This window comes from Nerophis ophidion, linkage group LG06 (genome assembly GCF_033978795.1).
Source record: "Nerophis ophidion isolate RoL-2023_Sa linkage group LG06, RoL_Noph_v1.0, whole genome shotgun sequence".
NCBI classification, from domain to species: domain Eukaryota; kingdom Metazoa; phylum Chordata; class Actinopteri; order Syngnathiformes; family Syngnathidae; genus Nerophis; species Nerophis ophidion.
Genome location: NC_084616.1, coordinates 21,850,539 through 21,922,627, shown reverse-complemented (window position 1 = coordinate 21,922,627; position 72,089 = coordinate 21,850,539). Strand labels below are relative to the sequence as shown.

The 72,089-nt window shown below is 42.8% G+C and overlaps 3 protein-coding genes across 7 annotated transcripts; 1 reads left to right on the top strand and 2 right to left on the bottom strand.

The window, feature by feature from the left end:
* Window positions 1-26,258: 26,258 nt before the first annotated feature.
* Window positions 26,259-34,556, bottom strand: LOC133554376 (oocyte zinc finger protein XlCOF6.1-like). 2 transcript variants are annotated; one of them, XM_061903051.1, is made up of 3 exons: window positions 34,259-34,556; window positions 34,028-34,134; window positions 26,259-28,035 (listed from the first exon to the last, which is right to left on the bottom strand). In XM_061903051.1, exon 3 carries the CDS (start codon window positions 27,983-27,985, stop codon window positions 26,702-26,704), a length of 1,284 nt encoding a protein of 427 aa, XP_061759035.1. In that variant the 5' UTR covers window positions 27,986-28,035; window positions 34,028-34,134; window positions 34,259-34,556; the 3' UTR covers window positions 26,259-26,701. The 2 variants fall into 2 exon arrangements, with proteins under 2 accessions (XP_061759035.1, XP_061759036.1); XM_061903052.1 differs by lacking the exon at window positions 34,259-34,556 and having other exon boundaries at window positions 34,028-34,154.
* Window positions 34,288-43,590, top strand: LOC133554382 (uncharacterized). 4 transcript variants are annotated; one of them, XR_009807107.1, is made up of 3 exons: window positions 34,526-34,672; window positions 37,806-37,982; window positions 41,817-43,590. XR_009807107.1 is itself a non-coding variant. In XM_061903075.1 (3 exons), the coding sequence occupies exons 1-3, from the start codon at window positions 34,659-34,661 to the stop codon at window positions 41,868-41,870; spliced, it is 249 nt and encodes an 82-aa protein (XP_061759059.1). In that variant the 5' UTR covers window positions 34,526-34,658; the 3' UTR covers window positions 41,871-43,590. The 4 variants fall into 4 exon arrangements, 2 of the variants coding, with proteins under 2 accessions (XP_061759059.1, XP_061759058.1); XM_061903075.1 differs by having other exon boundaries at window positions 37,802-37,982; XR_009807108.1 differs by lacking the exon at window positions 37,806-37,982 and having other exon boundaries at window positions 34,288-34,672.
* Window positions 43,591-52,833: 9,243 nt separating this feature from the next.
* On the bottom strand, window positions 52,834-69,679 carry LOC133554365 (oocyte zinc finger protein XlCOF6-like). The gene is made up of 2 exons (XM_061903008.1): window positions 69,197-69,679; window positions 52,834-55,682 (listed from the first exon to the last, which is right to left on the bottom strand). Exon 2 carries the CDS (start codon window positions 55,246-55,248, stop codon window positions 53,524-53,526), a length of 1,725 nt encoding a protein of 574 aa, XP_061758992.1. The 5' UTR covers window positions 55,249-55,682; window positions 69,197-69,679; the 3' UTR covers window positions 52,834-53,523.
* Window positions 69,680-72,089: the final 2,410 nt, after the last annotated feature.

Below are 72,089 nucleotides of genomic sequence, written 5' to 3'. Positions count from 1 at the left end.
AGTCTATTTCCAGGTTCGGGTCAGCCCATTGGGCTGTGGCGTACTCGTCTTGAGGTGGAGTCCCCTCGACCGGCACAAGCGGGAAGTCAGAGAAAGGGTCTTCACTGGCTGTAGGGGCCTCGCCCCCGCCGGTGTCTCTTTTGGATGCTCCACTTCCTGGTGAGGCTCCTCTAGGTGCTCGGAAGGTGGGGATGCAGTCCGCGGGGTTGAGGCTGCGGAAGCTGCTTCCGGGTATGAGTGAACATTTGTTTGATGCAATGAGAAGAGATAAAGAGAGCGGCTGATCGTAACAAGGACGAAAAGGTGTCACAAGGACTTTCAGCGTTTGGGCTTTAAGAGCTAGAAGATCACAATTTCCTCCTAAAAGAAGCATGCAGGCCAACGAGGTATTTGTGTTTTACTTCGGTGAGATGTTTGGTCCACATGCTGTGCATTTTGTTATTTTTACGTTTGCTTTATTTTATCACAGTTTTCCCGGTGAATTGAAGGGAAAGGAAGCCTTCAATAAATCAGTTCAAGACAGCCATTGTGTCAGTGCTATTTGGAGGGAGTTACAATGAGGGTGCAGAGGAACTTGAAGGAGTTAACTCTCTCCACCTCCTCGCCGTCTATGTGGAGGGGGGCGGGGTCTGCAGTGTTTTTCCTGAAGTCAAAGATGAGTTCCTTGGTTTTTGTGGTGTTCAGTGCCAAATTATTCACTGAACACCTGGCTGATAGTTTCAGGACCTCATCTCTGTATGCAGACTCATCCCCCCTGTAATGGGGCCCACCAACGTTGTGTCATTGGCGAACTTGATGATGGTGTTCTCCAAGTGGGCTGGACTACAGTCATGGGTGTAGAGGGAATAGAGCAAAGGGCTCACCACACAACCCTGTGGAGAGCCGATGCTGAGTGTGCGGGGGGAGGAGAGAACGGGCCCAAGTTTTACTGTCTGAGGTTGGTTGGTCAGGAAGTCCTAAATCCAAAGACAGGTGGGTGGGGGAGGCCTAAGTCCAGCAGCTTGGTGACCAGGATGTCTGGAATGATGGTATTGAAGGCGGAGCTATAGTCAATGAAAAGTATCCTGACATAGCTCCCCCGGTGTTCCAGGTGGCTCAGTGTGGAGTGGAGAGCCATGGATATGGTGTCATCTGTGGATCTGTTTGCCCGGTAGGCAAACTTCTGTGGGTCTATGGTGGGGGGTGGGGGGCAGGCTTGGGTGTGGTGGAGGACCAGCCTCTCGAAGCACTTCATGATGACAGGTGTGAGTGCTACTGGGCTATAGTCATTGAGGATGTGTGTGGCAGTTTTATTGGGTACTGGGATGATTGTGGCAGATTTAAGGCAGGGTGGGATGAGGGCCTGTGCCAAAGAGAGGTTGAAGAGGACGGTGATAATGTACGAGAGCTGGTCAGCGCATGCTTTGAGCACTTACCCGGGTACACCGTCTGGACCCGTCGCTTTCCTGGGGTTCAATGCCTTGAGCACCCACATGACCTTGTGCTCCTCAAGAGTGAGTGTGGGGGATGGCTGGGGGTGGTGTGGCTGTGACTGATTATGATGTCTCAAAACGAGCAAAAAAGCAGTTTAGCTCCTCTGCTAGTGATGCATCCCAGTCCCTGGTTGCTTGTCTGTCGGGGAGGATTTTGGCGGTGGCGGCCTGGGTTCCAATACCGCTTGAAGAGAACACAATCCGTGCCTATCAGCAGAGTGATAGGTAGGTTGGGGACCACTCCAGCAGCCACAATGGCGTCACCACGGGGGCTCTGGACCCGGATATGGCTGACCGGGTAATTGCGTACATCACCATGGATGCAGGTGACCGGGATGGTGTCGGAGCCAACAGGACCAGCGTGGTCAGCCCTCACCAAGGTGACGATGCTGCCAGAATCAATCAGGGCATGGGCGTCGGTACCTCCCACCCGCACTGGCAGTGTTGCATGGGATCAGCTAGTGTGCCCGGTGTGCAAGCAAGGTCGGTGGGCACCCGAGCTGGCGGCAGAGGGCATTGAGACGTCTCTGTTCCGCTCCGGACAGGCCCAGGAGGTGTGGCCTTCTCGGCCGCAGACATAGCACCTTCTGGGGGGTCGGGCCAACCTTTCCGTTGGATTATTATCCCTTGGGGCGTTACGTGGTGGAGATCGCCGGCGCTCACGGCCCATCCTTTCAGCAGGGGTGGGGCAGCTTGGCTCAGCTCTGGTGGTTCGGAGCATCTCGGTACTAAGTTGGTAGTTCTCCAACAGAGCTACCAGAGAATCCAGGGAGGTGGGGTTCACCTGCGCAGCATACTTTCAGGCATCAGGCGGCAAAGCTCGAATACACCTATCAATCACTAGTCTTTGGATCCAGGGTGTCTCCCCGCCACTCGTCGGCCAGCCCTTGGTAAGACGTAGTAGTTCTGCGAGCTGAGCCCTGGGCGGCTGGTTGGCACAGTAGGCCCAGGTGTGGTATTCCTGAGCTCTAGCTGGTAGGCTGTACCCATGGCTTGCTAATATGGCGGCCTTCAGCTTGGGGTAGTCTCGTGCGTCCTCTGCTGGCAAGTCGCGGCAGGCATGCTGGGCCTCCCCAATGAGGAACGGGGCAATTATTCCTGCCTGCTCACCGGGTGGCCACTGCTCCCTTGTAGCAGTGCGCTCAAAGAGCTCCAAATAGGTTTCAACGTCGTCATCTGGGCCTTGTTTGGTGAGGACTTCCCCAGGGGCTCAAACCACTACTTCGTCTTTGTCGACCAACTTGATCAGTTCTTTCATTGCATTCTGCAACTCTGTCTGGCTTTGAAGGAGCACCCTTACTGCTTGCTCCATATTGTGGTTGGGGAGGGTCTTCTTTCTATACCCGCATTCTCCACCAATTTGTGATGTGCAGTCACAAACTACCCTCCCAGAGACAGTTCTTTTCTTGTTCAAACGCAGCAGCGTTGGTTTATTCAGTCACTTTTCTGAATAAAGGTTAAATTAAAGTTCTCCCAATTGGAGCTTCCAGTGAAACAAAACAAATTATTACATTTTTTCCAAGACTTGATCAGGTCCCTTAATTTGCCTGGGACACAGAGTAGAGAAATCTCTGATCAGCACAAAGTTTAAATAAATCACAGCATTCTATGAATTAAAACATATTACACCTTTAGCAAGCTAATCTATAAACTATCATTCAGTGGAGCAATACACTTACCGCCCGATGGGAGCAGACCTTTCCCAGCAGGGAGCCAGCCACACAATGAATCATAGAGTGAGGTGCTATTTAAGCAAACAGTGATTGCCAACCTGACACAGCTGTCTTGGGGCAGGTGGCCACACATCAACCTGATTAAGAATGAAGTTTGGGATGTACTTGCCTTCAATGACCACACCCAGAGGTCGGCGTAGTTTGACCTCCTGGTGCATGCTATCACTGTGATGGCTGGCCCACTGCCTGGTCTCACCTGTTCGGGGGTGTTGTGATGCTCCACAATATATATAATAAAAATAAACAATACTAACTAATAAACTAAACTAAGGAAATGGAGTGTGTGACAAAACCCATCCATCCATCTTTGATTGATTGATTGATTGATACTTTTATTAGTAGATTGCACAGTTCAGTACATATTCCGTACAATTGACCACTAAATGGTAACACCCGAATAAGTTTTTCAACTTGTTTAAGTCGGGGTCCACGTTAATCAATTCATGGTACAAATATATACTATCAACATAATACAGTCATCACACAAGTTAATCATCATAGTATGTACATTGAATTATTTACATTATTTACAATCCGGGGGGTGGGATGAGGAGCTTTGGTTGATATCAGTACTTCAGTCATCAACAATTGCATCAACAGAGAACTGTGGACATTGAAACAGTGTAGGTCTTACTTAGTAGGATATGTACAGCCAGCAGAGAACATAGTGAGTTCAGATAGCATAAGAACAAGTATATACATTAGAAGTTCATTTGAGTTGTTTATAATCTGGGGAGAGGGGATGTGAATGGAGGAGGGTATTAGTAAAGTGTTGAAGTTGCCTGGGGGTGTTGTTTTAGAGCGCTTTTGAAGGAGGACAGAGTTGCACTTACTTTTATACCTGTTGGGAGTGCATTCCAGATTGATGTGGCATAGAAAGAGTATGAGTTAAGACCTTTGTTAGATCGGAATCTGGGTTTAACGTGGTTTGTGGAGCTCCCCCTGGTGTTGTGGTTATGGCGGTTAAGGAAGTACTTGTACATGTACCTCGGTATCAAGGAGGTGTAGTGGATTTTATAGACTAGGCTCAGTGCAACTTGTTTTACTCTGTCCTCCACCCTGAGCCAGCCCAATTTGGAGAAGTGGGTTGGATTGAGGAGGTGTGATCTGGGGTGGAGGTCTAAAAGTAACCGGACTAGCTTATTGTGGGATGTTTGGAGTCTAGATTTGAGGGTTTTGGAGGTGCTGGGGTACCAGGAGGTGCAAGCGTAATCGAAGAAGGGTTGAAAGAGAGTTCCCGCTAGAATCCTCAAGGTGCTTTTGTTGACCAGAGAGGAGATTCTGTAGAGGAATCTCGTTCTTTGGTTGACCTTTTTGATCACCTTGGTTGCCATTTTATCACAGGAAAGATTAGCCTCTAGAATGGAACCGAGGTAGGTGATCTCATCCTTCCTGGTGATAACAATGTCACCCACTTTTATAGTGAAGTCACTGACTTTAAGTTTTATATGGGACGCAAATAGGATGGATTCCGTTTGACCTAAGTGTATGGATAGCTTGTTATCAGCGAGCCAGGTGCAAATATTAAGGAGTTCAGCACTGAGGATTTGTTCCACCTGTGACTTGTCCTTGCCTGATACCAGCAGCGCCGAGTCATCCACAAACAGGAACAATTCACAGTCACATGCTGATGGCATGTCATTTACGTATATTAGGAACAGTAAAGGTCCTAGTATACTGCCTTGGGGGACTCCACAGCTTACTGAGAGGGGAGGGGACATGGTGCCGTTCACCTCTACCACCTGTTTCCTCCCCTCCAAGTAAGATTGAGGTTTCGTCGAATCCGATTGCTCGGAGCTTATCCAACAGTATAGCGTGGTTAACGGTGTCAAAGGCCTTCTGAATGTCCAGCATGACCATGGTGCAGTATTTGCCCGCGTCCACCTCATGTTTGATGTGGTCGGTCAGATAGAGAAGGCATGTGTCAGTGGAGTGGTTAGTTCTGAAGCCGGATTGGAATTTGTACATTAGTTTATTAGTAGCAAGGTATCTATCAACCTGTTCATAAACTATTTTCTCCATTACTTTCGAAATGGAACTGAGAATAGAAACAGGTCGGTTGTTACCAGGTTCTAATTTGCTTCCTTTTTTATAAAGGGGGGTTACTCTTGCTATCTTGGGGTTACTCTTGCTATCCATCCATTTCTACCGCTTTTTCCCTTTGGGGTCACGGGGGGCGCTAGTGCATATCTCAGCTACAATCGGGCGGAAGGCAGGGTACACCCTGGACAAGTCACCACCTCATCACAGGGCCAACACTGACAGACAGACAACAATCACACTCACATTCACAAAAAACCCATGAGTGTGTATGTGTGAGGCTATGTGTAAGGTTAACTGAAGTGTGTGTTACCAAGTGTTGTTGAGAGCGAAGGAACAAAAGTCAGTCCGAAAGGCAGGCAGATAATCAGGACAGAAGAGAAAAGACTAGGTCCGTGTCCAGGGAAGGGTCGGGAATTGAGGAAGGCAGTCCAAAACACCGGAGAAATAACGGGAAATCTCGAAATGGAAGACTCGGTAAGGCAATGCGGGAGAGCAACCCGGACGTCAGAAACACAGAGGGATAAAACACAGAGAGAGCATAAGGCTTACACTACATGAAGATTTAACTATGTTCCCGCATGGATCCTTTGGTCCACTGGTCCTTTATCCAGCTCTCCCTCATTAGTCCCAGGTGTGCAGATAGCCGCTTGACTGCAGGCTTGTCACTGGGTGGGCGTGCTGCACTCAGCGTGAGCCTGGGAGTGTTCGGGCGAGCAGCCAGAGGAGGAACTGTGACACTCAGTTTCAGGAGGGAAGCGGGTTCGAGTCCGCGCCGTGACAGTTATCTCGGTATGGCAGCGGCGCAACACTTCCTGCTTCCTGCCAAATTGCAACTTGTGAATGAATACTCACTTTGGAATGACAAGTGAGTATCCAATTACAGTCTCGTTAACATCAAGCTACCTTGATACGCTACTACTGTCAATTACTTGTGAACCGATTGGCTATCGCAACTGTCTGTCAACTGCTATGTGTTCTCAAACAACACAATTACATAATAAACAGATGGTGATTTGTGAAGTCCCGATGGGGACCATTTCAAGCGAACTGTGTAGAGACCTGTGAGAAGCTGGTGATGAGTGATGTGGATCAGTGTACAGAGGCAGTTACAAATATGATATTTAATGTTGCTGTCATGATCCTTGTCATTTTCTGTTTGTTTTGGACTCCCTTAGTTCCTGTTTGTGCACCTCTGGGTTTGTTTGAGTTTCCATGTGGGTTAATTGGGTTCACCTGCCTCTGGTTAGTGGTCGACACGCTCACTTCTTGTCGACCACTAATCAGAGAGCTATTTATATACCTCCCTCGCCACACTTGTTCTGGCTTCTTTGTTTGCTACACGCAACTGCTCTGTGAGTATTCCTGTCTCTAGTCCATGCTAAGTGTTAGCCCTAGCATCCAGAGTGATCGGCACGTTGATCCTTCGTCTTGTTTTTCTGTTTTTGGTGCTTCTATGATTTGAGGACTAAATCATGTTCCTACCTGCAAGTCCTGTCCGGAGTTGTCCGTTTGCATCCCGGGGGAACGAACCTCACAGCAACCTGTGACCCCCGCACGTAACAGCTGCAGTTCAATGGATTCCCAGGAGTACAGGAGGTGGGCAAAGAAAGGCAGTGGCATGGTGGAATGATGATTGCAAAAAAGCCATAAAGGATCGAAATCAAGCTTTCATGAATGTAAGGAAACATCGAACTCAAGACAGTATAATAGAATATCAAAAGAAGAGAGCAACAGCACGGAAAATAGTTAAAAATGCATGGGTGGAGACAATTTTGCTCATCTATCAGTGTGGAGATGCAACTAAGAGACATGTGGACAATGGTTAGGAAAATGATCGGGAAAATGCAAAGTGTGAAAATACTGGTACTTGTCCATGGAAATTACTGGGCTACCACAAATAAAGAAAAGGCGGACTTACTTGGGAAGAGGTTTACAGATATATATTTTGGTTGTCATTTGCACCCAGCCCACAAGCAGCACAAAGAGGAAATACCAAGAAATAATCCAGAAGTAGTCCAGGAAAACCCTAGTGAGGGAACTCCACTCGACATGGATTTTACTATACATCAACTTAAAAAAGCCTTGCACGGAAGTGGGTTTTCAGCACCAGGATAAGATCACTTATGTTATGCCATGTTTAAACACGACCTGAAAAAGCAATGATTGTTGTAAGATTGTTAACAAGATAAGGAATGAAGGAGAAATGCCAGCCAGTTGGAAAAGCGCCCTGATTTTACCATTCAGTAAGCCAGGTAAAGACACAGCAGATGCAGGATATGATAGGCCAATAGCACTAACTTCTCATCTAGCCAAATGGATGGAAAAAGTAATTGTAAACAGGTTGTCATATTATCTCATATGTTGTGTTCAGAGGGAAAGAGGCGACAACCGGGACAGAACTGCGGTTTTACAAGGTTTATTTTAAACCTTTGATGAATACGTTACATATGTATGCTACTCTAAGTGAATGAGTGTGACTATAAGTAATACTAATAATGTAAATGTTACCCGAGCGTCCCTGTTTCAAATCCCACCTAGTACCAACCTCGTCACATCCGTTGTGTCCTGAGCAAGACACTTCACCCTTGCTCCTGATGGGTGCCGGTTGGCGCCTTGCATGGCAGCTCCCTCCATCAGTGGGTGAATGTGTGTGTGAATGGATAAATGTGGAAGTAGTGTCAAAGCGCTTTGAGTACCTTGAAGGTAAAAAAGCGCTATACAAGTACAACCCATTTATCATTTAAGAGTTGTTGTCTGTGTTGGTTGTAATCTTTCGTCGTATCACGAGGGGCAAGACGAAGAGGCAGTTCGGGGACAGGCAATGGGTCGTGGGGAGGAGCGAGGCAGCGTGGTCTGGGTCTGAGCAGGGAAGTCAGGAATCCGGTTGGATGTCGAAGGACAAGGCTCGATCACAGAAGGCAGGGGAGTCACTGTGAATACACAAAGGGACATGAACCAGGGATACACAGAGAGAGAGCAATGCAAAGGCGAGGAAATCACGGGGAAGGGAATGCCAGACGTGAAGCTTACGGGAAGGTTAGTGACGTTCTGGCAAAGGTTCCTCGGGTCTGCTGGTCTTTATGCCGCTCCCTTTCATCAATTTCAGGTGTGTCGATTATTGATTGACTACAGGCTCGTTGCTGTGCGGGCGTGCTGCGCGGGCGTGCTGCGCTCAACACGAGTGGGGACATGTCTGGATGCACTGTCAACGGCAGAGGCGGCCGCAGCTCCAGCCGCCGAGGAAACACCGGTTCGACTCCGCGTTATGACATCATACTTGGCAACTCATTCGGATTTTCCGGTAGACTCCCGAAATTCAGCACCTATCCCGAAAACCTCCCGGACAAAATTTTCTCTTGAAAATCTCCTGAAATTCAGCTGGAGCTGGAGGCCACGCCCCCTCCAGCTCAAACATGCACAGTTCGAAGCATTTGAAGTAATTTTTAAAAACGACTACTAATCCTCCTCCTTTTCGACTGGACGACCGCGGAGAATTAAAGTAGGAACACTCCGGAGGCAGAAGTTCATTAAGAGGGGCGGACTCACCGGCTCTCAGCCATGTTTCCGTCACACAGAGGAAGTCAAGTCCGCAGGAAGTGAAGAAATCCTTCGGGATAAACGTTTTGTTTGTCAAAGATCTTGCGTTCACAAGACCGAACCTGGCGGGGGGCAGCACGTCCAAGGGCGCAGTTAATCCAGGTGGGGCCCGACACACAGCCCGCAGTTGGTGGAGGAGAGGAGCCACGAGGCGGGAAAGTAAGGCAGGAGTCCGGCCAGGTGAAAAAGCTGACTGGGACGTCGAAAAACCAAAGTCGAAGTTGATCATATCAGTGGAAAAGGGGCAAAGATCCAACAGTGTTTGGAGCAGTGAGCTGACAGTGACGAAAATAGACGCAAATAACACAAAAACGAACAGAGCTGACAGTGAGAGACGGCAGGGCAAAGCACATACTGGCGCCATCTTCTGGAAACTCGGAAGTGACGTTACTCAAATAGTGAAAGGTAAGTGTTGTTGTTGTTTTTTTTGTAACCAGCAAGCACAGTACAGTTAGTAGAACAACTGTGTTTTTATTACTGTGTATTTGATAGGTGCCGTCTGAAATTCAACTATTTATTTTATTTATATATATAATAAAATACATATATATAGCTAGAATTCACTGAAAGTTAAGTATTTAATATATATATATATATATATATATATATATATACATCAAGATGGCGGCGCCCAGACGGGCTGCGCTCTCGAGGAGCTCTTGCTAAAGATGGAACATTTGGCAGAAATACCGGACAATTCCACAAACTTTATGGCTGGCTCACATCGTGGTCACTCCGTGATCACGTACGACCGCCAGACACTTCTGGATGTGGACACATCGGGCCGTTTTGGACCGATAGACGCGGGCGTGCTAAACATGCTAACTAGCATGGGAATACATCGGCGGCTACATCCAGCGGCCCGTGAAGCAGGGGAGTCTAGTAGCAGCGGGGGCCGTCTACGGAGCAGACGCCAGCGGTGTGATCGGAAACGCGGATGCCGAGCGGGGCTAAAAACAAAGCAGAAGGCTAATCCCCACAGAACACCACTTTCCTCCATCCCGAAGACGGATTTAGATGGAAAATGCGAGACTACTGGTCTGGGTAAGGAGTCAGTTAAATTAGAACAAGTTTTTTCTGCTTTGAGTGTTTCAGAGTTGGACATGTGTTTTACTGAGGTGGCTAACTATGATGCGTGCAGTTTATCAAAGCAACAAACAAACAATCGGAAAATCCCCGTTACTGAGGTGGCTAACCATGATGCGTGCAGTTTATCAAAGCAACAATCAAACAATCGGAAAATTCCTGTCGTATCAATTCCTAGATATGGTCGTAACTATACTAAATGCACTGGGCATAATAAACACAACATTATTAATATTGCTACTACGGATAATTTGATCAAAAACTCCCTAAAACAGCCCACTACCTATAATATAGGTTTTTTAAACATAAGATCATTGTCTCCTAAAACGTTGTTAGTTAATGATATTATCAGAGACAACAATCTTAACGTCATCGGTCTCAGCGAAACCTGGCTTAAACCAAACGACTTTTTTGCGCTAAATGAGGCATGTCCTCCTAACTTTACACATGCGCATATTGCCCGTCCGCTCAAAAGGGGTGGGGGGGTCGCACTAATATACAACGAAAACTTTAACCTTAGTCCTAACATAAATAATAAATATAAATCGTTTGAGGTGCTTACTATGAGGTCTGTCACACCGCTGCCTCTACACCTGGCTGTTATCTACCGCCCCCCAGGGCCCTATTCGGACTTTATTAATGAATTCTCAGAGTTCGTTGCTGATCTAGTGACACACGCCGATAATATAATCATAATGGGGGACTTTAATATCCATATGAATACCCCATCGGACCCACCGTGCGTAGCGCTCCAGACTGTTATTGATAGCTGTGGTCTCACACAAATAATAAATGAACCCACGCATCGCAACGGTAATACGATAGACCTAGTGCTTGTCAGGGGCATCACCGTTTCCAAAGTTACGATACTCCCGTATACTAAAGTATTGTCTGATCATTACCTTATAAAATTCGAGGTTCAGACGCATGTTCGTCAAACTAATAATAATAATAACTGCTATAGCAGCCGCAACATTAATACAGCCACAACGACAACTCTTGCTGACCTACTGCCCTCGGTAATGGCACCATTCCCAAAGTATGTGGGCTCTATTGATAACCTCACTAACAACTTTAACGACGCCCTGCGCGAAACCATTGATAACATAGCACCGCTAAAGTTAAAAAAGGCTCCAAAAAAGCGCACCCCGTGGTTTACAGAAGAAACTAGAGCTCAGAAATTATTATGTAGAAAGCTGGAACGCAAATGGCGCACGACTAAACTTGAGGTGCACCATCAAGCATGGAGTGATGGTTTAATAACTTATAAACGCATGCTTACCTTAGCTAAAGCTAAATATTACTCAAATCTCATCCACCGTAATAAAAACGATCCTAAATTTTTGTTTAGTACGGTAGCATCGCTAACCCAACAAGGGACTCCTTCCAGTAGCTCAACCCACTCAGCTGATGACTTTATGCAATTCTTTAGTAAGAAAATTGAAGTCATTAGAAAGGAGATTAAAGACAATGCGTCCCAGCTACAACGGGGTTCTATTAACACTGACACGATTGTATATACGGCGGATACTGCCCTCCAAAATACTTTCTCTCGTTTTGAGGAAATAACATTAGAGGAATTGTTACAACGTGTAAATGGAATAAAACAGACAACATGTTTACTTGACCCTCTTCCTGGGAAACTGATCAAGGAGCTCTTTGTATTATTAGGTCCATCAGTGCTAAATATTATAAACTTATCACTCTCCTCGGGCACTGTTCCCCTAGCATTCAAAAAAGCGGTTATTCATCCTCTTCTTAAAAGACCTAACCTCGATCCTGACCTCATGGTAAATTACCGACCGGTGTCTCACCTTCCCTTTATTTCAAAAATCCTTGAAAAAATTGTTGCGGAGCAGTTAAATGAACACTTAGCGTCTAACAATCTATGTGAAACCTTTCAATCCGGTTTCAGGGCAAATCACTCCACGGAGACAGCCCTCGCAAAAATGACTAATGATCTATTGCTAACGATGGATTCTGATGCGTCATCTATGTTGCTGCTCCTCGATCTTAGCGCTGCTTTCGATACCGTCGATCATAATATTTTATTAGAACGTATCAAAACACGAATTGGTATGTCGGACTTAGCCCTGTCTTGGTTTAACTCTTATCTTACTGATAGGATGCAGTGTGTCTCCCATAACAATGTGACCTCGGACTACGTTAAGGTAACGTGTGGAGTTCCCCAGGGTTCGGTCCTTGGCCCTGCACTCTTCAGCATCTACATGCTGCCGCTAGGTGACATCATACGCAAATACGGTGTTAGCTTTCACTGTTATGCTGATGACACCCAACTCTACATGCCCCTAAAGCTGACCAACACGCCGGATTGTAGTCAGCTGGAGGCGTGTCTTAATGAAATTAAACAATGGATGTCCGCTAACTTTTTGCAACTCAACGCCAAAAAAACGGAAATGCTGATTATCGGTCCTGCTAGACACCGAACTCTATTTAATAATACAACTCTAACATTTGACAACCAAACAATTAAACAAGGCGACACGGTAAAGAATCTGGGTGTTATCTTCGACCCAACTCTCTCCTTTGAGGCACACATTAAAAGCGTTACTAAAACGGCCTTCTTTCATCTCCGTAATATCGCTAAAATTCGCTCCATTCTGTCCACTAAAGACGCTGAGATCATTATCCATGCGTTTGTTACGTCTCGCCTCGACTACTGTAACGTATTATTTTCGGGTCTCCCCATGTCTAGCATTAAAAGATTACAGTTGGTACAAAATGCGGCTGCTAGACTTTTGACAAGAACAAGAAAGTTTGATCACATTACGCCTGTACTGGCTCACCTGCACTGGCTTCCTGTGCACTTAAGATGTGACTTTAAGGTTTTACTACTTACGTATAAAATACTACACGGTCTAGCTCCATCCTATCTTGCCGATTGTATTGTACCATATGTCCCGGCAAGAAATCTGCGTTCAAAGGACTCCGGCTTATTAGTGATTCCCAAAGCCCAAAAAAAGTCTGCGGGCTATAGAGCGTTTTCCGTTCGGGCTCCAGTACTCTGGAATGCCCTCCCGGTAACAGTTCGCGATGCCACCTCAGTAGAAGCATTTAAGTCTCACCTTAAAACTCATTTGTATACTCTAGCCTTTAAATAGACTCCCTTTTTAGACCAGTTGATCTGCCGTTTCTTTTCTTTTTCTTCCATGTCCCACTCTCCCGTGTGGAGGGGGTCCGGTCCGATCCGGTGGCCATGTACTGCTCGCCTGTGTATCGGCTGGGGACATCTCTGCGCTGCTGGTCCGCCTACGCTTGGGATGGTTTCCTGCTGTCTCCGCTGTGAACGGGACTCTCGCTGCTGTGTTGGATCCGCTTTGGACTGGACTCTTGCGACTGTGTTGTATCCATTGTGGATTGAACTTTCACAGTATCATGTTAGACCCGCTCGACATCCATTGCTTTCCTCCTCTCTAAGGTTCTCATAGTCATCATTGTCACCGACGTCCCACTGGGTGTGAGTTTTCCTACCGAGGATGTCGTGGTGGTTTGTGCAGCCCTTTGAGACACTAGTGATTTAGGGCTATATAAGTAAACATTTATTGATTGATTGATATATATATATATATGTATATATATATATATATATATATATATATATATATGAGTATATATATATATATATATATATATATATATATAAATATATATGAAATACTCGAGTTGGTGAATGGCTGTAAATATACTCTCCTCTTAACTATGCCCCCCGCCCCACCCCCGACCACATTATTATATTTTTTTGCCTTTTGGTCCGGGACCCTTTGGGACTGTGTGACAAGGGGTGTCACTTTCGTGACCTCTGTGGTGCTTTTTTTGTGGACTTCTGGATCTGCCTCCCGGGAGCCTTTTGGCCATGGAGACCAGCTGCTGGGTGTCTGCACACCGGAGTCGCTTTGGAGGGACTGGAGGAGATGCGGATGAGGGGACATAGCTGCGGAGCTGGCACTGAGCGCTGGGACGGAGAGGCTTCGCGGTGTCTTGGCTGGGTGAGCAGGTGTCGGACACCTCAGTCTCCTTGGACGTATCATCGCTCATCCATGCGGACTGGACACTGGCCGGGAGTGGAGTCGGCTGTCCTGGTTGCTTTGTTGGGTCTGCTCCTGTCTCTGGCCATCCTCCCTCCACCCCAGCGGACGATGGTGTGGAACACCACAGAGGCCACCACAGTGGATATGTTTCTTTTACTTTTTATTTATAGCTGTATGTAGAAGTGTCTGGTTGTATCTGCTGCTTTAATGTCTTTAATGTCCTATGTGTTCTTTGATGGGACGGCGTGGCGCAGTGGGAGAGTGGCCGTGCGCAACCCGAGGGTCACTGGTTCAAATCCCACCTGGAACCAACCTCGTCACGTCCGTTGTGTCCTGAGCAAGACACTTCACCCTTGCTCCTGATGGGTGCTGATTGGCGCCTTGCATGGCAGCTCCCTCCATCAGTGTGTGAATGTGTGTGTGAATGGGTAAATGTGGAAGTAGTGTCAAAGCGCTTTGAGTACCTTGAAGGTAGAAAAGCGCTATACAAGTACAACCCATTTATCATTTATTTATTTATGTTTGATGTTTCCCTCTTACACACATGTAAGAGGGATGTGTACTATGGCTATGAGTTGTTGTTTTTTTCCCTTGGCCTCAGTCTGCACCCCCTCTCTAGGGCCCAGGCTAAGACAGATTTTTTTATTTTTATTTTAATCTTCTATTCCCCCCCTCCCCCTTGTTTACCTGTATCTCATCTTTTTTTGTAAGGGGCGCTGGAAGCCGGCAGACCCGTCAGCGATCCTGTCCTCCATCCATCCATCCATTTTCTACCGCTTATTCCCTTTCGGGGTCGCGGGGGGCGCTGGCGCCTATCTCAGCTACAATCGGGCGGAAGGCGGGGTACACCCTGGACAAGTCGCCACCTTATCGCAGGGCCAACACAGATAGACAACATTCACATTCACACACTAGGGCCAATTTAGTGTTGCCAATCAACTTATCCCCAGGTGCATGTCTTTGGAGGTGGGAGGAAGCCGGAGTACCCGGAGGGAACCCATGCATTCACGGGGAGAACATGCAAACTCCACACAGAAAGATCCCGAGCCTGGATTTGAACCCAGGACTGCAGGACCTTCGTATTGTGAGGCAGACGCACTAACCCCTCTCCCACCGTGAAGCCGCGATCCTGTTCTGTCTCCCTTTAATGTTTGTCTGATCTTGAATGGGATTGTGCTGAAAATTTTAATTTTCCTGAAGGAACTCTCCTGACGGAATAAATAAAGTACTATCTAATCTAATCTAATCTAATCTAATCTAATCTAATCTAATTTGAGTAACCTTTGTTCTGCCATTTGCATACTGGCGAGAGTCACTTAACACCACGTAAATCGTTGGCCAATCAAAAAGCAACCCCATAATGCTATAACTAACATTCACCAGAAGATGGCGACAGACAACATAGAATCACTCTATTACAGACGGCGTCGCCATGGCTGTAACTTCCTCGTTCTTCTGCTTCGCCTCCTTGTGTGTGCAGTTTTTAATTAAAATCCGTAGATGTTGTAATGTGATTGGGCAGGAAAGGTGCTTATATAACAGGAAAGCGGACGTGAAAACAGGCTGTGCCCACTCAGGTCCGCATGGAGCTGGAGGGAGTGTGGCCTCCAGCTCCGCTGAATTTCGGGAGAAAATTTCTTCCGGGAGGTTTTCGGGAGAGGCGCTGAATTTTGGGAGTCTCCTGGAAAATCCGGGACGGTTGGCAAGTATGAGTGCATATATTACTTTTGAGAATTCAGAGGATTGGTCTTGTGCTAGAATTCTGTTGGATCCCGGCGCATATTGGAATATGAGGCAACGAAAGAGCAGATGAGATAGCCAAAAGACCACTCAAAATGGCAGACAATAAGTTCATTAAAATTTTGATGTATATCTTACCTGAGAAATCATTGGATTATTCCTTGTCCTGCAGCAGCGGCAGCTGTGAGCTTGGCTTCTCTCTGAGACACTTCGTGTTCACCGCAGCCATCCGACCTTGAGGTATGTCTTTACAATCTTTAAAATCTCACTAAAACACTTGTAAAACAATAAGCAGATAAGGGATCTTCCAGAATTATCCTACTAAATGTGTCTGACATGTAATGTATATACAAATATAGTCTGTAAACTAAGTGCTCACCCTGAGGATACACACTCCAGTACAGTAGGTGGCGGTATGCACCTCTAATTTGGGACCCGCCATAAATTGAAGAAGAAGAAGGAGCAGACGAAGGAAGATGGCGTTTGATAGCGAAGGCCTAAACATGGGCATTATAGTTCCGTATTTTTAATCAGTACATATATGCCGTTTGGTAGAGTAAACATCTTCAACGATTGTTTGTATCCGGATACATTAGTCTGAGCCTCTTTTGACGTTTTTAGTTTACCTAAGCTAGGTGTTAGCCAGCTTAGTTTGCTAGCTTAGCTTGTTAGCTGCTAACAAAGATGCAACATTCGTACAACTTTGCGTGGATTAAAAACACAGAAGTAGTTATCAACACATCGCTAAGCAGTGTGAGTTAAAAGTGTTGTGATTGTGTGAAAATGTGCAAAAGAACGATAGCAGAGTACGAGGGGGAACTTTGTCCAATAAAAGAGGAGAAGGAGCTACAACATCAACTACTGGACGCTGTTTTCAAGAAACATCAAGTTGTGTTAAACAGGACAGGTTTGTTTACTTCTTACTCTCACGTGTACTAACTTTATATTTATTTATTAACACCATTCTTAAATATGTTGTATGTAAGAATGTAGGTGTTCTTGTGAAGGTGATGCACGTACTTAGTTATCCTAGTCCATTTGTAACATAAATAGTTTTACCTATATTATAGTCTCCTCACTTTATCCAGACAGTCATTCGGACAAAAGACCCTGGGAGGGTTTCCCTTTAAAAGGGAGAGTCCGAACAGGCAGGACCATCCATCCATCCATCCATTTTCTACCGCTTGTCCCTTTTGGGGTCGCAGGGGGTGCTGGAGCCTATCTCAGCTGCATTCAGGCGGAAGGCGTCGTACATCCTGGACAAGTCGCTACCTCATCACAGGGCCAACACAGATAGACAGACAACATTCACACTCACATTCACACACTAGGTCCAATTTTTTAGTGTTGCCAATCAACCTTTCCCCAGGTGCATGTCTTTGGCGGTGGGAGGAAGCCGGAGTATCCGGCGGGAACCCACGCAGTCACGGGGAGGACATGCAAATTACACACAAAGATCCTCAGCCCGGGATTGAAACCAGGACTCCTCAGGACCTTCGTATTGTGAGGCGCATGCACTAACCCCTGGTCCACCAGTATCAAGATTAATTAATTACATTTGCATAATTGGCAATGAGGCATTTTATTATTATCAATATATCCTCTTCTTGTTACATGATATCTTTCGTCTTGTTTTCTAATTTTAAAGAGAACTGCACTTTTTTGGCAGCATTCACAGTCCCTATGTAAGACAAGAACACATGTTTTTGATTATTTTATGCTAAATCGTAAATAAACGCTATTACTCTAAATAACATTCTAAAACGTCCAACATTTTAAATGCGCACTAAGTATATTTGTAATGTATTAACAGGCACTTTCATGATAACATAATATTTACGCATTTCGCTCATAAGCATACAGCGGCATATTCCTTTCATGGACACATCACAACGTTTGCCTTTTTCTTCAAAATTAACACGGCAGACTTCTTGAAAGACAATGAAACGATCACTCACTTTACAATGTCTGCTCTCACTGGGATGCTGACTGTTGGGATATTCATATCTTCTCGTTAAGATGAATAATTAATCCTCGCAAAGGTTAAAAAAAAAAGGATGCAAAAAAGCGTATTTTTGCATCCTTCTCGCCATGTCCAGGTCTAAGTTGGATGTCAAAGTAGACCAACTTCTCGGTTTATGTCCACAACCTTCTACTACATGAGTGAGAGACATGATTTAGAATCTAGAATTAGCTTTCATTATCTTAGAGACGAGGAAGCAGCTCAATATGTCAATATAGCAGCATAAGCTAGTTACGTCTGTGATCAATGTGCCGCTTAAAGTAGGTCCTTAAAGGCCTACTGAAACCCACTACTACCGACCATGCAGTCTGATAGTTTGTATATCAATGATGAAATATTAACATTGCATCACATGCCTATACGGCCGGTTTAGTTTACTAAATTAAAATTTTACATTTCCCGCGGAGTTTCTTGTTGAAAACGTCGCGGAATGATGACGCGTGCGTGTGACGTCTCGAGTTGGAGGGGACATATTAGCGCAGCACCACTAGCGGCTAAAAGCCGTCTCTTTCCATCGCGCAATTACACAGTATTCTGGACATCTGTGTTGCTGAATCTTTTGCAATTTGTTCAATTAATAATGGAGGAGTCAAAGTAGAAAGATGGAGGTGAGAAGTTTTAGCCTTTAGCCACACAAACACACGGTGATTCCTTGTTAAAAATTCCCGGAGGTGAAGCTTTACTATGGATCAGAGCGGTCAAGCGAACATGGATTCCGACCACTTGTCAACCGGCAGGTTTCGGTGAGAACATTGTGGTAAAAAGTCCCCTCTTACTGGAGATCATTGGATTTTCTGTCGTGCTGCAGCTGCCGTGACTAATTCCCTCAGAGACTGGCGTCAACACCCCCGTGGACACACCCCTCCGACTATCAGGTACTATTTAATTTCACTAAAACACTAGCAACACAATAGAAAGATAAGGGATTTCCCAGAATTCTCCTAGTAAATGTGTCTAAAAACATCTGAATCGCTCACAATGCAATCACCTTTTTTTTTTAACCTTTTTTTATTTTTTTATTTTTTTGTAGTCCTTCGCTATCAATATCATCAGCCACAAATCTTTCATCCTCGCTCAAATTAATGGGGAAATTGTCTTTTTTTTCGGTCCGAATAGCTCTTTTTGTTAGAGGCTCCCATTATAAACAATGTGAGGATGTGAGGAGCCCTCATACGGGTGACGTCATCATCTGCTACTTCTGGTAAAGGCAAGGCTTTTTTATTAGCGACCTCCAAACACGGCGAGTTGAGTTTATACCAAAAAGTTCTATTGTGGTTTCATCTGACCACATGACACCCTCCCAATCGTCTGCTGCATCATCCATGTATCCATTTTGGTATAAACTCAACTCGTCGTGTTAGGAGGAAGAAGAATATTGAGTTGCATCCCAAGAACACCACACCTACTGTGCAGCATGGGGGTGGAAACATCATGCTTTGGGGCTGTTTTTCTGCTTAGGGGACAGGACGATCGATCTGTGTTAAGGAAAGAATGAATGGGGCCATGTATCGTGAGATTTGGAGCCAAAACATCCTTCCATCAGTGAGAGATTTGAATGGTTGACCAAATACTTATTTTCCACCATAATTTACAAATAAATTATTTAAAATTCCTACAATGTGAATGCCTGGATTTTTTTCCCCCGATTCTGTCTCTCACAGTTGAAGTGTACCTATGATGAAAATTACAGACCTCTGTCAACATTTTAAGTGGGAGAACTTGCACAATCGTTGGCTGACTAAATACTCTTTTGCCCGACTGTATTTTACGGCATATGTTTTTCCTAAGTACATCTAAACGTACTGAACGCATTGTGTGACTGAGCAGAGCTGAATATTTCCAAAATGTGTGTTTGTCTTGTTGTCTTGCAGACGTCTGTGAACAACATCTTCTCCCTGAGCAACAGGGGTGGAGCTTCAGGATGCGGGCGGAGGAGCCACAGCGCTCCCACATTAAGAAGGAAGAAGAGTACCCACTGAAACCCCATTTTAAAGAGGAAGAGGAGGACCCACGGACCCCTTACATTAAAGAGGAACAGAACGACCCACAGACCTCTTACATCAGAGCCTGCCATTACCGGAAGTATGTGCGCGTGATGTCACGAGTTGCAGGGCTCCACACATATTCACATTGTTTTTAATGGGAGCCACCAGCAGTAAGAGCAATTCGGACCGAGAAAGTGACAATTTCCCCATTAATTTGAGCGAGGATGAAAAATTTGTGAATTAGGATATTGATAGTGAAGGACTAGAAAGAAAAACAAAGCGACTGCTCCGGGCGGCGGCAGTGTGAGCGTTTCAGATGTAATCAGACACATTTACTAGGATAATTCTGGAAGATCCCTTATCTGCTTATTGTTTTAATAGTGTTTTAGTGAGATTTTAAAGATTGTAAAGACATACCGAATGGCTGCGGTGAACACGAAGCCGAGGAGCCAGGCTCACAGCTGCCTTTTTTGACATGACAGCTGCTGCAGGACGACGAATAATCCATTGATGTCTCCGGTAAGATATATATCACAATTTCCCCATCCAAAAACATGCTGGTTGACATAGAGAAAACATGTTCGCTTGACCGCTCTGTGTTAAAGCTTCACAACAAACAAAGAAACACCGGCTGTGTCTCGGTGCTAAAGACAGCTGCAATCCACCGCTTTCCACCAACAGCATTGTTCTTTATAGTCTCCATTATTAAATGAACAAATTGCAAAATATTCAGCAACACAGATGTCCCAAAATTCTGTGTAATTATGTGATTAAAGCAGACGACTTTTAGCTGTGTGGGGTGTAGCGCTAATATTTCCTTACAGTCCGTGACGTCACGCGTACGTGTCATCATTCCGTAAAGTTTCAACAAGAAACTTGCGGGAAATTTAAAATTGCAATTTAGTAAACTAAAAAGGCCATATTGGCATGTGTTGCAATGTTAATATTTCATCATTGATATATAAACTATCAGACTGCGTGGTCGGTAGTAGTGGGTTTCAGTAGGCCTTTAAGCACATATAACATGTGTGACATCATTGTTGTGTGTGCAACACAATCTTGTTATTATGATTCTACCAATTATAAAGCACATATTTGAGACTAGTGTTATTTAATATTGTATGCTTTTATTTCATAAATAGAACAATTTGACTGAAAACTTGATTGTAAACAGTAGAACACATATCTTACATACAATCATTTGTTTATATCGAATTTCTGATTTTAAAAGGGAACATCATCACCAGACATATGCGTCAATATATACCTTGATGTTGCCGAAAATAGACCATATATTTTTTAAACCGATTTCTGAACTCTAATTTGGCGAATTAAACGCCTTTCTATTTATCGCTCTCGGAGCAATGACGTCAGAACGTGACGTCTCATAGGTAGTCAATGCCATTTTCTCCACCACATTACACTCAGCAAGTCAAATCAGCTGTTATTTTCCGTTTTTTCGACTGTTTCTGGTACCTTGGAGACATCATGCCTCGTCGGTGTGTTGTCGGAGGGTATAACAACACGATCAGGGACGGAGAATGTGCATCGATTAGCACGGCATGCTAATCGATGCTTACATGCTATTTAGGCTAGCTGTACATACATATTGCATTGTTATGCCTCACTTGTAGCTATATTTGCATCCAGCCTTTCCCTCCATCCACATTTAATGCCAAACAAACACATACCAATCGACGGATTTAAGTTGCTCCAGTGTCAAGAGATGCGAAAGTCCCTCGTTTGGTTTTTACCGGCGATGCTACGACAGAGATGGCAAGAATGTCTGGATATCCTGCGACACTCAAAGCAGATGCATTCCCAACGATAAAGTCAACGAAATCACAAAGGTGAGTTTTGTTGATGTTATTGACTTATGTGCTAATCAGAAATATTTGCTCGCGGCATGACTGCCAGCTAATCGATGCTAGCATGCTATTTACATGCTGTATGTACATTTGTAGCTGTATTTGCATCCATCGTTTCCTTCCACCCACCCACATTTAATGCCAAACAAGCACTTACCAATCGACGGATTTAAGTTGATCTGGTGTCACAAGATGCGAAACTTCCGATCGTTGGTCTGCACATTTTACCGGCGATGTTAAGGCAAACATGGCCGAATAGCGTCAATAGCTATTCGCTCAATAGCTTCAGTTTCTTCTTCAATTTCGTTTTCGCTATTTGCCTCTATACTCCAACCATCCGTTTCAATACATGCGTAATCTCTTGAATCGCTTAAAGGGGAACATTATCACAATTTGGAAAAGTTTGGAAAACAACTTCGAAAAATAAAATAAGCCACTGGGAACTGATTTTTATTGGTTTTAACCCTTCTGAAATTGTGATAATGTTCCCAATTTTAAGCATGTCTTTGAAATAATAGTGTTACGTCTTTTAAGTTTCTAATTGTAAATAATTCCATAGACAAACTAATTTAAATAGTATACATATTAGTTTTACAAGTGTTCATACTTTTGCTTTTGAGTACACATAAATTCATGAATTGATTAACATGGACTTAAACAAGTTGAAAAGCTTATTTGGGTGTTACCATATAAAGGCCTACTGAAATGAGATTTTCTTATTTAAACGGGGATGGCAGGTCTATTCTGTGTCATACTTGATCATTTCGCGATATCTCCATATTTTTGCTGAAAGGATTTAGTAGAGAACATAGACGATAAAGTTCGCAAATTTCGGTGCTAAGAGAAAAACCCTGCCTCTACCGGAAGTCGCAGTCGATGACGTCGCAAGTGTGGGGGCTCCTCACATCCTCACATTGGTTTTTAATGGGAGCATCCAACAAAAAGTGCTATTCGGACCGAGAAAACGACAATTTCCCCATTAATTTGAGCGAGGATGAAAGATTTTTGTTTGAGGATATTAATAGCGACGGACTAGAAGAAAAAAAAAAAAGTAAAAAAAAAAAAAAAAATGCGATTGGGACGGATTCCGATGTTTTTAGACACATTTAATAGGATACTCCTGGCAAATCTCTTATTCTATTGTGTTGCTAGTGTTTTAGTGAGTTGAATAGTACCTGATAGTCGGAAGGGTGTGTCCACGGGTGTCTTGACGCGGTGTCTCAGGGGAGTTGACGGCAGCTATGGACGACACAAGCTCAGCTTTTCTCCGGTAAGAAGCGACTTTTTAACCACAATTTTCTCACCGAAACCTGCTGGTTGACATTCCGTCTTGATTCATGTTCGCTTGACCGCTCTGATCCATAGTAACGTTTCACCTCCAGGAATTTTAAACAAGGAATCACTGTGTGTTTGTGTGGCTAAAGGCTAAAGCTTCCCAACTCCATCTTTCTACTTTGACTTCTCCAATATTAATTGAACAAATTGCAAAAGATTCAGCAACGCAGATCTCCAAAATACTTTGTAATTATGCCGTTTAAGCAGACGACATTTAGCTGTGTGTTTGCGCAGCGCTCATACTTCCTAAAAACCCGTGACGTCTTGCGTACACGTCATCATTACATGACGTTTTGCACTTTCTGTTTTGAAATGACATGAATGTTTGTGCCACTGCTTAATAACGGTTTAAAAAATACAGTTTTGGTCAATTGGCTTAGTTGTGATTTCCTTCTCTGCATGAAAGTTTAAAATGAGCATATATTAATGCAGTATGAACAAGAACGTTTTAATGTAGACACATAAAATCATCACACTGCATCAAGTGTTCATTCAAGGCTAAGGCAAAAATATTGAGATATATATCGTGTATCGTAAAATGGCCTAAAAATATCGAGATATTGATAAAAGCCCATATCGCCCAGCCCTACACAGAACACTTTTCCACTTTGCATCAGTCCATCTTAGATGAGCTCGGGCCCAGCAAAGCTGGCAGCGTTTCTGGGTGTTGTTGATAAATGGCTGTCGCTTTGCATAGTAGAGTTTTAACTTGCACTTACTGATGTAGCGACAAACTGTATTTACTGACAGTGGTTTTCTGATGTGTTTCTGAGCCCATGTGGTGATATCCTTTACACACTGATGTCGCTTTTTGATTAAGTACCGCCTGAGGGATCCAAGGTCTGTAAAATCATCGCTTACGTGCAGTGATTACTCCAGATTCCCTGAAACTTTTGATATTACGGACCGTAGATGGTGGAATCCCTAAATTCCTTGCTATAGCTGGTTGAGAAATGTTGTTCTAAAACTGTTGGACAATTTGCTTGTTGCTTTGTTCACAAAGTGGTGACCCTCACCCCAGCCTTGTTTGTGAATGACTGAGGATTTCAAGGAAGCTGCTTTTATACCCAATCATGGCACCCAGCTGTTCCCAATTAGCCTGTTCACCTGTGGGATGTTCCAAATAAGTGTTTCATGAGAGTTCCTCAACGTTCTCAGTCTTTTTTGCACTTGTGCCAACTTTTTTTTAAAAACATGTTGCAGGCATCAAATTGTAAATAAGCTAATATTTGCAAAAAAATAAAGTTTTCTAGTTTGAACGTAAAGTATCTTGTCTTTGCAGGCTGTTCACTTGAATATAGGTTGAAAATGATTTGCAAATCATTGTATTTAGTTTTTATTTACACATCGTGCCAGTTTACTTTTTCATTTATAGCTCCAAAAATGTGATTACCTTTACTCTATTTAATTCAATATCACCCATCAATACGTGTTTTACATTTTTAGAAAATCCCAAATTTATATATTTAGTTTTATTTAAGTTTATTGACAAACTCTCCTATTTCTGGGGCTGAGGTTGCTGAGTTAAAAAGCTTCTCGAATGCAAGGCCCCAGGGGTGGATGAGATCCACCCGGAGTTCTTTAAGGCTCTGGATGCTGTGGGGCTGTCTTGGTTGACAAGACTCTGTAGCATCGCGTGGACATCGGGGGCGGTACATCTGGATTGGCAGACCGGGGTGGTGGTCCCTGTCTTTAAGAGGGGGGACTGGAAGGTGTGTTCCAACTATTGTGGGATCACACTCCTCAGCCTTCCCGGTAAGGTTTATTCAGGTGTACTGGAGAGGAAGCTACACCGGATAGTCAAACCTCGGATTCAGGAGGAACAGTGTGGTTTTCGTCCTGGTCGTGGAACTGTGGACCAGCTCTATACTCTCGATAGGGTTCTTGAAGGTGCATGGGAGTTTGCCCAACCAGTCTACATGTGCTTTGTGGACTTGGAGAAGGCCTTCGACCGTGTCCCTCGGGAAGTCCTGTGGGGAGTGCTCAGAGAGTATGGGGTATCGGACTGTCTTATTGGAGCGGTCCGCTCCCTGTACGATCAGTGTCAGAGCTTGGTCCGCATTGCCGGCAGTAAGTCGGACACATTTCCAGTGAGGGTTGGACTCGGCCAAGGCTGCCCTTTGTCACCGATTATGTTCATAACTTTTATGGACAGAATTTCTAGGCGCAGTCAAGGCGTTGAGGGGTTCTGGTTTGGTGGCCGTGGGATCGGGTCTCTGCTTTTTGCAGATGATGTGGTCCCGATGGCTTCATCAGGCCTGGATCTTCAGCTCTCACTGGACCGGTTCGCAGCCGAGTGTGAAGCGACTGGGATGAGAATCATCACCTCCAAGTCCGAGTCCATGGTTCTCGCCCGGAAAAGGGTGGAGTGCCATCTCCGGGTTGGGGAGGAGACCCTGCCCCAAGTGGGGGAGTTCAAGTACCTAGGAGTCTTGTTCACGGGTGAGGGAAGAGTGGATCGTGAGGTCGGTGCGGCGTATTCTGTAATGCGGACGTTGTATCGATCCGTTGTGGTGAAGAAGGATCTGAGCCGGAAGGCAAAGCTCTCAAATTACCGGTCGATCTACGTTCCCATCCTCACCTATGGTCATGAGCTTTGGGTCATGACCAAAACGACAAGATCACGGGTACAAGCGGGCGAAATGAGTTTCCTCCGCCGGATGGCGGGGCTCTCCCTTAGAGATAGGGTGAGAACCTCTGCCAATCCGAGAGCTCAAAGTAAAGTTGCTGCTCCTCCACATCGAGAGGAGACAGATAAGGTGGTTCGGGCATCTGGTCAGTGTGCCACCCGAACCCTCCCCAGGGAGGTGTTTATGGCATGTCCAACTGGTAGGAGGCCACGGGGAAGACCCAGGACACGTTGGGAAGACTATGTCTACCGACTGGCTTTGGAACGCCTCAGGATCCCCCGGGAAGAGCTGGACGAAGTGGCTGGGGAAAGAGAAGTCTGAGCATCCCTGCTTAGGCTGCTGCCCCCGCGACCCAACCTCGGAAGAGCGGAAGAAGATGGATGGATGGACAAATTGTTGATATGCAGCCATCATTTTATGGTAAAATTCTCTCTAGGTAAAATGAGAGCTAAATCAAACAGTAATGAAGATGAAGAATGGAAAGTTATTATATACATAATTATATATATTTAGACTCAGTAGTGGCAATCAAAGACAAATTTGTCTAGTTCATTTGAGCAAAGAAAAAGAAAAGAGTAAAGTGAAATATGCTAAACAATAGAAGAATGTTAATATCAGCAGTCAATATTCAAACATTGTGAAGCTGAGCTTTCTTGGAGGAAAGATGAAAGCACAAGTACCAGGAACTTCCGACTAATAGAGTGAAAAGTGACATTTATTAAATGTTTTTATGTTTTTGATTAAACAATGGCTGCTGAGCTGTGAATGTGATGTATGAACTACAAAGTAAGGGAATATATCCCACAACCCCTACAGTGATTTCTCTGTAATGACTTTGATAAATCTGTAGACTTTTTAACTCTTTTTTAACAAAAGTGACTAGCGACAAACATAGCCACTTTTTGGGGATGTTTTGGAAAAATGCAAAAAGTCATCAGCCAGGTGGACAGTAGCCTCGCGCAGCAGTCCCAGCTGCAGTCAGAGCCTCATTAGTTAATGTTAATGAGCCAGTCAATATATTCTGTTCACTCATCAATGTCAATGCACTCCATCAAATATGATTTTCTAACATTAAACAATGCACAACAAATTGTTTAAATTTTAAAGGACAGTTGACCGTTTTTTTCAAATCCTGCATCTTCATTTGCTGCAGCTGTTCTCACCAGCACACTTGTGTTTCTTACACTGGTACTTAGACGAGAATCTTTCACCACACACACTGCAACTCAACACTTTCTCCCCTGTGTGTATTATTGTATGTGCTTTCAAAGAGTCCCTTTGTGTAAAACCTTTACCACATACTGAACAGATAAAAGGTTTTTCTCCAGTGTGTATTCTTGTGTGTCTTATTAAATTTGTCTTCTGGGTGAATCTTTTACTGCAATAAGAGCACATGAACGGTTTTTCTCCGGTGTGTGTTCTCACGTGTACTTCCAACTCACGGCTTTTTGTAAAACCTTTACCACACTCTGAACATGAAAAAGGTTTTTCTCTCATGTGTATTATCATGTGTGTTTTTAACGTACCACTTTCTATAAAACTCTTACCACATTCTGAACATGAAAAAGGCTTTTCTCCCGTGTGCTTTCTCATGTGTACTATCAAATTACCACTTCGTTGGAAACATGTACTACATTTTGAGCAGGAAAACGGTTTTTCTCCAGTGTGGATTCTCATGTGTACTTTCAGATCACCTCTTTGTACAAATCCTTTACCACATACTGAACATGAAAAAGGCTTTTCTCCAGTGTGTGTTTTCATGTGTAAATTCAACACATTTTTCCGTCCAAATCTTTTACCGCAGACTGAACAGGAAAAAGGGTTTTCTCCAGTGTGTATTCTCATGTGTACTTTTAGGTTACCACGGTAACTAAAAGTTTTATCACAGAAAGAACATGTCAAGCGTGTGTTGTCAGTGTGACATGTCTTATCATTTTTCGAGTCTTCATCATCAGTGTCGGGAGAGTGAGACGTTGTGTCGTCACTATCTGATAGTGGAGCTAAGATCTTGTCTGCTTGTGATCCTCCACAGTGGTCTCCATCAGCTTCTGTTGTCATGTGTTGAGTTGAGCTGCTGCTTGGAGGCTCCGCCTCTCTCTTCTCCTCACTTTCACTTTTGACCTCATCATCTTCACTCTTCACAATCACTGGGAACTCCTCCAACCAGTCAAGAAGCTCTCCCTCCTGACTGATGCTGTGTTCCTCCTCTTCCGCCTTAATGTGGGGGGACTGTGGCTCTTCCTCTTCATCTTTCAAGTGGGAGGTCAGAGGGTCATTTTGTTTTTTATTGTCCGGGGTCTCTTCTGCCTCCATTTCGTCTTTAAAATACAAGGCCAGTGGGTAATCTTTTTCCTTTTTAATGTGCTGTGTCTGTGGCGCCTCTTCTTCCTCAATGTGGGAGGGTTGTGGCTCCTCCTTATCCATCCTGAAGCGTCACTCCTGTTGCTTAGGGAGTAGATGTTCTTCACTTTCGTCTGCAGGACACAAGAAGACAAACATGTTTTAGAAACATCCAGCTCTGCTCATTCACACAATGCATTCAGTACTTTTACATGTACTTTAGAAAAACAAGTTATTGTATGAACTGTCTTGAAATCTCAGTGGCGGACAAACACAACACTGTTTACAACATTATTCACAAGAAAAGAAAAATCATTCCGATTGGGGGACTTTTTTCATTAGGGATGGCGATAAGGACTAAAGTGTATTTTGAGATGTATTATTTCATATAAAATTACTATCAGAACCATTTAAAAACTGGTTACAAATACTCTTAATTTGGTTGCTGACATATGCAGTAACATATTACACCAGTTCCAGTTTCGATTCCCTCATTTTCTTAAAATTATTAGTATACTTGCTAATTTAATGTTAATACTGTTCATATATCGATCTCACCACTGCAGTATTGGCCATATAGTAGGGGTGTAACGGTACGTGTATTTGTATTGAACCGTTTCGGTACGGGGGTTCCGGTTCGGTGCGGAGGAGTACCGAACGAGTTCCACACGAACATATGAAGTAGCCGCCTATGCTAAAGTCTTAACAAGCTGCTCCGCTCCGTTCTGCCTCTGTCTGTACACAGCACCCAGCATTGTCCCTCTCACACAACCATCTGATTGGTTACAAAAGTAGCGATAACAAGCCAATCAGCAGTGCGTATTCAGAGCGCATCTAGTCAGCGCTTCAGTGTCGAGCAGATAGGCATTTAGCAGGGGAGAAACGGACTCTCCGCAAATTATACTAAACACTTTCAAGTCAACTACTTTCTAAACATCACCATGAGCCCGTTGACCTTCTAGAAACAAACTGCAGCTCAGCTCACTCGCAGTCCTGGTTTGAGGTGAAGGCTAGTTAGCTTTTAGCGTAACGTTAGCTCATTTTGCGGTGTGTGCACGTGCGTGTGTGTGTGTGTTTTACGGACAGTGTTTGTTGAGGTGTGTTGAAGCAGCAAAAAAGGACATTATGTTAAATGAAGAGTTTCTGTCTCTGATAGTGTATATAATAATGTAAGTGCATCATAAAGTCTACATGAACTCCATTGTGTTTAGGGATGAATAGTCTCTTCTATTGCTATTGTACTATTTTTCAGCTATAGTTACATTAATCATTAGTAATGTAGCAGCCTAGTTTTGAATGGCAGGGTCCCTGCTATCACACGTTGATACAAATATAACATTTACATAATAAAAGTCAACTACAGGCTTCCCCAATGCTGTAATAAATTAAGCATGATGAGTTGACTTGAAACTGTTTAATGTTACACTTTTTATATGTAGAAGAAAAGTTGTAATTTTATTTCACCTAAGCAACAACTTGATGCAGTTTAATGTGGATTAACGTGGGCAGAATTATTATAGTGTTCCCAATGTTAAAAGGATCAATCCATTGTTTACAAATCTGGTAAATAAATAACCAAAAATTTATATTTTATTGTTTTCTTACTGTACCGAAAATGAACCGAACCGTGACCTCTAAACCGAGGTACGTACTGAACCGAAATTTTTGTGTACCGTTACACCCCTACCATATAGTGATACCATACTTATCGTTACTGTCCATATTTATATTAACCCGCCCACCTTTGTTTTCATTTAAGAGCTCTAGCTTCTGGTTAGCATATCTTCCTTGTACAAAACGTAGTTCATTTGCCGCCATGTGCACACGTCGCCTACGCAAGCTACGCAACGCGAGAGTATACATACACCAGGGTTAAGAATGTTAGCTTGTACCTTGCTAGCTAGCTAACAAGAGTGAGATGAAGTTGCGTGAAAAATAGATCTAACTATCATTTTAGCCAAAGACATTAAGCTAGACTTTGTCTACATGAATTCAAACAGGTTTTAAAGCAGCGTCAATTTGCAATGCCATAAAAATGGCACATTAACAATACTTGTACTATTATCTGTAAACAAACATAGGCGGATTAATACAAATATTGATAGCAACGACACCAAGTATATAACTCGAATATGGCCGATACTACAGTAATTAGGTTGATATTTGTTAGTAGCACAAAATATTTTGTAATATTTGTTATTGTTTACAAACTCAGCAAATAAGTCCCGGGCCACAGGAAGACTTTAACCAAAAATAATTTAAATAAAAGCCAATATTTGAAAATAATTTAAATATTTAATTGATATTGATATACTTCCATCCTTTGTCTGATTATGACTGTGATCAAAAAGATCTTGAAAATTAAAAACTAAATGAATACTGCCCCTGTAACTACTTAGTATTGGATCCATACCAGAATGTGAAAGTAAAGTATCAAACAACAGAAGAATCAGTGATTATTACATTTTAACAGAAATGTAGATAGAAACATGTTACAACAGAAAGTAACTAGATATTAACAGTAAATTAACAAGTAAATTAATAATTATTGTTTTGACAAAATAATACAATTAGAAATTACACAACATGTTACTGCATATGTCAGCAGCCAAATTAGGAGCCTTTAACCCGTTTTGAAATTATTCGAGAATCACTCATATACCAAACGATATATCGTGATGTACAAACCCCGATATCCATATGAGTTGGGAATGTGTGTTAGATGTAAATATAAACGGAATACAATGGTTTGCAAATCATTTTCAACCCATATTCAGTTGAATATGCTACAAAGACAACATATTTGATGTTCAAACAAATAAAAACATTTTTTTTTGCAAATAATCATTAACTGTAGAATTTGATGCCAGCAACACGTGACAAAGAAGTTGGGAAAGGTGGCAATAAATACTGATAAAGTTGAGGAATGCTCATCAAACACTTATATGGAATATCCAACAGGTGTGCAGGCTAATTGGGAACAGTTGGGTGCCATGATTGGGTATAAAAGCAGCTTCCATGAAATGCTTAGTAATTCATATACAAGGATGGGGCGAGGGTCACCACTTTGTAAGCAAATTGTCGAACAGTTTTAGAAAAACATTTCTCAACGAGCTATTGCAAGGAATTTAGGGATTTTACCATCTACGGTCCGTAAAATCATCAAAAAGTTCAGAGAATCTGGAGAAATCACTGCACGTAAGCGATGATATTAAAGACCTTTGATCCCTCATGCGGTACTGCATCAAAAACCGACATCAGTGTGAAAAGGATATCACCACATGGGCTCAGGAATACTTCATAAAACCACTGTCAGTAACTACAGTTTGTCGCTACATCTCTAAGTGCAAGTTAAAGCTCTACTATGCAAAACCAAACCCATTTATCAACAATATCCTGAAACGCCGCCGGCTTGGCTGGGCCCGAGCTCACCTAAGATGGACTGAAGCAAAGTGGAAAGGTGTTCTGTGGTCTGACGAGTCCACATTTCAAATTATATTTGGAAACAGAGGACGTGGTGTCCTCCAAAACAAAGAGGAAAAGAACCATTCGAATTGTTATAGGCGCAAAGTTCAAAAGCCAGCATCTGTGATGGTATGGGGGTGTATTTGTGCCCAAGGCATGGGTAACTTACACATCTGTGAAGGCCCCATTAATGCTGAAAGGTACATACAGGTTTTGGAGCAACATATGTTGTCATCCAAGCAACGTTATCATGGACGCCCCTGCTTATTTCAGCAAGACAAGTAGTTGCTGAAAACAGCGTGGCTTCGTAAAAAAAGAGTGGGGGTACTTTCCTGGCCTGCCTGCAGTCCAGACCTGTCTCCCATCGAAAATGTGTCGCGCATTATGAAGCGTAAAATACGACTGAAGCTCTACATAAAACAAGAATGGGAAATAATTCCACTTTTAAAGCTTCAACAATTAGTTTCCTCAGTTCCCAAACGTTTATTGAGTGTTGTTAAAAGAAAATGTGATGTAACACAGTGGTGAACATGTCCTTTCCCAACTACTTTGGCACGTGTTGCAGCCATGAAATTCTAAGTTAATTATTATTTGCAAAAAAAAAAATTAAGTTTATGAGTTTGAACATCAAATATCTTGTCTTTGTAGTGCATTCAATTGAATATGGGTTGAAACGAATTTGCAAATCATTGTATTATGTTTATATTTACATTTAACACAATTTCCCAACTCATATGGAAATGGGGTTTGTGTATTGTTATGCTAGGATATAGATTTTAGTTCATATCGCCGTTCCCAAAAATTGGTTCGCCAAGTCGTTTCGTTTGGCCCACCAAATATATTTATTTTTTATATTTTTGTTTTGAGATGTGTGTGTACGCTCAAAATGTTGCATGACTGTTCTACATCACATGGATGTGTCATGTCATGAGGTCGGTGTGCTTTTAACTAGGGGTGTGACGATACGGTCAGCTCACCAAAGGACACACGATATTGGCTTTAGGAGAACGAGACGATATTTTGGTAATTAATATGATTCTTACACCAATGTGTACTTCATGTGTATATTAATGTACTTTCCCTTGTGTTTTTATTAGTATTACTGTAACTTAATTGTGGATAATATGAATAAACAACCTCAATTGTTTTTTATCATCTCATCACTAGTTTATTCTAGATTATAAATCATGCCTCATGCTTGTATCGGCGAAGGTCGTGACCATAGACCGAGAAGTTGGTCAAACTAATTTTAAACCCAAAGACATCACTAAGAAGACACGGCAAGATGCTCATTTCTTCCCAGCATTCTTGACCCAAGGAGTGTGGATTATGTTCAATATATCAGCTAAACGGAGAGAACATGTCTTGTGTCGAAAGATATAAACATCCCATCATTATTATCAATAAAGAAACCCTATTGTTTTTCATTTTTAACTTGTATATTGCCTTATATAAGGATTGTGAATGATTAAAAAAATGCAGTTCCCCTATAAATTATAAAATGGAACAAAACGATATCATATAACAAGAACAGGATATATTGTTAATAAATTGAGCGATGAATTCATCTTGATACTGTCCTGCTTCAGTGAATAAGTTCAGACTTTCCCTTTTGAAAGGGCAGAGTCCTCCCAGAGTCTTTTGTACTAATGACTGTCTGGATTAAGTGAGGAGACTATAATTTAAGTCAAACAATTTTTTTTACAAATGGCCAAGGATAAGTAACTCATGTTTACGGGTAGCTAAATTCGATAAAACGCTGTCAACCACGTGGTTGCAAGTACCAGACGTACGGGCATGATCTTCACAAGAACTCCCACATTCCTACACACAACCATACTTGCCAACCCTCACGATTTTGCTGGGAGACCCCGAATTTTAGTTCCCCTCCAAAAATCTCCAGGGGCAACCATTCTCCTGAATTTTCCCGATTCCCACCTGTCGTCAAGTCCACTTTTCCTCCATACAAAGCAGCATGCTAGCCCAGTCACATAATATATGCAGCTTTTACACACACACAAGTGAATGCAAGCAAACTTGGTCAACAACCATACAGGTCACACTGAGGGTTGCCGTATAAACAACTTTAACACTGTCACAAATATGCGCCACACTGTGACCCCACACCAAACAAGAATGACAAACGGCGTGGCGCAGTGGGAGAGTGGCCGTGCGCAACCATAGGGTCCCTGGTTCAAGCCCCACCTAGTACCAACCTCGTCACGTCCGTTGTGTCCTGAGCAAGACACTTCACCCTTGCTCCTGATGGGTGCTGGTTAGCGCCTTGCATGGCAGCTCCCTCCACCAGTGTGTGAATGTGTGTGTGAATGGGTAAATGTGGAAGTAGTGTCAAAAGCGCTTTGAGTACCTTTAAGGAAGAAAAGCGCTAGACAAGTACAGCCCATTTATCATTTATTTAAACACATTTCGGGAGAACATCCACACCGTAACAGAACATGAAGACAACAGAACAAATACCTAGCACCCCTTGCAGCACTAACTCTTCCAGGACGCTACAATATACAACCCCCCCCCCCCCCCCCCCCCCCCAACTCCCGAAATCGGTGGTCTCAAGGTTGGCAATAATGCATACAACATATTTAAGAATGGTGGCAATAAATATAAAGTTAGTACACATGTGAGAGTAAGAAGTAAACATACCTGTTCTGTGTAACTCAACTTGATGTTTCTTGAAAAACAGCGTCCAGTAGTTGATGTTGTCGCTCCTTCTCCTCCTTTGTTGGACAAAGTTCCTCCTCGTACTCTTGCTATCGTTTTTTTTTTTAACATCACAAATATTAATTTAACAGCATTGGTTAGTCGCCGATTCACCAGCACTCACATAATTTGTAATTTAAACATTTTCACTCAATAATAACACTTTACACTTACAATGGATCTCTGCTTTGCGGTGTCGATAAGTTCCCTCTTTGTTAGCAGCTAACAAGCTAAGCTAGGCTAGGCTAGCACGTCAAAGTGCACTCAGACTAATGTATCCGGACACAAACAATTATCAACGATGTTTACTCTATTAAACGACGTACATGTGTACATGACGTTGTAATTAAGCCCAATAAACTATAATAACCAAAACAACGTATTGTCCGTCAAACGCCATCTTGTTTTTCTTCGAGCTGTTCTCAATCGTGGAACAAATGTTCGCCAAACACGTGTTTCACCGGGACAATATTGAATGGTGCACACTTGCTTCGCCAAGCCACAGAACAAAAAGTGACATTTAAGAATTGCTAGTGTATTAATTGGAAGAACATATAAGACTCATCTCTTGTACATGCAGCGAATGAGGTAATATTATTATATATTTTTTTAATATTATTTACCAGATATGTTGTTCGAAGCTAACGTGCTAGCCTTAGCCCGCTAACAGGCTTATGTAGCAAATGCAAGCGTTTTTTGAGGAGTGTATTTTATATGTTCTCTATGAGAATTATATTGACTTATTTAATACTTAAACTTTTTTTTCTGCTGTATAGTACAGTCACGCTTAACATCATTATAGGCCTTCTGAAATGAGACTTTCCTAGGTCCATTCTATGTGTCATACTTGATCATTTCGCGATATTGCCATATTTTTTTCTGAAAGGATTTAGTAGAGAACATCGACGAGAAAGTTCGCAACTTTTGGTCGCTAATAGAAAAGCCCTGCCTTTACCGGAAGTAGGTGCGCGTGACGTCACGAGTTGCACGGCTCCACACATATTCACCGCCAGCAGTAAGAGCAATTCGGACCAAGAAAGCGACAATTTCCCCATTAATTTGAGCGAGGATTAAAGATTTGTGAATTAGGATATTGATCCAAGATGGCGGCGCCCGGACGGGCTGCGACATCGCGGAGCTCCTGCTAAAGATGGAACATTTGGCAGAAATACCGGACAATTCTGCAAACTTTATGGCTGGCTCACATCGTGGTCACTCCGTGATCACGTACGACCGCCAGACAATTCTAGATGTGGACATATCGGGCCGTTTTGGACTGATAGACGCGTGCTTGCTAGACCTGCTAACTAGCACGGGACTACTTCGGCGGCTACATCCAGCGGCCTGTGAAGCAGGGGAGTATAGTAGCAGCGGGGGCCGTCTACGGAGCAGACGCCAGCGGTGTGATCGGAAACGCGGATGCCGAGCGTGGCTAAAAACAAAGCAGAAGGCTAATCCCCACAGAACACCACTTCCCTCCATCCTGAAGCCGGATTTAAATGGAAGATGCGAGACTACTGGTCTGGGTAAGGAGTCAGTTAAATTAGAACAAGTTTTTTCTGCTTTGATTCTTTCAGGGTTGGACATGTGTTCTACTGAGATGGCAAACTATGATGCGTTCAGTTTATCAAAGCAACAAACAAACAATCGGAACATGCGTTCTACTGAGTTGGAGAACTATGATGCGTGCAGTTTATCAAAGCAACAAACAAACAATCGGAAAATTCCCGTAGTATCAATTCCTAGATATGGTCGTAATTATACTAAATGCACTGGGCATAATAAACACAACATTATTAATACTGCTACTACGGATAATTTGATCAAAAATTCCCTAAAACAGCCCACTACCTATAATATAGGTCTTTTAAACATAAGATCATTGTCTCCCAAAACGTTCTTAGTTAATGATATCATCAGAGACAACAATCTTAACGTCATCGGTCTCAGCAAAACCTGGCTTAAACCAAACGACTTTTTTGCGCTAAATGAGGCATGTCCTCCTAACTTTACACATGCGCATATTGCCCGTCCCCTTAAAAGGGGTGGGGGGGGTCGCACTAATATACAACGAAAACTTTAACCTTAGTCCTAACATAAATAATACATATAAATCGTTTGAGGTGCTTACTATGAGGGCTGTCACACCGCTGCCTCTACAACTGGCTGTTATCTACCGCCCCCCAGGGCCCTATTCGGACTTTATCAATGAATTCTCAGAGTTCGTTGCTGATCTAGTGACGCACGCCGATAATATAATCATTATGGGGGACTTTAATATCCATATGAATACCCCATCGGACCCACCGTGCGTAGCGCTCCAGACTATAATTGATAGCTGTGGTCTTACACAAATAATAAATGAACCCACGCATCGCAACGGTAATACGATAGAAATAGACGGAAATGCTGATTATCGGTCCTGCTAGACACCGACCTCTATTTAATAATACAACTCTAACATTTGACAACCAAACAATTAAACAAGGCGACACGGTAAAGAATCTGGGTATTATCTTCGACCCAACTCTCTACTTTGAGTCACACATTAAAAGCGTTACTAAAACGGCCTTCTTTCATCTCCGTAATATCGCTAAAATTCGCTCCATTCTGTCCACTAAAGACGCTGAGATCATTATCCATGCGTTTGTTACGTCTCGCCTCGATTACTGTAACGTATTATTTTCGGGTCTCCCCATGTCTAGCATTAAAAGGTTACAGTTGGTACAAAATGCGGCTGTTAGACTTTTGACAATAACAAGAAAGTTTGATCATATTACGCCTGTACTGGCTCACCTGCACTGGCTTCCTGTGACTTTAAGGTTTTACTACTTACGTATAAAATACTACACGGTCTAGCTCCATCCTATCTTGCCGATTGTATTGTACCATATGTCCCGGCAAGAAATCTGCGTTCGAAGGACTCCGGCTTATTAGTGATTCCCAAAGCCCAAAAAAAGTCTGCGGGCTAAAGAGCGTTTTCCGTTCGGGCTCCAGTACTCTGGAATGCCCTCCCGGTAACAGTTCGAGATGCCACCTCAGTAGAAGCATTTAAGTCTTACCTTAAAACTCATTTGTATACTCTAGCCTTTAAATAGACTACCTTTTTAGACCAGTTGATCTGCCGTTTCTTTTCTTTTTCTCCTATGTCCCACTCTCCCTTGTGGAGGGGGTCCGGTCCGATCCGGTGGCCATGTACTGCTTGTCTGTGTATCGGCTGGGGACATCTCTGCGCTGCTGATCCGCCTCCGCTTGGGATGTTTTCCTGCTGGCTCCGCTGTGAACGGGACTCTCGCTGCTGTGTTGGATCCGCTTTGGACTGGACTCTTGCGAGTGTGTTGGATCCATTATGGATTGAACTTTCACAGTATCATGTTAGACCCGCTCGACATCCATTGCTTTCGTCCTCTCAAAGGTTCTGATAGTCATCATTGTCACCGACGTCCCACTGGGTGTGAGTTTTCCTTGTCCTTATGTGGGCCTACCGAGGATGTCGTAGTGGTTTGTGTTGTGGTTTGTGCAGCCCTTTGAGACACCAGTGATTCAGGGCTATATAAGTAAACATTGATTGATTGATTGATTGATTGATAGTGAAGGACTAGAAAAAAAAAAAGCGACGGCTCCGGGCGACAGCAGTGTGAGCGTTTCAGATGTAATTAGACACATTTACTAGGATTATCCTGGAAGATCCCTTATCTGCTTATTGTCCTCTTTGAGGCAGGAGGATCCACAGCCCCTCCACATTAAAGAGGAAGAAGAGTATCTCTGGATTACTCATGAGGGAGAGGGTCTTCCAGGGCAGAAAGAGGCTGATCTCACCAAGTTTCCACTGACTCTTGTCTCTGTGAAGACCATGAAGACAAACCACCTGAGTCCTTACACCTTCACCACAGTCCAAGTAAGTACAACATCTAGATGTCATCCAATACAATGTTCGTAAAAAATCAGATTTTCATCCAGGGTCCTACACTCTCTTAGGATGGAGATATAATTGCTTTTTAACACAACCATTCTCTTTTCTGTGGATGCTATATAGTAAAATACTGCTAGTACAAGGCGGCTAACATTACAGGTAATGGAAGTCCTCTACTGTGGCCATAACACAACAAAACATCCGATAATCACCAAAAATACTCCATTTACTTGTTTATTAACCAAGTAATAGATTGTAATCGTACGAGCTAACATCGAGGAACTACTTTTAGTCAAACAGATCCTTGCTTGCAGAGAGGTGAACTAGCTACTGAGCTGATGCTGCATTGCCTCTGAGTTGGTAAAAGTTTGGTCTAGACCAGGGGTAGGGAACCCATGGCTCTACAGCCAGATGTGGCTCTTTTGATGACTGCATCTGGCTCTCGGATAAATCTAAGCCGACATTGCTTAACACGATAAGTAATGAATAAATCCGCTGGTAATCACAGTGTTAAAAATAACGTTCAAAATATAAAACATTCTCATGCTTTTTTATGTTCAAGAAGTTGCGTTAATGGTAAGTAGTAATTTATTTATTATTGGTTAGTGTGGGGCTTGCCCTCCTGGGGGTTCCTCAGACCACCAAGAGCCTGTTTTAGGGTTACAATATTGTTTTATTTTATTTTTCTCTCAGTTGCTTTCCAGCAATTGTCTTTTTCTCTTTCGTCCTCACTCGCGCTCTGCCTCCAGCCCAGAGCCCGTCTCTCCTCCTGGCTGCTGGTTATAACAGAGCGACAGCTGATTAGATAACAAGGCCCAGATGGGCCATCTACGCACCTGTCGCTGATTTCGAGGCCGGTCCTGGCAACATCCTGCTTTGCTGCAGGCCCGCAGGCCACGCCCCCTCCACAGTTAACTTCAGAATAACAATGTTATTACAAAGAATAAGAGACCTATTATACTCTGGAAATGTTGGTCTTACTTAAAAATGCACGTGTTTAGTTGTGTTCAGTGTAAAAAAAAATATATTATATGGCTCTTAGGGAAATACATTTTAAAATATTTGGCTTCTTGGCTCTCTCAGCCAAAAAGGTTCCCGACCCCTGGTCTAGAATATACACTTAGTTTCCTATACTGCTGGTATTTCTTGTAAGGGATTGATGTGTACAAGAATGATGGATGCAAACAGGCAAGTAAACAACAATTGATGGCCAATGCAGTCACATCTGAATAAAGTGGAACCAACACTTGAGCTTAAACTAACGAGAGGAAACCTTTTCTCACATTTTAAACATTCAAGAAACTTTCAATAAAAGTAAAGTTGCAAACTCTACACAGAAAGATCCCGAGCCAGGGATTGAACCCAGGGCAACTCAGGACCTTTGTATTGTGAGGCACATGCACTAACCCCTGTTCCACCGTGCTGCCCCCGACTGTTATCGACAAATTAACTTGTCTGCGACACGTTTTGTCAATGAATTTTGTTGACAAAGTCAACGGTTGTTTGCACCTTACTTGTAACTGTCCTGAATGTGTCAGGGACACAGGGCACGTATATCAACATCACTGTTATCATCAGAGACATACTAAAAGATCATTATTTTGCTGAACTGCTTTGACTAATTACTGTAAAACAAGCTAAGGAGGGAGTGAATTGTAATCCGGGGTTTATATAAAAATGACAATTGTCATTGTTGTATATATGACATTTTTTAAATCTATTTTTCACACGATTATAATTTTCACTAAAGCTGAAAAACACAGTTTTTATGATCTACCACTACAGACTAACTTGTAATATTTTAGTCCATTCTAATGTTCTTGTGTATACAAAAAAGTATTAGTGTCCATAGTAGGAAGTGAAGTGAATTATATTTATATAGCGCTTTTCTCTAGTGACTCAAAGTGCTTTACATAGTGAAACCCAATATCTAAGTTGCATTTAAACCAGTGTGGGTGGCACTGGGAGCAGGTGGGTAAAGTGTCTTGCCCATGGACACAACGGCAGTGACTTGGATGGTGGAAGCGGGGATCGAACCTGGAACCCTCAAGTTGCTGGCACAGCGGCTCTACCAACCAAGCTATACTGCCCACATTTATGCAAACATTTATATATTTAATTGATTTCCGCCATCCTGTGTTTTTGTCAGATTATAATTGTGATCAAAATTGAACCATTCCATATCAGTATAGACATTAGTATGACCGATACTTCCCCTGTCTCTACTTGGTGTTGGATCCAAACCCACATTTTTAGTATCATCCAAAACTAATGCAAACTATCAAACCAAAAAATATGTGTTTCGTACATTTTAACGGAAGTGTAGATAGAACCATAAAGTAGCAAGTAAATTAATAAGTTTGGAGGAAATCATTCTGGAAATGATGAAGTATATTACTGCATATTTCAGCAACTAAATTAGGAGGCTTTGTAGCTCGTTTTGAAATGGTTTTATTAGTAATTCTATAATACATAATTTCGCAAAATATATTTTAGGCCATGCGGCCCATCCTTAGTAAAAAGTTCCCCCGCCGTCGCTTCGCTTGTTTTTATTTTCCTGTGAATAATGTTGTAAAAAGCAGCGTGTTTGTCCGCCACATAAAGATTTTAAGGCAGTTCATTCAATAACTTGGTTTGCTTAAAGGCCTACTGAAACCCACTAATACCCACCATACAGTCTGATAGTTTATATATCAATGATAAAATATTAACATTGCAACACATGCCAAAACGGCCGGTTTAGTTTACTAAATTGCAATTTTAAATTTCCCGGGAGTTTCTTGTTGAAAACGCCGCGGAATGATGACGTGTACGCGTGACGTCACGGACTGTTAGGAAATATTAGGGCTGCGCACACACACAGCTAAAAGTCTTCTGCTTCAACGGCATAATTACACAGTATTCTGGACATCTGTGTTGCTGAATCTTTTGCAATTTGTTCAATTAATAATGGAGGAGTCAAAGTAGAAAGATGGAGTTGGGAAGTTTTAGCCTTTAGCCACACAAACACACAGTGATTCCTTGTTTAAAATTCCCGGAGGTGAATCTTTCCTCTGGATCAGAGCGGTCAAGCGAACATGGATCCCGACCAAATGTCAACCAGCAGTTTTCGGTGAGAAAATTGTGGTAAAAAGTCGCCACTTAACAGAGATCAGCTGAGCTTGTGCCGTACATACAGCTGCCGTTGACTTCCATCAGACACTGGCCTCAAGACACCCGTGGACAAACCCCTCCGACTATCAGGTACTATTAAACTCACTAAAACACTAGCAACACAATAGAAAGATAAGGGATTTCCCAGAATTCTCCTAGTAAATGTGTCTAAAAACATCTGAATCCGTCCCAATGCAGTCGCGTTTTTTATTTTTTAACTTGAATTTTTTTTTTTTTTTTCTTGTCCGTCTCTATCAATATCCTCAAACACAAATCTTTCATCCTCGCTCAAATGGGGAAATTGTCGTTTTCTCGGTCCGAATAGCTCTTTTTATTGGAGGCTCCCATTAAAAACAATGTGAGGATGTGAGAAGCCCTCAACGGGTGACGTCATCGTCTGCGACTTCCGGTTAAGGCAGGGCTTTTCTATTAGCGACTAAAAGTTGCAAACTTTATCGCCGATGTTCTCTACTAAATCCTTTCAGCAAAAATATGGCAATATCGCGAAATGATCAAGTATGACGCATAGAATGGACCTGCTATCCCCGTTTAAATAAGAAAATCTCATTTCAGTAGGCCTTTAAGTGCATGTAAACGTACTGAATGCATTGTGTGACTGAGTAGAGCTGGATGTTTCTAAAACGTGTGTCTTCTCGTGTCCTGCAGACAACTGTGAACAACATCTTCTCCCTGAGCAACAGGAGTGGCGCTTTAAGATGAGGATGGAGGAGCCACAGCCCTCCCACAATAAAGAAGAAGAGGAGGAACACAGCATCAGTCAGGAGGCAGAGGATCTTGAATGGTTGGAGGAGTTCCCAGTGATTGTGAAGATTGAAGATGATGAGGTCAATGGTGAAAGTGAGAAGAGAGAGGCGGAGCCTCCAGGCAGCAGCTCAACTCAACACATGACAACAGAAGCTGTTGTACCATTGTCGTCTGAAAGTACACATGAGAACACATACTGGAGAAAAATCCTTTTCCTGCTCAGAATGTGGTAAGACGATATTTGAAAGTACACATGAGAATACACATTGGAGAAAAAACTTTTTCTTGTTCAATCTGCGGGAAATGTTTTGAAAAAATCTAGTGTTTAAAAGTACACATAAGAAAACACACTGGAGAAAAACCTTTTTCTTTTTCAATCTGTTGTAAAGATTTTGTACGAAGTCAATGTTCGAAAGTACACATGAGAACACACACCGGAGAAAAAACTTGTATCTGTTCAATCTGTGGCAAAGGATTTGTACAAAGTATCAATTTGAAAGTACACATGAGAACACACACTGGTGAAAAAACATATACATGTTCAAGCTGCAACAAAAGACACAATTTTGTAAGACACATGAGAAAACACAAAGATGAGAATGTGTAGAGTTGCAGTGTGTGTGGTGAAAGATTCTCATATAAGTACCAGTGTAAGAAACACAAGTGTGCTGGTGAGAACAGCAGCAGCAAATGAAGCTTAAGAAGATTACAGTTGGTACAAAATGCGGCTGCTAGACTTTTGACAAGAACAAGAAAGTTTGATCACATTACGCCTGTACTGGCTCCCCTGCACTGGGTTCCTGTGCACTTAAGATGTGACTTTAAGGTTTTGCTAATTACGTATAAAATACTACACGGTCTAGCTCCAGCCTATCTTGCCGATTGTATTGTACCATATGTCCCGGCAAGAAATCTGAGTTCAAAAGACTCCGGCTTATTAGTGATTCCTAGAGCCCAAAAAAAGTCTGCGGGCTATAGAGCGTTTTACGTTCGGGCTCCAGTACTCTGGAATGCCCTCCCGGTAACAGTTCGAGATGCTATCTCAGTTGAAGCATTTAAGTCTCACCTTAAAACTCATCTGTATACTCTAGCCTTTAAATAGACTCCCTTTTTAGACCAGTTGATCTGCCGCTTCTTTTCTTTCTCCTATGTCCCCCCCTCCCTTGTGGAGGGGGTCCGGTCCGATGACCATGGATGAAGTACTGGCTGTCCAGAGTCGAGACCCAGGATGGATCGGTCGTCGGGACCCAGGATGGACTGCTCGCCTGTATCGGTTGGGGACATCTCTACGCTGCTGATCCGCCTCCGCTTGAGATGGTTTCCTGTGGACGGGACTCTCGCTGCTGTCTTGGATCCGCTTGAACTGAACTCTCGCGGCTGTGTTGGAGCCACTATGGATTGAACTTTCACAGTATCATGTTAGACCCGCTCGACATCCATTGCTTTCGGTCCCCTAGAGGGGGGGGTTGCCCACATCTGAGGTCCTCTCCAAGGTTTGTCATAGTCAGCATTGTCACTGGCGTCCCACTGGATGTGAATTCTCCCTGCCCACTGGGTGTGAGTTTTCCTTGCCCTTTTGTGGGTTCTTCCGAGGATGTTGTAGTCGTAATGATTTGTGCAGTCCTTTGAGACATTTGTGATTTGGGGCTATATAAATAAACATTGATTGATTGATTGATTGATTGAAGCTGTAGGATTGGAAATTTGAAATAAACAACATCAGCACATATAACATGTGTAACATCATTGTTGTGTAACACAATCTTGTTATGATTCTAGGATTTATAGATTAGATATTTCAGATTACTGGTAGTGCTTTTATTTCAGTCAATACATGCATTATTATACAAGATTGTGTACTTCTATTTAATAATGAAGAGAACAATTTAACTGAAAGGTGACAATAAACAGTCCAAAACATATGTTGCATACAATACACATTTAATGTGTATACATATATTTTTTCACATTTACTAGGATAATTCTGGGAAATCCCTTATCTTTCTATTGTGTTGATAGTGTTCTAGTGAGATTAAATAGTACCTGATAGTCGGAGGGGTGTGTCCACGGGTGTCTTGATGCCAGTCTCTGAGGGAAGTCATACTTGATCATTACGCGATATTGCCATATTTTTGCTGAAAGGATTTAGTAGAGAACATCGACGATAAAGTTCGCAACTTTTGGTCGCTAATAAAAAAGCCTTGCCTTTACCGGAAGTCGCAGACGATGACGTCTCAGGGGTGAGGGCTCCTCACGTCCTTACATTGTTTATAATGGGAGCCTCCAGCAGCAAGAGCTATTCGGACTGACAAAACGACAATTTCTCCATTAATTTGAGCGAGGATGAAAGGTGTGTGGATGATGATATTGATAGCGAAGAACTAGAAAAAAAAAATTACAAAAAAAAAAGTAAAAAAAAAAAAGGCGATTACATTGGGACGGATTCAGACGTTTTTAGACACAATTACTAGGATAATTCTGGGAAATCCCTTATCTTTCTATTGTGTTGCTAGTGTTTTAGTGAGATTAATAGTACCTGATAGTCGGAGGGGTTTGTCCATGGGTGTCTTGAGGTCAGTCTCTGAGGGATGTCGACAGCAGCTGCATGGACGGCACAAGCTCAGCTGATCTCCGGTAAGAGGCGACTTTTTACCACAATTTTCTCACCGAAACCTGCCGGTTGACAAGTGGTCGGGAACCATGTTCGTTTGACCGCTCCGATCCATAGTAAAGCTTCACTTCCGGGAATTTTAAACAAGGAATCCCCGTGTGTTTGTGTGGCTAAAGGCTAAAGCTTCCCAACTCCATCTTTCTACTTTGACTTCTCCATTATTAATTGAACAAATTGCAAAAGATTCAGCAACACAGATGTCCAGAATACTGTTTAATCGCGTGATGAAAAGAGACGACTTTTAGCCGCAAATGGTGCTGCGCTAATATATCCTCTACAGTCCGTGACGTCACGCGTACACGTCATCGTTCCGCGACGTTTTCAACAAGAAACTCTGCGGGAAATTTAAAATTGTAATTTAGTAAACTAAACCGGCCGTATTGGCATGTGTTGCAATGTTAATATTTCATCATTGATATATAAACTATCAGACTGCGTGGTCGGTAGTAGTGGGATTCAGTAGGCCTTTAAATGTAACTTAGATATTGGGTTTTACTATGTAAAGCGCTTTGAGACACTAGAGAAACGCGCTATATAAATATAATTCACTTCACATCATGCAATTGAAATATTCCCATTCCTCTACATGTTCAAAAAGAAGTGGGAAGAAGCCATAATTGCTATTACTGACACATTATCACATTCTGTCACCATATTATAGCACAATACGCATGAATAAAATACAACAGTTATTTTGATGGGCGGTTTAGTCAGTTATTATTCTGCTATCCTTCTTTCTACCAATACTAATATTTATTCAACAGCCAGTTCGTCGCTGATTCACCAACACTCATCGTTGCTAAATTACATATTTTCACGCAATCACAACACTTTATACTCACACTTGATCTCTGCTTTGCGATGCGTTGATCACTTTGTTGATCACCGCATCTCTTTGTTGGCAGCTAACAAGCAAAGCTAACCAGCGAGCTCAACTAGCTAGCAAGCTAAGCCTGAGAAGAGACGCTTCAAAGTTCACTGCGACGAGTTGAGTTAATCCTGACACGAATAATTAATAGTTTATCTGTTCATACGACGGAAAACTGAGTACAAATATAAAAATGAAAGAATAATGCAGACTTTAAGACCACACTGCTATGTTGCGTTTTACGACACGATTGGTACTGGAAAACACAATTGCTTTTTGCGCATGCGCAAGGAACAGGTTCTTCTTCTTCATTTTATGACGGGTCGCAACTAACGTTATAAATGCATACTCTCCCGTCCAAAGGCTAAACCCAGTAACTCAATTTTGGTCAAAACTGAGCTGATAACAATTTTGGAGTTGCTAGGTGATATGCGATATTGTAATTTGTTCCGTAAGTAAGCTGTTACGCGCATGGCAGGACCTAGCAACTACCACATAACCGCGTAGATACAACAGAAAAATCTAGTATCTCAAGGGTATCTCTAGAAGTGAGTTACTAGGTTCTGCTTTTGGACGGGAGTACTGTACCGGAGTGTGTATCATCAGGGTGAGTACTATAGGTTACAGCAGGGGTGTCAAACATACGGCCCGTGGGCCAGATCAGGCCCGCCAACAGGTTTTATCCGGCCCGCCGGATGAGTTTGCCAAGTATTAAAATGAGTTGCATTTTTTTTTTTTTAATGAAAGAAACCGCTGTTCTGAATGTGTCCACTGGATGGCACAATAGCAATTCTGTGAGGACCAGTAAGAGGTACAAAGTAAAGCGTGGAAACTTAAAACCTGCTGTTTTGTGTCTTCCGCTTCAAACACATCGTTATTTGGCACCCTTACTACCCTATAATGTCTTTGTGTGGGTTTTAATAATAGACAGTAGTATCTTCTGTACTCGGATAATCAACTTTTACCTTGAAAATAGATTTTTGTCTTGAAAATCAACTTTTACCTTGAAAATCCTTTTTTGTCTTGAAATTTAACTTTTACCCTTGCAGAATGCCTTGTTGTCGTCCTTTTTCCAAAATAATAACATTAAAAATAATAATATATAAATAGATAAAACTTTTTTCTATACACCCAAAATGCTTCGGAATATCAGAGCCATTAGAGGCGGCACATGGACCAAACCGGTGAAATAAGGTGTTCTACCAACGGGTTCTAGGATTACCGCCAAGACAGGCCCCAACTAACGTATGAAAATACAGTGAGAAAACTTAACCCTTTTGAATAGTTTTACCTCCGATTCTCACGGTTTGTTGAGTTAACTCTGGATTGATACGTGGACATGACAAAGGAGGTGTTTGATACCTTGAAGAGTTTACATGTGTTTTTTGTTCAATCCCAGAAAGACTGCCACTTAACGTTTAATCCTGGCTTTGTAGATAAACTGAGAGCAGGTCTAAACTCATTGTGTTTTTGAAACTGCACCAATTTCCTCAGAATTTTAAACAAACTTGAAGTGTTTTTTCCAGAGGATTATTTTTGATTCGTACGTTTTCACAATGTGCTTGTTCTATTTTTGGCCAAAGTAAAACAAAGTAAACAACCTGGAATGGACTTTATTTTTAAGTTATCATGCCATTATTTTACCATTCCAACCCACTTGGGAATGGATTTCACGCGGCCCCTAGGCTAATAACAAATTTGACACCCCTGGGTTACAGACTATGTTGGTATATAGTCATATCCATCCATCCATTCATTTTCTACCGCTTGTCCTTTTCGGGGTTGAGGGGGGTGCCAGAGCCTATCTCAGCTGTATTTACACAAAACCACACATAACAAAAGGGAAAAATAAATAAATATTACAAATAATAAATGTAAACTAAAAAGTAAAAACTGCGATGAGGTGGCCACTTGTGCAGGGTGTACATCGCCTTCCGTCCAATTGTAGCTGGGATAGGAACCAGCGCCCTTTTTGCCCATCTTTTGTGAAGTGAAGTGAATTATATTTGTATAGCGCTTTTCTTTAGTGACTCAAAGCGCTTTACAAAGTGAATGCCAATATCTAAGTTACATTTAAAGGCCTACTGAAACCCACTACTGCCGACCACGCAGTCTAATAGTTTATATATCAATGATGAAATATTAACGATGCAACACATGCCAATACGGCCTTTTTAGGTCGGGTCACGGGGGCAGCAGCCTAAGCAGAAAAGCCCAGACTTCCCTCTCCCAAGCCACTTCATCCAGCTCCCCTCATGGGATCCCGAGGCCTTCCCAGGCCAGCCGGGAGACGTAGTCTTCCCAACGTGTCCCGGGTCTTCCCTGTAACCTCCTGCCGGTCGGACGTGCCCTAAACACCTCCCTCGGGAGGAGTTTGGTTGGCATCCTGACCAGATGCCCGAACCACCTAATCTGGCTCTTCTCGATGTGGAGGAAACTCATTTTGCCCGTCACTACCCGTGATCTTGTCCTTTCGGAAATAACCCAACACTCATGACCGTAGGTGAGGGTGGGAACGTAGATCGGCCGGTAAATTGAGAGCTTTGCCTTCCGGCTCAGGTCGTTCTTTACCACAACGGATGGATCCAGCATCTGCATTACTGAAAACGCCGCACCGATCCACCTGTCGATCTCACGATCCACTTTTCCCTCACTCGTGAATAAGATTCGTAGATACTTGAACTCCTACACTTGGGACCAGATCTCTTCCCTAACCCGGAGATGGCATTCCACCCTTTTCCGGTCGAGAACCACAGACTCGGACTTGGAGGTGCTAATGCTCATCCCAATCGCTTCACACTCTGCTGGGAACCGATCCAGTGAGAACTGAAGATCCTGGCCAGATGAAGCCATCAGGACCACATCATCTGCAAAAGCAGAGACCTAATCTTGCAGCCACCAAACTAGATCCCCTCAACGCCCTGACTGCGCCTAGTCAGGGCGTCCATAGAATTTATGAACAGAATCGGTGACAAAGGGCAGCCTTGGCGGGGTCCAACCCTCACTGGAAACAGGTCAAACTTACTGCCAACAATGCGGACCAAGCTCTGACACTGATCATACAGGGAGCGGACCACCACAATCCGATACCCCATACTCTCTGAGCACTCCCCACAGGATTTCCCTGGGGACACGGTCGAATGCCTTCTCCAAGTCCACTAAGCACATGTAGACCGGTTGGGCAAACTCCCATGCACCCTCAAGGACCCTGCCGAGAGTATAGACCTGGTCTACCGTTCCACGACCAGGACGAAAACCACACTGATCCTCCTGACTCCGAGGTTCGACTATACGCCGTAGCCTTTCTTCCAGTACACCTGAATAGACCTTACCGGGAAGCCTGAGGAGTGTGAGGCCACGATAGTTGGAACACACCCTCCGGTTCCTCTTTCTTACAAAGAGGGAACCACCAGCCCGGTTTGCCATTCCAGAGATACCGCTCCGATGTCCACGCAATTTTGCAGAGTCTTGTTAACCAACACAGGCCCACAACATCCAGAGCGTTAAGGAACTTCAGGCAGATCTCATCCACCCCCAGGGCCTTACCACCGAGGAGCAAATAGGAGAGACTACCACAGTTTCCCCGGGAACTGCTTCCTCATAGGAAGACGTGTTGGTGGGATTGAAGAGGTCTTCGAAGTATTCCCTCCATCGATCCAAAACAGCCACATTCGAGGTCAGAAGCTACGCCATCCCCAACATACACGGTGTTGACAGTGCACTGCTTCCCCTTTCTGAGGCGGCGGGTGGTGGTCCGGAATCGCTTCGAAGCCGTCCAGAAGTCGTTTTCCATGGTTTCCATGAACTTGAACCATGTCCGAGTTTTTTCCTCCGAGACCGCTAAAGTAGTACACCGCTTGGCCTGTTATTACTTGTTAGCTGCCTCTGGAGTCCCATGAGCCTAAAGGACCCGATAGGACTCTTTCTTCAGCTTGACGGCATCCCTCACTGCTGGTGTCCACCAGCGGGTTCTAGGATTACCGCCACGACAGGCACCAACCACCTTGTGGCCACAGCTCCAATAAGCCGACTCAACAATAGAGGCACAGAATATGGTTCTCTCAGACTCAATATTCAGTGCCTCCCTCGTGACATGTTCAAAGTTCTTCCGGAGGTGGGAATTGAAACTCTCTCTGACAGGAGACTCTGCTAGAAGTTCCCAGCAGACCCTCACAATGCGTTTGGGTATGCCGGGTCTGTCTGGCATCCTCCCCTACCATCGGATCCAGCTCACCATCAGGTGGTGATCGGTAAAAAGCTCTGCCCCTCTCTTCACCCGAGTGTCCAAAACATGAGACAGCATATCCGATGACACAACTACAAAGTCGATCAGGGAACTGCAGCCGAGGGTGTCCTGGTGCCAAATGCACATATGGACACCCTTATGTTTGAACATGGTGTTTGTTATGGACAATCGGTGAGCGCAAAAGTCCAATACCAAAACACCACTTGGGTTCAGATCCGGGCGGCCATTTTCCCCAATCACGCCTCTCCAAGTTTCACTGTCGTTGCCAAAATGAGCATAGAAGCCCCCCAGCAGAACAAGGGAATCACCCGAGGGAGCAATCGGCAATACTCCCTCAAGGGAATCCAAAAAGAGTTGGTACTCTGAGCTGCTGCTTGGTGCATAAGCACAAACAACAGTCAGGACTCGTCCACCCACCCGAAGGCGGAGGGAAGCTACCCTCTCATCTACTGGGTTAAAGTTCAACGTGCAGACTTCGAGCCGGGGGGCAACAAGAATTGCCACCCTAGTCCGTGGCCTCTCACTGCGTGCAACACCAGAGAGTAAGAGATTCCATCCCCTCTAGAGAGAACTGGTTCCAGAGCTCTTGCTGTGCGTCGAAGGGAGTCCGACTATAGCCAGCTGGAATTTCTCTACCTTACGTACCAGCTCTGGCTCCTTCCCTCCCGGCGAGGTAATGTTCCACGTCCCAAGAGTTAGCTTATGTAATGGGGGATTGGACTGCCAAATACCCTGACTTTGGTGTCCGCCCAGCTCACATTGCACCCGACCCGTATGGCCCCTCCTATGAGTGGTGAGCCCATTGGAAAGGGGACCCATATTGCCTCTTAGTGGCTTGCCACCACCATCAATCAATCAATCAATGTTTACTTATATAGCCCTAAATCACTAGTGTCTCAAAGGGCTGCACAAACCACTACGACATCCTCGGTAGGCCCAAATAAGGGCAAGGAAAACTCACACCCAGTGGGACATCGGTGACAATGATGACTATGAGAACCTTGGAGAGGAGGAAAGCAATGGATGTCGAGCGGGTCTAACATGATACTGTGAAAGTTCAATCCATAATGGATCCAACACAGTCGCGAGAGTCCAGTCCAAAGCGGATCCAACACAGCAGCGAGAGTCCCGTTCACAGCGGAGCCAGCAGGAAACCATCCCAAGCGGAGGCGGATCAGCAGCGCAGAGATGTCCCCAGCCGATACACAGGCAAGCAGTACATGGCCACCGGATCGGACCGGACCCCCTCCACAAGGGAGAGTGGGACATAGGAGAAAAAGAAAAGAAACGGCAGATCAACTGGTCTAAAAAGGGAGTCTATTTAAAGGCTAGTGTATACAAATGAGTTTTAAGGTGAGACTTAAATGCTTCTACCATGCTCCACCTCCCGGCCTGGCTCCAGAGGGGAGCCCCGATGACGCACGTCCGGGCGAGGGAAATCTAAGTCCTCTATTTTTAATTTCCATAAATAATTTTTCGAGCTGCTCTTTGTCTGATCCCCACCATGAATTGATTAACATGGACCCCGACTTAAACAAGTTGAAAAACTTATTGGGGTGTTACCATTTAGTGGTCAATTGTACGGAATATGTACTGTACTGTGCAATCTACTAATATAAGTTTCTATTAATCAATACCTAATACCTGTTGGTCTTGGGAGACCCTACCAGGGGGCATAGAAGCCCCGGGACAACAAAGCTCCTAAGATCATTGTGACACGCAAACTCCTCTATCACGATAAAGTGGCAGCTCAGAAAGGAGCTGTCAAACAATGATTATGTTTCAAGTCAGATTAATCACGTTTTAAAATATGGATTAATTATGATGAATCACAGGTGAAAACTCGCATGATCAAATGACTTGTAGACAAATGTAATTTTATTGTCGGAATGATGTTTTTATCCATTTTACATGAATTTGTGTAATTTTTTATAACACTTGGTAACAGTTTTATCTAATGTTGTTTCAGGATGTATTATGGCTATTATATTTAGTTTTATCAAAAGTTCTTTCAGGATGTAATTTGGAGTGACATTTGCCAGCGAGACCACCGGTCGGAGTCTCCTCACTCATTTTTGTGGCGACGTATTAATGATTTGATGACGCTCAACCGTGTTTCTTGTGTAGACAAAGCAGGAACAACATGTAACAATATATCAACTCTTTATTGATCAGACGGCACAATTGTTGTCCTCCAACAAAACTCAAACCTACTTCCTATTCCTATCACCAGCACTAACCTTTCTGGGTAATGAAGTATATAAACATTAACTTCCTAGTTTACATGTACAGTGGGGCAAAAACGTATTTAGTCAGCCACCGATTGTGCAAGTTCTTCCACTTAAAATTATGACAGAGGTCTGTAATTTTCATCATAGGTACACTTCAACTGTGAGAGACAGAATGTGAAAAAAAAATCCAGGAATTCACATTGTAGGAATTTTAAATAATTTATTTATAAATTATGGTGGAAAAATAAGTACTTGGTCAACCATTCAAAGCTCTCAATGATGGAAGGAGGTTTTGGCTCAAAATCTCACGATACATGGCCCCATTCATTTTTTTTCCTGAACACGGATCAATCGTCCAGTCCCCTTAGTAGAAAAACAGCCCCAAAGCATGATGTTTCCACCCCCATGCTTCACAGTAGGTATGGTGTTCTTGGGATGCAACTCAGTATTCTTCTTCCTCCAAACATGACAAATTAAGTTTATACCAAAAAGTTCTATTTTGGTTTAATCTGACCACATGACATTCTCCCAATCCTCTGCTGTATCATCCATGTATCCATTTTGGTATAAACTCAACTCGTCGTGTTTGGAGGAAGAAGAATACTGAGTTGCATCCCAAGAACACCTACTGTGAAGCATAGGGGTGGAAACATCATGCTTTGGGGCTGCTTTTCTGCTAAGGGGACAGGACTACTGATCCGTGTTAAGGAAAGAATGAATGGGGCCATGTATCGTGAGATTTTGAGCCAAAACCTCCTTCCATCAGTGAGAGCTTTGAATGGTTGACCAAATACTTATTTTCCACCATAATTTACAAATAAATTCTTTAAAATTCCTACAATATAAATTCCTGGATTTTTTTTTCGCATTCTGTCTTTCACAGTTGAAGTGTACCTATGATGAAAATTACCGACCTCTGTCATAATTTTAAGTAGGAGAACTTGCACAATCGGCGGCTGACTAAATACTTTATTGCCCCACTGTATTTATTTAACATCTATTTATCCAAGGTGAAACAATGAATAACATATTTACATTTTCAATGCTTATTTAGGAAAGAGGCAAAATTTACATGTTAGAGATGTTGACGTGTGATGATAATCTCTCATGGTCTGTCATTTACCAAACAAAAAGGAACGCTTTAGATCACTGACAGTTCAAAAATGCTCTTAGCATGCAAGGGTCAATGTGTTGGAACAAAAAAGTTAGAAGCAATTTGTCAAGCCTGTAACACACAGAACAATAACAAAACATCCTGTGTCTCCATTTGCTGCTGCTCTTCTCACCCGCACACTTGTGTGTCTTACACTGCTACTTATTAGGGAATCTTTCATCATACACACACTGCAACTCAATGGTTTCTCTTGAGTGTGTGTCTTTTCAAAGTTAGACTGTCTATGAAACCTTTACAGCCGACCGAGCTGATAAAATTATTTTTACCAGTGTGCTTTCTGCTCTGCATCATCAATAATGCCTTTCAGGTGGATGGTTTGTCTCCAGTATACATTAAGAGTCTTACTTTGTATAAAACCTTTACTACGGACTGGACAGGAACATGTTTTTTTCCCCAGTGTACATTCTTATGTGTATTTTCAAAAAATACTTTGTTGTGCAAAACCTGCAAACGGGACAGGAATAGAGTTTTTCTCCGTGTGCACTCTTGCGTGTTTTTTCAGATCACTATTTTGTAAAAAACCTTTACCACAGACAGAACAGGAAAATGTTTTTTCTCCAGTGTGAATTCTTATATGACTTTTCAGGTGACTATTTTGTGAAAAACCTTTACCACAAACTGAACAGAAAAAGGGTTTTTCACCAGTGTGGATTCTTGTGTGTATTTTCAGATCAGTTTTTCCCGCAAAAGCTTTACCACAGACTGAACAGGAAAAAGGGTTTTCTCCAGTGTGTATTCTTGTATGTCTTTTCAGGTGACTCTTTTGTGCAAAACCTAAGCCACAGACTGAACAGGAAAAAGGTTTTTCACCAGTGTGGATTCTTGTATGTAATTTCAGATCACTGTTTTGTAAAAAACCTTTACCACAGACTGAACAAGAAAATGGTTTTTCTCCGGTGTGGATTCTTGTATGTATTTTGAGACAATTAGTTTGTGCAAAACCTTTACCACAGACTGAACAGATAAAAGGTTTTTCTCCAGTGTGTATTCTTGTGTGTCTTCTCAGCTGACCTTTTCCCGCAAAACCTTTACCACATTCTGTGCAGGAAAAGGGGGTTTCTCCAGTGTGGATCCTTGTGTGTTTTTTCAGATCACTGTTTTGTAAAAAACCTTTACCACAGACTGAACAGGAAAATCTTTTTTCTCCAGTGTGCATTCTTACATGTATTTTCAGATTATCATTCCGCGCAAAACCTTTACCACAGACTGAACAGGAAAAGGGTTTTTCTCCTGTGTGTGTTCTCATGTGTACTTTCAGTTTACTACGGTAACTAAAAGTTTTGTCACAGTGAGAACATTTAAAGTGTGTGTTGTCAGTATAACATGTCTCATCATCTTCATCATCAGTGTCAGGAGAGTGAGACGTTGTGTCGTCACTATCTGATAGTGGAGCTAAGATCTTGTCTGCTTGTGATCCTCCACAGTGGTCTCCATCAGCTTCTGTTGTCATGTGTTGAGTTGAGCTGCTGCTTGGAGGCTCCGCCTCTCTCTTCTCCTCACTTTCACTTTTGTGGCTCCTCCTCTTCCTCTTTAATATACTGTTGCAGTGGCTCATTTTCTTCTTTTTTAATGTGTGGGGGCTGTGACACCTCTTCCTTTTTAACGCAGAGGGCTGTGGCACCCCATCTTCCTCAATGTTAGGGGATTGTGACTCATTTTTAATGTGAGTGGGCTGTGGCTCATTTTCTTCTGTTTTAAAGTAAGGGGGCTGTTGTTCTCCCCCTACAAATTGAGGAGGATGTGGCTCCTCATCGTCCTCTTTAATTTGGGGGGATTTTGGCGCTTCAACTTCCTCAATGTGAGGGGACTGTGACTCATCCGCTTTAATTTGGGTTGACTGTAGCTCTTCTTCAGTTTTAAAGTGAGGGGGCTGTTGCTCTTCCTTTACAAATTGAGGTTGTGGCTCCTCATCTTCTTTAATTTGGGTGGTAACTGGCAGTTCCACTTGTGCAATGTGAGGGGACTGTGACTCATCCACTTTAATTTGGGTTGAATGTGGCTCATTTTCTTCTGTTTTACAGTGAGGGTGCTGTTGCGCTTCCTTTAAAAATTGAGAAGGCTGTGGCTCCTCATTGTCCTCTTTAACTTGGGGGGACTCTGGCACTTCAACTTGCTCAATGTGAGGGGACTGTGACTCATCCATTTTAATTTGGGTTGACTGCGGCTCCTTTTCTTCTGTTTTAAAGTGTGGGGGCTGTTGCTCTCCCTCTTCAAAGTGAGGAGGCTGTGGCTCCTCATCGTGTTCTTTAATTTGGAGGGACTTTGGCGCTTCAACTGCCTCAATGTCAGGGGACTGTGACTCATCTGCTTTAATTTGGGTTGACTGTGCTTCCTCTTCTTCTGTTTTAAAGTGACAATGCTGTTGTTTCTCTTCCTTTATATATTGGGGGGGCTGTTCCTCTTCCCTTTTAATTTGGAGGGACTGTGGTGCCTTGTCTTCTTTAAACGGAGGGTACTGTGGGTCCTTCTCCTCTTTGATATATGGGGGGTATGGCTCCTTGTGATCAGTGTGGGGTGGTTGTGGCGCCTCAGAGAAGGTCCGCTCCTTTTCAGGGAGAGAATGTTCTCCACAGATGTCTGCAGGACACAAAGAGACAAAATCATGCTTTAGAAAAGTTCAGCTTTGCTTAGTTAAATCAGACATTATCCAGCACCAGCAAATGTTCTGATAATCTCATCAGTTTCCACATTGACATTCAAGATGTCATAACCACACTGTACACCAGGGAGCAACAGACGCATTACAAATCATGAAGAAACACAAAATTAACTTAGCAGTAAAGCCTCACATACAAGCAAGACAGCTGCTCGTACACCCAAAAGACAAAACGGTACAGGACAAAACATTAATTATGATATCCTGTGCAAATTCTGAAAAAAATCAAATGTGGGATCATACATTTTCTTAAAAAACAAAAATCAAATAAGGAAAACTTACAGTAAAAGGAACTTACAAAACCCACCACCAGTGCACATTCTGTAATTCGTAAATCATCCTGACCAGATGGCCGAACCACCTTATCTGGCTCATCTCGGTGTGGAGGAGCAGTGGCTTTACTTTGAGCTCCTCCCGGATGGCAGAGCTTCTCACCCTATCTCTAAGGAAGAGCCCCGCCACCCGGCGGAGGAAACTCATTTCGGCCGCTTGTACCCGTGATCTTATCCTTTCGGTCATAACCCAAAGCTCATGACCATAGATGAGGATGGGAACGTAGATCTACCGGTAAATTGAGAACTTTGCCTTCCGGCTCAGCTCTTTCTTCACCACAACGGATCGATACAGCGTCTGCATCACTGAAGACGCCGTACCGATCCGCCTTTCAATCTCACGATCCACTCTTCCCTCACTCGTGAACAAGACTGCGGGGTACTTCAGCTCCTTCACTTGGGGCAGGGTCTACTCCTCAACCCGGAGATGGCACTCCACCCTTTTCCGGGCGAGAACCATGGACTCGGACTTGGAGGTGCTGATTCTCAACCCAGTCGCTTCACACTTGGCTGCAAACTGATCCAGTGATAGCTGAAGATCCTGGCTAGATGAAGCCATCAGGACCACATCATCTGCAAAAAGCACAGACCCAATCCTGCAGCCACCAAACCGGATCCCCTCAACGCCCTGATTGGCTTAGAAATTCTGTCCATAAAAGTTATTAACATAATTGGTGACAAAGGGCAGACTTAACACAGTCCAACCCTCACTGGAAACTTGTCCGACTTACTGCCAGCAATGAGGACCAAGCTCTGACACTGATCGTACAGGGAGCGGACCGCCACAATCAGACAGTCCGATACCCGATACACTCTGAGCACTCCAATCAGGACTCCCCGAGGGACACGGTCAAATGCCTTCTCCAATTCCACAAGACACGTGTAGACTGGTTGTGCAAACTCCCATGCACCCTCAAGGACCCTGCCGTGATTATAGAGCTGGTCCACAGTTCCACGACCAGGACGAAAACCACACGGTTTCTCCTGAATCTGAAGTTCCACTATCCGGCGTAGCCTACTCTCTAGTACACCTGAATAGACCTCACCAGGAAGGCTAAGGAGCGTGATCCCACAAAAATTGGAACGCACTCTCTGGTTCCCCTTCTTAAATAGAGGAACCACCAACCTGGTCTGCCAATCCAGAGGTATCGCCCCCAATATCCACTTATTTCTGTAAAGTCTTGTCAACCAAGACAGCCCCTCAGCATCCAGAGGAGCTTTTTAACTACCTCGGCAACCTCAGCCCCAGAAATAGGAGAGAGAGCCCACCACAGATTCCCCAGGCACTGCTTCCTCATAGGAAGACGTGTTGGTGGGATTGAGGAGGTCTTCAAAGTATTCCCTCCACTGATCCACAACACCCGCAGTCGAGGTCAGCAGAACAACATCCTCACCATACATGGTGTTGACAGTACACTGCTTCCCCTTCCCGAGGCTGCTAATGGTGGTCCAGAATTGCTTCGAAGTAGTCTGGAAGTCGTTTTCCATGGCTTCCTCGAACTCCTCCCTTGTCCGGGTTTTTGTAAAAGCGACCGCGAAAGCCGAACACCGCTTGGCCTGTCGGTACCTGTCCACTGCCTCCGGAGTCCTCTGAGCCAAAAGAACCTGATAGGACTCTTTCTTCAGCTTGACGGCATCCCTCACTGCTGGTGTCCACCAACGAATTCTACGAATACCGCCCTTGACAGGCTCCAACTACCTTGCGACCACAGCTCCAGTCAGCCACCTCGACAATAGAGGTGTGGAACATGGTCTCTCAGACTCGATGTCCAGGACCTCCCTCGTGACATGTTCAAAGTTCTTCCGGATGTGGGAATTGAAATGATCTCTGACAGGAGACTCTGCTAGTAGTTCCCAGCAGACCTTCACTACGTGTTTGTGCCTGCCAAGTCTGTCCGGCATCCTCCCCCACCATCGCAGCCAACTCACCGTCGTGATCAGGGGGAAAGCTCCTCCCCTCTCTTCACCCGTGTGTCCAAAACTTGACGCCGCAAATCCGATGACACAACTTCAAAGTCGATCATGGAACTGCAGCCTTGGGTGTCCTGGTGCCAAGTACACATATGGACACTCTTTATGTTTGAACATGCTGTTTGTTAAGGACAATCTGTGACGAGCACAAAAATCCAATAACAAAACATCACTCGGGTTCAGATCCTGGGTTCTGAGGATCCTGAGGGTTACTGGTTCAATTTGCACATTCTACCATCCTAGTCACACCCGTTGTGTCCTTGGGCAAGACACTTCACTCCTGATGGGTCCTGGTGAGCGCCTTGTATGGCAGGTCCCGCCTTCAGTGTGTGAATGTGTGTGTGAATGGGTGAATGTGGAAATACTGTCAAAGCGCTTTGGGCTCCTTAAAAAGGGGTAGAAAAGTGCTATACAAGTACAACCCATTTACCATTTACCATTTACCATTTGGATTACAAATAAACACCACTGAAACTGAACTTCTCTACCAACCGCCATTACAACATCAAGACTCTGAGCAGCCTGTTGTTGAAGTAAATGGCGAGGCACTAAAAACGACAGACAACTTCACTTATTTGTGTCATGCCTGTAAATCCGTTTTGTGTTTGATCATGTTATGTTTTGTTTTTGGTCCCTTGTTTCCCGTTTTGCACTTCCTGGTTTTGTTTGTTGCCATAGATACCCGTTAGTTTCCACCTGGTCTCCTAGTCACGCCCCTGCCCTCAGCCCCACACCTGTTTCTCATCACCACAGCCAGTATTTAAGTTATTTGCTTTCTGTTTCTCAGTCTGGGAACTTTGCATTCTACTTGCTGATTATTCATACTGCTTTACAACTTGCTACTGCTTGTGCTTATGCATTCTGTTTGCTGTTTGCTGCACATCCTTCATGCCCTAGATCACCTGCCACGCACCTTCAATGTTTATCAATCAATGTTTATTTATATAGCCCTAAATCACAAATGTCTCAAAGGACTGTACAAACCACTACAACTACGACATCCTCGGAAGAACCCACATAAGGGCAAGGAAAACTCACACCCAGTGGGACGCCAGTGACAATGATGACCATGAGAAACCTTGGAGAGGACCTCAAATTGTGGGCAACCCCCCCTCCAGGGGACCGAAAGCAATGGATGTTGAGCAGTTCTAACATGATACTGTGAAAGTTCAATCCATAGTGGCTCCAACACAGCCGCGAGAGTTCAGTTCAAAGCGGATCCAAGACAGCAGCGAGAGTCTCGTCCACAGGAAACCATCCCAAGCGGAGGCGGATCAGCATTGTAGAGATGTCCCCAACCGATACACAGGCGAGCGGTCCATCCTGAGTCCCGACGAGCGGTCCATCCTAGGTCTCGACTCTGGACAGCCAGAACTTCATCCATGGTCATCGGACCGGACCCCCTCCACAAGGGAGGGGGGGACAGAGGAGAAAAAGAAAAGAAGCGGCAGATCAACTGGTCTAAAAAAGAGGTCTATTTAAAGGCTAGAGTATACAAATGAGTTTTAAGGTGAGACTTAAAAGCTTCTACTTGCTGTTCTTGCCCCTTTTTTTTGTCACAGTAAGTGTTTTGTTTTATGTTTTTTTTCATAGCCATGCCATCGTGCTGTTTTTGTTGATTGTTCATTATTATTCATGCCATCGAGCAAGTCTTTTGATTTCATGTTTATAGTTATAACCTCGGTTCTAGTCTTTTGTTTCATAGCCAAGTTTTCCTCCCTCAAGCGCGCCCTTGTTTGCCTTTTGTTTTAGTCTGTTTGTTTATTAATCATTAAACATGTACTCACGTTCACGCCTGGCTTGTCCCAAATATTCTCTGCATCGAAGAAGCAAAACTAATCCAAGTCACAGTTCTGACAATTTGGCCAGTACTGTCATAATTCAAGTGATGTTGGGGTAGATAGGAGGCTCCAAGCAGCATGTAAGTCCTTTGGTTCTTTTCACCAGCAGCTATGGTCACGACATGACATCAAGCTATGTACAAAGATAAAGGTCTTCAAAACAGGAGTCTTACCATCACTGCTGTACTCTACTGAAACAATGGTTCTCCACCGAAGGTATATCAAGCAGCTTACTCGTGTACAACTCCGCCATCTCCGGCAGATCACGAACATTGAGTGGCAAGACAGAATTCCAGACGTTACGGTCTTGGAACGTGCTGGAGCTGTGAGTGTTGAGGCTTTGATCACTGCAGCTCAACTAAGACCCTGTCTACATTAAGGTGGATAACTCCTTAAACTACAAACCCGGTTTCCATATGTGTTGGAAAATTGTGTTAGATGTACAGTGGGGCAAAAAAGTATTTAGTCAGCCACCGATTGTGCAAGTTCTTCAACTTAAAATGATGACAGAGGTCTGTAATTTTCATCATAGGTACACTTCAACTGTGAGAGACAGAATGTGAACAAAAATCCAGGAATTCACATTGTAGGAATTTTTAAGAATTTATTTGTAAATTATGACAGAAAATAAGTATTTGGTCAACCATTCAAAGCTCTCACTGATGGAAGGAGGTTTTGGCTCAAAATCTCACGATACGTGGCCCCATTCATTCTTTCCTTAACACGGATCAATCGTCCTGTCCCCTTAGCAGAAAAACAGCCCCAAAGTATGATGTTTCCAGCCCAAAGCTTCACAGTAGGTATGGTGTTCTTGGGATGCAACTCAGTATTCTTCTTCCTCCAAACACGACAAGTTGAGTTTATACCAAAAAGTTATTTTTTGGTTTCATCTGACCACATGACATTCTCCCAATCCTCTGCTGTATCATCCATGTATCCATTTTGGTATAAACTCAACTCGTCGTGTTTAACTTTGCATACTAGATAAAGTTAAAGCTCTAGTATGCAAAGCAAAAGCCATTTATCAACAACATCCACAAACGCTGCTGGCTTCTCTGGGCCCAAGATCATCTAAGATGGACTGATGCAAAGTGGAAAGGTGTTCTGTGGTCTGACGAGTCCATATTTCAAATTGTTTTTGGAAATATTCGACATTGTTGGGAAGCGAACCATCCAGACTGTTATCGATGCAAAGTTCAAAATCCAGCATCTGTGATGGTATGGGGGTGCATTAGTACCCAAGGCATGGGTAATTTACAGATCTGTGAAGGTACCATTAATGCTGAAAGGTACCTACAGGTTTCGGAACAACATATGCTGCCATCTAAGCGCCGTCTTTTTCATGCTTATTTCAGCAAGACAATGCCAGGCCATATTCAGCACATGTTACAACAGCGTGGCTTCGTAAAAAAAAAGTGCGGGTACTTTCCTGGCCCGCCTGCAGTCCAGACCTGTCTCCCATCGAAAATGTGTGGCGCATTATGAAGCGTAAAATACGACAGCGGAGGTCCCGGACTGTTGAACGACTGAAGCGCTACATAAACAAGAATGGGAAAGAATTCCACTTTCAAAGCTTTAATAATTAGTTTCCTCAGTTCCCTTTCCCATCTACTTTGGCACGTGTTGCAGCCATGAAATTCTAAGTTAATTATTATTTGCAAAAAAAAAAAAAGTTTATGAGTTTGAACATCAAATATCTTGTCTTTGTAGTGCATTCAACTGAATATGGGTTGAAAATGATTTGCAAATCATTGTATTCTGTTTATATTTACATCTAACACAATTTCCCAACTCATATGGAAACGGGGTTTGTATTAAATATTCAACCAAAGCACCGTGTCAGCCGAACTAACCCATCGTTTAAGTTCCCCCTCCTTGGATAATTTTTACACGGTAAGTGCGCCTTGTATTTCTTGAATCTCTGGCTCTTAGCTTTGTATGTACTCATTGATCATTTACAAACTGAGTTCGGAGAGGAAAAATGTGCCACAGCCAGCTTCATAAAAACCGGAGATAACCACTGAAAAGATGGAGGCGAGTCATCCAGATACGCCCGTGTTTGTCATTCGTCTCCATGTGGAAATCACACAGACAGGGGCGTCCAAATTTTTTCCACAGAGGGTCGCACACGGAAAAATTTAAGCATGCGGGGGCCATTTTGATATTTTTCATTTTCAAACCATAACAAAATATATGGATTTTTTTTAAAAATCCTTCGGGCTCCTGGGGATCATAGAGGGTTTCAGTCACTAAAATGTTAAAAATAAGTCAGATTATTATTTTTTTATTTTTATTGAATGCTTACAGTTAATCTCTATATCAATGTGAAGTTGATATAATGTAAAACAAATAATGTTTTATGCCTTTTCTGTGAAAGACAACTTTGTTTTTTTTTATAGTAAAACTGAAATATGCAGTATTTAGATATATATAGATAGATAGATAGATAGATAGATAGATAGTACTTTATTGATTCCTTCAGGAGAGTTCCTTTATTTAGCAATTAAAGCCCTCCAAGATCAATAATGCAGGACACCATTGATTTTAATTATTTAATATTTTTGAGTAATCACAGTGAAACGTTAAATAAAATCCTACTAAATATATTTGACATCCAAAAGGTTCCCTACTCATAAAGTGATGCATTTTTATTAGATGTTTTTTTTTACTTTTAACACTAAAATTTCAAGATCAACTTCCGATATATCTGTCGATTTTAAGTTTGAACTATTATTTTGTTAGTTTTATGCTCTTTTGCCAAAACTTTTATGTTTTTATATGGCAACTACACAACACATGCAATATTTTTTCCACATAAAACATTTTAAAGTTATAATTTTGAATTTTTTGTCCTTTTTTTTTTTTTGAGCAATGGAAAAAAAAGAAAATAAAGACCAAAGGACACAAAAAATTCCTGCATGGCAGCTTTGTGTCAACATTGCCACTTTTTCTCATTAGATTTCACCTCATTCCACTTTTTTAAAATGTTTTTTTAAATTTTTGCAAAACTATCAATTTTGCAATTTTTGCAGAATCTGTGGCGCGCCGGTAAACGATTAGCTGCGGGCCGCAAATGGCCCCCGGGCCGCACTTTGGACACCCCTGCCTTAAGAGAAGGAAACGTGCGATAGCAGCTATTTCGGATACAACACATCTCAGACGGCAAGACAACTGTCGAATGTCCGAGTCGGCTGGGATTCTATACTTACCAAAAAACTTTGTCCATTTGTCAAAGGGCAGACAACAAGACAGCGGGCTCCTATGGATGTGATAAAAAAAAAAAAAAGTAGCGTGTGCTTTGTATTACCTCGTCAACATGGGAAAACTACGGAAAACAACATTTGGACTGGCAAAGCAGACAGTATCAAGTTATTGTCCATCATGTATGTTGTGGACTCAACGTCTAGGTCCAGAGTATAAAGTCACCAAAAATGAATGGACAATCAAGGTGAAGGCAAAAGAGTGAGGAGTGTCCTGACTAGATATCTAGAACCCTAAATTAATTGTTGTAAAATAATCTTTATCACATTGTTTACTTTCACATGTCCATTAAAGATTTTAATTAATTTATGATGGCTCAGGTGTGATTCACTACAACAGGGCCCCACAACGCACAAAATTCCAGTTAATTGAAATACCACAACACTGGATATTGTACAGATAAGTTGAGTTTAATTTAAGAACTTGCATATGTATATGTATACATATATACATATACATGTGTGTATATATATATATATATATATATATATATATATATATATATATATATATATATATATATATATATATATATATTAAAGGTGTGGGAAAAAATCGATTCGAATACGAATCGCGAGTCTCACGTTGTGCGATTCAGAATCGATTCTCATTTTTTTTAAATCGATTTTTTAAATTTATTTCATTTAGTTTTTATCAATCCAACAAACCAATACACAGCAATGCCATAACAATCCAATTCCAAAACCAAACCTGACCCAGCAACACTCAGAACTGCAATAAACAGAGCAATTGAGAGGAGACACAAACACGACACAGAACAAACCAAAAGTAGTGAAACAAAAATTAATATTATCAACAACAGTATCAATATTAGTTATAATTTCAGCATAGCCGTGATTAAACATCCCTCATTGACATTATCATTAGACATTTATAAAAATAAAAAAAAAGAACAATGGTGTCACGGTGGCTTACACTTGCATCGCATCTCATAAGCTTGACAACACACTGTGTCCAATGTTTTCACAAAGGTAAAATAAGTCATATTTTTGGTTCATTTAATAGTTAAAACTAATTTACATTATTGCAATCAGCTGATAAAACATTGTCCTTTACAATTATAAAAGCTTTTAAAAAAAAATTTACTACTCTGCTAGCATGTCAGCAGACTGGGGTGGATCCTGCTGAAATCCTATGTATTGAATGAATACAGAATCGTTTTGAATCGGAAAAATATCGTTTTTGAATCGAGAATATATATATATATATATATATATATATATATATATATATATATACATCTTTTAATCCATCCATCCATCCATTTTCTACCGCTTATTCCCTTTCGGGGTCGCGGGGGGCGCTGGCGCCTATCTCAGCTACAATCGGGCGGAAGGCGGGGTACACCCTGGACAAGTCGCCACCTCATCGCAGGGCCAACACAGACAGACAGACAACATTCGCACTCACATTCAAACACTAGGGCCAATTTAGTGTTGCCAATCAACCTATCCCCAGGTGCATGTCTTTGGAAGTGGGAGGAAGCCGGGGTACCCGGAGGGAACCCACGCATTCACGGGGAGAACATGCAAACTCCACACAGAAAGATCCCGAGCCTGGATTTGAACCCAGGACTGCAGGAACTTCTTATTGTGAGGCAGACGCACTAACCCCTCTGCCACCGTGAAGCCCCCCAAGGCAACCATTCTCCCAAATGTCTCCCAATTTCCACCGGACAACAATATTGGGGGCGCGAGTCTTAAAGGCACTACCTTTAGCGTCCTCTCTCACCTGAAAAGGAGACTATTATACAATGTTCCCTCTAATTTTTCATGTGTGTGAGCAAACGCAATAACTCCTTGAGCATTCAGTGGAGCACATGTGAGCAACATCAGACGTGCACATTGAGGCCACACCTGTAGCACACCTGCCCCAAACCTGACTAAATAACAAGTTAAATTTCTTATTATTCTAATCAAATGACAGCAGTCACTTCCGTGTGATCATTTTCTAATGTAAGTGTTTTTGGCCCACTTACAATGGCAAGAACAACAAATATTGTTTTTCAATGAGCTGTGTACTAGTATTGTGTGTCTGGGTGGGGGTCCTGCTTTGGAAATAATGTGTACCCCTTTCAGATATCGCATTTAGTTCCCATTAAAACATTCACGTGTTGCACAATGAGATGTAAGCACTGGATCATGTGTACATTGCTGTAACTTTCCGTTTGTAAAATATATATATTTGTATTAGTATTTCTCTAATATAATAACAGCATTTCATGATTAATATTTATAAATTAAGATTGTTAATAAATGACAGTAGAATGAGCACACATTTAATTGGCAACTCATAGTGTAACGACCTGGAATTACACATAATGTTCGGTGTCGGAAATGTCCGATTTTTGTGTGGCTGTAAACGCATCACTGGCTCAGTGCTTTATGTGCATGTGTTGGCACAAGTGAGAAAGAGCGAGCGGCTACTGTTTATATCACAGATGGAAAAGTCGGTTTTGGTCTGGTTTGTACCACAGAAAATGACCAGCTTTGCTGGATAGAAATTGTTCAGCAATGTTTTTGGTCATGTGTTTATAAAGAGTTTTGCTCAATAAAGTGATCGATGGAATTCATGTCTTCCTCAAAGCGTCTCGACAGACGTTACAATAATTGAATAGTGATAATGAAAACTGTTTTTTATTGGACTTTGTGCGCGGCATAGATTTGCCGTGGGCAGAGGACTCGTGAGCAGTGCGCAAAATCACAGGCGCGCACCTTAGAGGGAACGTTGCTACTATATATGTCTCCATTATCTATAGGTTTATCTATAACCCATAAAGAAGGCAGGCATGGAGCTATTTCTCAGCATGTTAATACACTGACACACAGCATCCGGACTCCCATCATGCATAGATTCAAAGAAGTAATGTCCAAAAACATAACGAAGACAAAGCAAAAGAACGAAGAAGAGACATGGCGACGACGAGTAAGAAGAAGAAGTACGCTCGCAAGTTCTAAAATGATTGGAAAAAAGAATTTCAGTTCATCCAAGACAGCTTAAAGGGGAAGGGGTATTCTGAAGGCAAATATTGTAGATCGGACTTTTCCATTGAACACGGTGGCCAAACACCGTGTACCTCCAAGTCAGAGTCCACGGTTCTCGCCCGGAAAAGGGTGGAGTGCCATCTCCAGGTTGGGAGGAGACCCTGCCCCAAGTGGAGGAGTTCAAGTACCTAGGAGTCTTATTCACGAGTGGGGGAAGAGTGGATCGTGAGATCGACAGGCGGATCGGTGCGGCGTCTTCAGTAATGCGGACGTTGTATCGATCCGTTGTGGTGAAGAAGGAGCTGAGCCGGAAGGCAAAGCTCTCAATTTACCGGTCGATCTACGTTCCCATCCTCACATATGGTCATGAGCTTTGGGTCATGACCGAAAGGATAAGATCACGGGTACAAGCGGCCGAAATGAGTTTCCTTCGCCGGGTGGTGGGGTTCTCCCTTAGAGATAGGGTGAGAAGCTCTGCCATCCGGGAGGAACTCAAAGTAAAGCCGCTGCTGCTCCACATCGAGAGGAGCCAGATGAGGTGGTTCGGGCATCTGGTCAGGATGCCACCCGAACGCCTCCCTAGGGAGGTGTTTAGGGCACGTCCAACCGGTAGGAGGCCACGGGGAAGACCCAGGACACGTTGGGAAGACTATGTCTCCCGGCTGGCCTGGGAACGCCTCGGGATCCCCCGGGAAGAGCTGGATGAAGTGGCTGGGGAGAGGGAAGTCTGGGCTTCCCTGCTTAGGCTGCTGCCCCCGCGACCCGACCTCGGATAAGCGGAAGATGATGGATGGATGGATGGACGGTGACCAAACAGAGATACTCATTCGTATATATATATATATATATATATATATATATATATATATATATATATATATATATATATATATATATATATATACATACATAGATTTGAAAATATATACACCCCATGCTACCCCTCCATCAATCTCCCGAATTCGGGGGTCTCAAGGTTGCATTAAAGGCCTACTGAAACTCACTACAACCCACCACGCAGTCTGATAGTTTATATATCAATGATGAAATAATAACATTGCAAATACGGCCTTTTTAGTTTACCTAATTGCAATTTTAAATTTCCTGCTGAGTTTCCTGTTGAAAACGTTGCGGAATGATGATGCGTATGATGATGCGTGTTTGTGACGTTATTGGTTGGAGGGGACATATCAGACCAGCACCACTTACGGCTAAAAGTCGTCTCTTTTCATTGCGCAATTACACAGTATTTTGGACATCTGTGTTGCTGAATCTTTTGCAATTTGTTCATTTAATAATGGAGACGTCAAATAAGAATGCTGTTGGTGGAAAGCGGTGGATTGCAGCTGTCTTTAGCACCGAAACACAGCCTTTACTCTTTGTTTGTTGTGAAGCTTTAACACAGAGCGGTCAAGCGAACATGCTTCTCTACGTCAACCAGCAAGTTTTTGGATGGGAAAATTATGATATTAAGTCGACTTGAGTGGATTTCGCGACCTCATCCTGCAGCTCAAAAAGGCAGCTGTGATCTTGGCTCCTCGGCTCAGTGTTAATTTTGTTGACGAAACATTTTCGTCATAGTTATCGTCAACGACCTTTTTTTTCTGACTAAAACGAGACAATAACTAAATAAAAAATAATTTACGTGGACTAAGACGATGACGAGGTGTATTGACATATTCGTCAACGAATAAAAACGAGACGAAAATGTCTGCCAGAGACGAGATCCATTTCGTTCGTTAGGAAAAGGCGGGAGGAGTTGGGAAGAGAACCAATCAGAGCGACGTGGTAAGGAAGTTACGTGAACGTAGTTTGCGTTTGAGACTGACCCGGGAATGCGCTGCAGAAGACATGTCAACGCCGGAGAGGAAGAGGAGAGAGGACATATGGGGAAATTTTATATTTGACGTCAAAGATAACAAGACGCAGTGTAAGAAATGCAGCGCGAGGATTACGGGGAAAAACACAACAAACTTGAAGCGACATTTACAGTCGAATAGCCCCGAAATCCACACACAGGTAAGCATTTTCCACAAGATACAACTCACTCGACGTTATCCCGTTTATTACATGGCTTACTCGTGAAATACTAAATTTGAGACAGGATTTTCTTTAAAATACGACTTCTATCGGTGATTTTCCTGCTGTTTTGCTTTGACTTTCAGAAATTGAAGGGAAAGTTTACATATTACCCTTTAGTCGACTAAATCTACTGTAGTTTTGGTCGACTATAATCTTATGATATTTCGTCGACTAAAACTAAAACAATTTAAATAACTAAATTATGACTAAAACTAAATTACATTTTAGTCAATAGACTATGACTAAAACTAAATCAAATTTTGCTGTCAAAATTAACACTGCCTCGGCTTCTCTCAGAGACAATGGTGTTCACCGCAGTCATCCGACTTTCCGGTATGACTTTATAATCTCAATAAAATATTATTAACACAATAAGCAGATAAGGGATTTTCCAGAATTGTCCTAGTAAATGTGTCTAATTACATCTCAAACGCTCACACTGCCGCCGCCTGGAGCCGCCGCCTTTTCTTTTCTTTTTTTTTTTCAGTGCTTCACTCTAACTATCCTCATCCACGAATCTTTCATCCTCGCTCAAATTAATGGGGAAATTGTCGCTTTCTCGGTCCGAATTTCTCTTACTGCTGGTGGCTCACATTATAAACAATGTGAGGATGTGAGGAGCGCTAGCTCACACCGGTGACGTCACGCGCACATCGTCTGCTACTTCTGGTACAGGCAAGGCTTTATTATTAGCGACCAAAAGTTGCGAACGTTATCGTCGATGTTCTCTACTAAATCCTTTCAGCAAAAATATGGCAATATCGCAAAATGATCGAGTATGACAAATAGAATGGACCTGCTATCCCTGTTTATGTAAGAAAATATCATTTTTAGTGGGCCTTTAATAACACAATAACAATCACAAAATTAATCTAACATGTTGTTTCATTTCAATGATGAAATATAAAGTTATTAAACATGTGTGAGTAAGGAGTAAACCAACCTGTTCTGTGTAACGCAACTTGATGGAAAACAGCGTCCAGCAGTTGACGTAGTCTCTTGTTCTCCTCTTTTGTTCAAGAAAGTTCCTCCTTGTACTCTGCTATCGTTCTTTCGCACATTTTCCACACAATCACAACACTTTACACTCACACTTGATCTCTGCTGAGCGACGTGTTGATCAAATCCGCGTCTCTTTGCAAGCCAAAGCTCACGAAGACAACGAGCACGTTAAGCTAACTAGCGCTAAAATAAATAGCAAGCTCAGCGGGCCTAATCATTTACAAAGACGAGTCGAGTTTATCCTGACACGCAGGATTAATAAAGTGTAGTTAGTAGCGATGTGAGGAGACATGCCCAGGATTAGAAGCGTGTGTGGAGTGAAGGAGGCTTGGCTGCAAAGCGCATATCCTCCAAGTGCTTCATTTAGGGGCGGGGCCAATGTGTCAGAGTGATGGGCAAGTCATGAACGACCCGTTAAAAATGTATGTTTGATTGATTAATTGATTGATTGAAACTTTTAATAGTACATTGCACAATACAGTACATATAAATATGAAAAAACATAACAAGTACTGTTTTTAATGATTTATTTTAGCTCTTTTTTATTATCTGCCACACGTTGGAAGGCATGTCGGTGAAAACAATTGATTGATTGATTGACATTTTTATTGGCAGACTGTGAGGGGAGAGAATACATTATATGAATCGTTACACCTTACAAAGTAATAATAATAATAATAATAATGGATTAGATTTATATCGCGCTTTTCTATTGTTAGATACTCCAAGCGCTCACAGAGAAGTGGGAACCCATCATTCAATTACATTTGGTGGTGGTAAGCTACATCTGTAGCCACAGCTGCCCTGGGGTAGACTGACGGAAGCGTGACTGCCAGTTTGCGCCTACGGCCCCTCTGACCACCACCAATCATTCATTCACCGGTGTGAGCGGCACCGTGGGCAAGGGTGAAGTGTCCTGCCCACGGACACAACGGCAGCGATTTGGATGTCAATAGGTGGGAAGCGAACCTGCAACCTTCAGGATTCTGGCACGGCCGCTCTACCCAATACGCCACGGATGTCAAACTCAAATACAGAGTGAGACAAAATTTAAAACTGAACAAAGCCGCGGGCCAATGTTGAACAAATTAACCTTTTAATAGGGACCCAAACAAGTTTTGCATTGATCATTGAACAAGCAAAGCTTATATACAGTAACTTTATAGTGACATGCAAAATTGAGTTTCAAATAACAATAATAATAATTAAAAATATCAATGGCATATCAAATAAAATTTAAATACAAATTTAATGCCTCTTTTCTATTTGCAGCCTTCTGAGGTAAATATCAAAATATATTGTAGCGTCCCGAAAGAGTTAGTGCTGCAAGGGGTTCTGGGTATTTGTTCTGTTGCGTTTATGTTATGTTATAGTGCAAATGTTCTCCCGAAATATGTTTGTCATTCTTGTTTGGTGTGAGTTCACAGTGTGGCGCATATTTGTAACAGTGTTAAGGTTGTTAATATGGCCACCCTCAGTGTGACCTGTATGGCTGTTGACCAAGTATCCACTAAGCTACTAAAGCTCCTGCACACTAACTGCTACCGCTCCCTCACCTCAATTGCCCACTCACTTACTCAGTCGCCAGAGGTGGGTAGTAACGCGCTACATTTACTCCGTTACATTTACTTGAGTAACTTTTGGGATACATTGTACTTCTACGAGTAGTTTTTATGAAACATACTTTTACTTTTACTTGAGTATATTTATAGAGAAGAAACGCTACTTTTACTCCGTTCCATTTATCTACATTCAGCTCGCTACTCGCTACTTTTTTTTTATCGATCTATTAATGTTTGTTTTGGTTAATGACAGAGCTTCAGAGTAGAATCTACGCATGCCTGCGTTTCACCAATCACATGCAGTCACCGGAGACGTTGGACCAATCAAACATAGCCAGGCGGTCACATTACCCGACTTAAACAAGTTAAAAAACGTATTCGGGTGTTACCATTTAGTGGTCAATTGTCAGATTATGTACTGTACTGTGCAATCTACCAATAAAAGTTTCAATCAATCAATCAAAAGCGTAAAGGAAAAAAGACACTTTTTTATTTCAACCGTACTTCCCGTCAAAAGCCTAAAGACTGATTGCACAGTTCCTGTCTTCACAATAAAAGCGCTGCTCCATCGCGCCTGCGCTAACAAAGTAAGAGTCTCCCAAAGCCAGCGCAAACAATCTAGCAAGCTACGAAGTTTGCCGCCAATGTATTTCTTGTAAAGTGTATAAAAATGAATATGGAAGCTGGACAGATAAGATGCCAAAAACCAACAACTTTCATGTGGTATTAGACAGAAAAGAGGAACTTTTTTTCTCCTCCATTTGAAAACGTGAACGTCTGATTCCAATCATTGCAAGTCATCAGGATCAGGTAATACACAAACTTATATTCTTGTCTTCACGAAAGATAGGAATCTATATGTTAAACATGCATATATATTCATTAAAACACCTTCAACATGTGAACAAAAACGGCAAAATAAATAAATATAAATTATATACTGTATATATAAATGTATGTATCTATGTATATATATATATATATATATATATATATATATATATATATATATATATATATATATATATATATATATATATATATGTATATATGTATATATATATATGCCAGCGCCCCCCGCGACCCCAAAAGGGAATAAGCGGTAGAAAATGGATGGATGGATGGATTTGTGTGTGTATGTATGATATGTGTGTGTATAAATGATATGTGTGTGTATAAATGATATGTGTGTGTATGTATATATGAGGTAGATCACCTCGACTTGGTCATTTACTAAGTAATTGATAAACGTTGAAAAACTTATTGGGGTGT

Excerpts from the sequence above, each read along its gene's own strand:
- LOC133554376 (XM_061903051.1), bottom strand. The coding sequence starts at position 27,985 with ATGGATAAGGAGGAGCCACAACCCTCCCACATTGAGGAAGAAGAGGCG.
- LOC133554382 (XM_061903074.1), top strand. The coding sequence starts at position 35,235 with ATGGAACATTTGGCAGAAATACCGGACAATTCTGCAAACTTTATGGCT. Across the intron at positions 35,611-41,816 it reads ATGCGAGACTACTGGTCTGG|ACAACTGTGAACAACATCTT; the intron begins GTAAGGAGTCAG and ends CGTGTCCTGCAG.
- LOC133554365 (XM_061903008.1), bottom strand. The coding sequence starts at position 55,248 with ATGGATGAGTCACAGTCCCCTCACATTGAGCAAGTTGAAGTGCCAGAG.